Here is a 72,089-nt window from a genome sequence, read left to right on the forward strand (position 1 = left end):
ACTCAGGAGGGAAAGACATAAAGTATAGTAAGGAAATCCTTGAACTCTTAGATACTATGTGGGCCCTAAGAGAATGGAAGTCATGCATTGTTGGGAACATCAAAAGGGGACATCATGGCTGTATGGGGAAACCATAAGACAGACTGAGAGACAAAGCTTGTGGCCTCCAAAGGAACAGTGGGATCAGCAGCTTTAACTGCCACACTGTTCCCTGGTCCACTGGCAGAATGTGACCCTAATTACTTCACCACAGGAGAGTACCTGATTTAATATTGGAAAATGGAAACTACCTCCCAGATGGATAGTGGAAATTTGAAGATGGCCCAGTAGGAATTCCTGAGGCCCTGACTCCAGCTTTTGTCAAGCAGTTCCATCAGGAAATCCACATTGGCTAGACAGCTCTTGAGACTACTTTGAGCTGACATTTCTACAACCCTCGAGTCTCCAGCATAGCCTGAGAAGTATGCAAGAAATGTGAAACATGTGCCCGAATAGCCCACACCAGGGTCCTAAGGCACCTCCTGGGGTGCAGAGTGTCGGGGGAGCCCCATTTGAAAATATGATGGTGGACTTCACTGAGCTTCCCAGGTCCGAGGCTGTACATATCTGTTGGTCTTTGTGTTCATGTTCTTGGACTGGGCAGAAGCCTTCCCTACTCACACAGAAAAGGCTCGTGAAGTGGCTCAGTTTCTTCTAAAAGAAATCATTCCTCGATTTGGGATCCCTATTACTATGGGGTCAGATACCGGACAACCGTTCATGGCTGAGGTGGTGCAGCTGGTGGCAAAGGGGCTAGAGGTCACCTGGAAGTTACACATGACATACCAACCCCAGAGCTCTGGGAAGGTGGAATGAATGAACCGCACCCTGAAGCTGCAGTTAAGTGAACTATGCCAGGAGACCCACCTACACTGGGACCAGGTGTTGCCAGCAGCCTTGTTAAGAATCAGGTGTAGCCCCACAAAGCAGACGGGGTTCTCCCCTTATGAAAACCTTTATAGGTGCCCTCCCCCCTCTATCAAGGGCAGAATGGGGGTTTTAAATGAGATAGGCAATCTAACCCTAAGGCAACAGAGGCAGGCCCTTGGCTTTACCCTAACCACCTTACACCACTGGGTTAGGGAGCGATTACCTGTGGGTCTGACCACAGACGCTCACTCCTTTAAACCAAGAGATGCTATATAGGTAAAAGAATGGAATGTCCGACCCCTAAAGCCCCTGTGGAGGGGCCCGTTCACTATCATTTTGTCCACCCCTACCACAATAGAGGTGCACCAAAGGGGCAAATGTGGTAGAGACCCCACCCTAAGGAATGTGGTGAAAGAAAAAAAAAACCCTCAAGATAAGGGAAGGCAACCAGACTAGATGCATACATGACATTCTACATGACTCTGTCTGTACTATATCTGTACATGACATCCATCGTGACCCTGTAACATGAGACCACCCAATCAGACCGCATATCTATGTGTTACCGTGTAAGGAAGACAAAGAAGTAGAAAATTGATAAAAGACTGCACCTCACTGCACTCAGGGCTCAGTTTTGCAGGTATGAACCCAACTGAGCCCATGCCAGTGGGAATAAAGTTGCTTCCTGGAAAGAAAAGCCTTGGTGTCACGACTTTGTACCAACCTTGGTCCAGTTACAATATCTTATATATATAATAATATATGCCTTCTTAAATTTCCTTCTAATACTAATACATTGTTTTCTTATTTATGTGTGTAGAACTCTGTCTGTTGGTATATAATTTCAGAGGTGTGATGTAGTAAAAGAAAGAAATAATATCCATGAATGTATTCTAGTCAACTTTCTAGGATTATCAATAGTTACGAGGCTCCTAGTAATAATTAGATGATGTATGTAGAACTCAATGAAAAGAGATTTGATCTTAAAAATAATCTGAATAGCCAGAAAATAATAGGAGGTGATTTAAGAATTATTACAGCCATCTCACTGAGGTTAAACATTAAAAACACATACACACAAAAAACAAAACAAAACATAAAGTAGAATCAGGAAGGCAAGGATTGACTAATATATAACAATTGATTATTTGCTCATAGTCAATAAACTAGAAAATAATTAATATTCTACAAAATCAATTTTTGTATGTTTATATGTATTGATTTATGTCCTAGAGTCAACACTCTTTGAAATCTTTTTTGTCTTCTGTGACATTGCACCTTTCAGTTTCTTTCTATTTTTTGAATCTTTTATCGTGTTCTCTTCACTGGCTTATTTTATTTTTCTAATCTTTATCTGGGGGACATTTCCTAGGGCTTGGTCTTTCTATCTTCACTGTAAATTCATTTCACCCACCCAAATTAATTTCTTCTTCCCTTTTCCAAAATAGCATTTTATTGACAGTTATCATTCTTATCTACATTTCTGTAGTCACTGTCTCTTTCAAACCTTATTATTTTATTCCTGAATTGCCAATTCTAGCCTGTACTTTAGGATTTTTTTTCACTATTCTCTAAAGCAGACTAAATACATCACTGGAAAAAATTAACTACCACTGTCAGCTTTGATAAAATTTAACCTAAATTTGAGGAAGTGATCAGAGATGGACGTAATCATTAAATACATTAGCTTGATAAGTGTCAATCAGAAGCAAGTAAACCCTAAGACCTGAGGAAAATAATAGGCTTGCACCAAAAACACACAATAAAAGCAATAAAAAACAACAAAAGCAAAAACAGTATGGGCTATCATACAGAGGACAGAAAAGAAGAACTTGACCAATTTAATGCTACCTGACATCTATCAGAAAGAACAGATTCTCCTCATCTGTACTCTGCAGAATTTGTAACAAAGAAATAAAATAAGATGCTTTTCTCCAGGAATTTTGGCCAGAGAACACGTGTGAATAATTTAAGTACCTTGAAATTCATTTACATTTGCTGTATGGTCAGCATATGGTCGTTTTATTTTGTACAACATCCAGTGTGCTCTTGAAAAGAATGTGCCTTCTGTATTTATGTCAGGTTAAGTCAAAACAAAATTCTAACTACAAAAGAGCAAGAGCTGATCACCTAGTGAGGACTGCAAATGAGCTTTATATCAAGTTTTAATACTTGCAACCTGGATGCAAGAAGATAATGGAAATAATTGAAGTATTGGAAGAAAACAACTCTGATGTAGAATCTTATATACAACTAAAATGCTGTTGAACATTGACAATATTAAAAAAAAATTCCCAGACACCTTCATTCTCAGTTAGTTTGGTATTCAAAGCATGTACTGAAAATATTTTTAAAGAAAGCATTCAAATAAGAAAATCAAGTATAGATGGTATGCCAAGAGATATAAGATGTACAAATCATAATATGTCTTAATAAAATTTGTTACTTCTTAATTTCTTTTTAATAAGTCATTTAATTGATGTTTCACCTACATAGAAAAATAAACACAAACTATAAATTTATATCTTTATTGATACCATATAATAAATATTTCAATGGATATCACAAAATAAAAAGAAAAGTAGACTAGAGTTTTGCAATATTTTTGTTTTGCAACATTTAAGTGGCAACTTAAATGCAACTTAAGTTGCCACTTAAATGCAACTTAAATGCAACTTAAATGCAACTTAAGTTGCATCATAGAGTTTTGCAACATTTCAGTAACAACAACCTAAAACAGGAATTAAACATGACTAGCAATCCAGAATTCCTCTCAACTTCTTCCCAGGATAACTGGCCTCTAAGTTTTCTGGGCAACTAATATTTGAGCTTCAAAAATATCTACATAATGCTTTCTAGGTTTCTATTTTGAGCTATTGTACTCTGTTAATAGATTAAATCCTGGATAATTGGTATTTATGATTTTATTTTTTAGTAGGATATTATTTTTAAATTTTATTTTTGTAAGCTCCTTCTTTTTGATAACTGGAAATGCAATTGATTTTCCATGTTATCTTATAGCTGTCTACCTTGTAAATTTATCCATATATTAAAACTTTATCTGTAATACACTTAAGATTTTCTGTGAAAAATGAGTTCCATTTCTTCCTTTGAAGTATTTACATCTCCTTCTTCTTCTTCTTCTTCTTCTTCTTCTTCTTCTTCTTCTTCTTCTTCTTGCCTTTTTCACAGGCTATATTGTAAAGTATGATTTTGAACAAAATTGATGATAGATGGTATAAGTTTTTGAAAATTGCCAGTATCAGGAGGAAAATGTCCAATAATGTCACCATTACAAAAGATGTTTGCTACAGCCATTTTGGAGATAGCTGAAACGCTTAGTTCCAGCTCAGGTCAGCATCTCACAGCTGGTGAGTTCAAGCCTGGCGTTGGTTGGCCTCTGCACTGACAGTTTTGGGTTTCTTGCTCTCTCTCCCTCTCTCTACCCCTCCCCTGAGCTCCCTGTCTCTCTCACTCCCCCTCTCTCTCAAAATAAATAAATAAACTTTAAAACAACGTATTTTGAAGAATTTCCTATTGAAGCACCTGGACCTAGATTTTTGCATATGTATGACAAAATTAGTTTTTATGCATTAATTATTTTTATTTTATTTTTATATTTTTAAATTTTTTTCCTAATGTTTATTTATTTTTGAGAGAGAGAGAGAAAGAGAGAGAGACAGAGTGTAAGCGGGAGAGGGGCAGAGAGAGAGAGGGGGATACAGCATCCGAAGCAGGTTCCAGGCTCTGAGCTGTCAGCACAGAGCCTGATGCAGGGCTCGAACTCATGAACTGCAAGATCATGACCTGAGCTGAAGTCAGTTGCTCAACTGACTGAACCACCCAGACACACCACATTAATTATTTTTAATACGGATAGGAATACTTTATTTTTCATGTCTTCCCATGTCAGTTTTGGTAAATGGTAATATTCAAGAAATTTTTTTCCATTTAAGTTGTTACGTGTATTGACATGAAGTATCTCATATCCTACGAATTTCTTAATTCTGTAGGATCTATACTTATACTGTGTTTTAAAATTACTGCACATTCACCTGTTCGTAGGTCCCTCCCCATCCCACCCCCAAGTTTTGACAAAGATTAGTAATTTTATTTTTCTTTACAAGGGAACACTGAAAAAAAGATCACTGATTGTGTGATTCCTAATGTACTCATTACTGTTATCTTCATGTTTTTCAAATAGCTTCTATTTTCATTTGATTTGACTTACTATTTGGTTTCTAGCTTCTTTAAGATTTTTGGGCTTATTCTATTTTCAACTATTTTTTTCAATGTTTATTTATTTATTTTGTGAGAGAGAGAGTGAGAGCAGGGGAGGGGCAGAAAGAAAAGGAGAGGGAGAATCCCAAGCAGGCTCCACACTGTCAGCACAGGCACTGTCACTGCCTGTCACAGGGCTCCATCTCAGGAACACTGAGGTCAAGAGTCCTATGCTAGATGTCCCAGCAACTCAACTGTTGATGTAACTATTTAGATTATTGAATTTCTCCTCTTTTTTTTTTCCTTTTTCCCCCCCTTTACTTTAAGAGAGAGAGAGAGAGAGAGAGAGAGAGAGAGAGAGCGCAAGCAGGGCAGAATGTCAGAGGGAGAGAGAGAATCCCAAGCTGAGATGTGAGGCTCAGTCTCACAAACTGTGAGGTCACAACCTGAGCCAAAATAAAGAGTCCAGCGCTTAACCAACTGAGCCACCCAGGCACCCCTTTTCAAAACTATTTTCAAGATTTCGCTGAGGTTTATTTTGGGACTTATGCATCATTTAGAAATAGATTGCCTGACTTTAACACATTGGGGGATTTTTATGTTGTCATTTGTAATTGATTTCTAATTTAATTCAACTAGTGTCAAAAATATATTATTTCACTCCTTTAAAATTTGTCAAGACTTGCTTCATTGGACAGCATATGGTGCATTTGAGTAAATATTAAATGTGCACCTCAAAGATTGCATTTTGTAATGATTGAACACAATGTTCTATATATGTTAATTATGTCAAAATCTTTAAGAGATACTTAAACTGAAATTCTTACTGATATTTGTTGTTTATTTCTTCCAATAGTTAATAAGAGAAGTAGCTAAAAATTTCTAATATGATTTCTCCCACTGTTACATGTGTACACAGTTAAAAGTGCCATATCTTCCTAGTGTACTTCTCCTTTATCATTATGAAAACATTTCTTTATCCTTAGTACCCATTCTTCCCATAAAGTTTGTCTTTATTTCATATTAGTATAGCTACTCTAGATTTTCTTTGGTTATGATAGATAATTCTTATCTTCTTTTTTTCAGACTTTCTGTATCCTCACATTTTTTTGTAAAAAGTATTCAAATATTTTTTAAAATAATTTTAGAAATTTCCCCTAATTGGAGTATTAGAATCATTTATGTTTAGCTAAAGGTATTTAGATTTTAATCTACTGCCTTGCTATTATCTCCATCTGTTATATGTACTTTGTGTTCTCTTTTCTTGCCTTTTGTTTTGTTTGTTTATTTTTTAATGTGAAATTTACTGTCACATTGGTTTCCATACAACACCCAGTGCTCATCCCAACAGGTGCCCTCCTCGATACCCATCACCCACCCTCCCCTCCCTCCCACCCCTCATCAACCCTCAGTTTGTTCTCAGTTTTTAAGAGTCTCTCATGCTTTGGCTCTCTCTTTCTCTAACCTCTTTTGTCTTTTGTTTTTAAAGTTTTATTTATTTAAGCAATCTCCACACCCAGTGTGGGGCTAGAACTCATGACGCCAAGATCAAGGGTTGCCTGTTCTACTGACTGAGCCAGGCAGGTGCCTCTTGCCTTCTTTTTGATTAAACGTTTTTGCTCTTCCACTTGCCTTTTTATTATTCTCTTGGTTCAGTAACTTTTGACTTTGCTCTAGGTATTATTAGATGGCTCCTTCACTTATTAATGTCTAATAGAAAGGAAATTTTTAATCACTTTTCTTAAACTATAAAGATCTAGAATATTTTTGATTTGTGGTATTATGTAATTTTTGTCAAATTTTATTTAAAAATTTACATGATAGAATTTTTTGTTTATATGGTCAGTATTCATTTGGCTTTTTCCAAATACTTTATCTTTCCTTTATGTGGTATTTGTTTCTGAATGTTTATGTGTATACTTAGATTTTTTTTTTTTTTTGCCTGAAGAATACTCCTTTCCTTTTTCCTTTAGTGTAGGGTATATCTGTTATAGATAAACACCTCATTTTTGGCTTTTCCAAAGTGTCATTTTCCCCCTTTTTAAAGGATATTTTCATTGTGTATAGAATTCTGTTGGCAGTTGACTTCCATTCAAGAAGTCATCTCTAGTCATATTGTCACTCCTTTGAAAATAACATCTTTTTCTAACACTTTTTTTTAGAACTACTTTTAAGATAGTCTCTTTGTCATTAGTTTTCCTTAGTTTTACAATAGTAGCTATGTGATTATCCCTGTGTTTCTCCTGCTTCATTGTGGTACTTCTTGAATTTGTGACTTCAATTATTTCATTACTTCAGAGAATTCCAAGTCTTTACCTATTTAAATGCTCATTTAAATGCTCCTTTGCTCATTATATGTCTCGTCTCCGTCTGGAATTCTACTTACTAATTATTTCTGGTTAACTCTAAACATATATTACAGCTTATAAACGCCATGATGCCTTTCTTTTCATTTCTTAATTTTTGATTATTATATTAAGCTTAGAATTTCCACATATTTCTTTAGTGAATCACAAGTACTTAAAGTCTAATTCTAATGATCCCTGTATTTGGATCTGGACTTGTTTCTATTGTCAAATTTTTTTCTTGGTTTTTGGTCAAGCTCATCTTTTATTAATTTATTGCATATGCATATATACATACCCCTACATACAAACATATTTAAATGATGCTCATTGCTTATGAAAAATTTTTTGATAATGTAAAAATTTTGGTTTATTTTTTTTTCCCAGAGAAGACTAATTTTGTTTTTTAGAGATGCCCTAGGGGTTGGTGCAGATCACTTTCAAGCAAGTAGCAATTAAGCTGTCTTGCATTTGGGTGGCAGTTCTTGTGAAGGATAACCTGTTTCATTTCTATACTTGTTCTTGTATTTGGTGTTTCAGATGAAACCCTTACCTGTTTCCAGGGATCTTCTTCCTTGTGAGTCCTGAACCATACTTTTTATCCCTCTCAGCGCTATAAGACTATCAACATTTCTGCTTAGCTTCTCACCCTATCAATAGACATTTACAGATGGGAAAATCCTTCAAGGGGAAAAGGATAATCAACAGTGCTATCTCCTCTCTGAAGTGACTTTTTCTTCAGTATTTTAGCCCTGCAATCTTTAATGGCTTGGTATGTTTTTGACACCTCCATGAATATTTTTAATACAGTTTTTCTCAAGTGGAGAGTTTAATCCAGAGTTAGTGTATGATTGTTTAAAGAAAAAGGTAAAAGAAGAAGAATAAAATAAAAGGATAAAATTTAAAATGAAAACAATTGAAATTATAGGAATGCTAGGATATCCATCTAGTAGATTAGAGCACCTTTCTTGAAAATATTTTATAGAACTAGGAAAGACTAAACTGAAGTTGCATTGAATTACATCACAAAGACTGGTCTGTGTCTTTGAAAAAGTTGGATCAGCCTTCTAACTTTCACCAATTTTCATTTCTTGATTTCTTTATGTTTTTGTTATGTAGAAATGTAAGTTCTGAGTTGCATCCATGACACAAGAGAGTTATTAGTAGTAGTATTGAGAAATACCGACATATAATTTTAGTATGGAATTATAACCAAAATGTTATAACCCAATTGTAATTTTGACTTTTTAGATTGGTAATACAGTTGACCCTTGAACAACTGCTTAGGTCCACCCACATGCATATTGCTTTTGACAAATAGAATATAGTACTGTAAATGTATTTTCTCTTTCCTATGATTTTCTTAATAACATTATCTTTTCTTTAGCTTACTTTAGTATAAGAATACAGTATAGGGGAAGATGGCGGCATAGGAGGACGCTGGGCTCACCGCGCGTCCTGCTGATCACTTAGATTCCACCTACACCTGCCTAAAGAACCCAGAAAACCGCCAGAGGATTAGCAGAACGGAGTCTCCGGAGCCAAGCGCAGACGAGAGGCCCACGGAAGAGGGTAGGAAGGGCGGCGAGGCGGTGCGCGCTCCACGGACTGGCGGGAGGGAGCCAGGGCGGAGGGGCGGCTCGCCGGCCAAGCAGAGCCCCCGAGTCGGGCTGGCAAAAGCGGAGGGGCCGGACGGACTGTGTTCCGACAGCAAGCGCGACTTAGCGTCTGGGAGGTCAGAAGTTAACAGCTCTGCTCAGAAAGCGGGAAGGCTGGAGGACAAAGGGAGGGAGAGCTGCTGAGCCCCAGGACGGCAGAGCTCAGCTTGTCGGGGAACAAAGGCGCTCGCCAGCGCCATCTCCCCCGCCCATCCCCCAGCCAAAATCCCAAAGAGAACCAGTTCCTGCCAGGGAACTTGCTCGCTCCGCGCAAACACCCAACTCTGTGCTTCTGTGGAGCCAAACCTCCGGCAGCGGATCTGACTCCCTCCCGCTGCCACAGGGCCCCTCCTGAAGCGGATCACCTAAGGAGAAGCGAGCTAAGCCGGCCCCTCCCGCCCCCGTGCACCTTGCCTACCCACCCCAGCTAATACGCCAGCTCCCCAGCACCAGAAGCCTGGCAGTGTGCAAGTAGACCAGACGGGCCACACCACCCCACAGTGAATCCCGCCCCTAGGAGAGGGGAAGAGAAGGCACACACCAGTCTGACTGTGGCCCCAGCGGGGGGCTGGGGGCAGACATCAGGTCGGACTGCGGCCCCGTCCACCAACTCCAGTTATACACCACAGCACGGGGGAAGTGCCCTGCGGGTCCTCACCACTCCAGGGACTGTCCAAAATGACCAAACGGAAGAATTCCCCTCAGAAGAATCTCCAGGAAATAACAACAGCTAATGAACTGATCAAAAAGGATTTAAATAATATAACAGAAAGTGAATTTAGAATAATAGTCATAAAATTAATCGCTGGGCTTGAAAACAGTATACAGGACAGCAGAGAATCTCTTGCTACAGAGATCAAGGGACTAAGGAACAGTCACGAGGAGCTGAAAAACGCTTTAAACGAAATGCAAAACAAAATGGAAACCACCACGGCTCGGATTGAAGAGGCAGAGGAGAGAATAGGTGAACTAGAAGATAAAGTTATGGAGAAAGAGGAAGCTGAAAGAAAGAGAGATAAAAAAATCCAGGAGTATGAGGGGAAAATTAGAGAACTAAGTGATACACTAAAAAGAAATAATATACGCATAATTGGTATCCCAGAGGAGGAAGAGAGAGGGAAAGGTGCTGAAGGGGTACTTGAAGAAATTATAGTTGAGAACTTCCCTGAACTGGGGAAGGAAAAAGGCATTGAAATCCAAGAGGCACAGAGAACTCCCTTCAGACGTAACTTGAATCGATCTTCTGCACGACATATCATAGTGAAACTGGCAAAATACAAGGATAAAGAGAAAATTCTGAAAGCAGCAAGGGATAAACGTGCCCTCACATATAAAGGGAGACCTATAAGACTCGTGACTGATCTCTCCTTTGAAACTTGGCAGGCCAGAAAGGCTTGGCACGATATCTTCAGTGTGCTAAACAGAAAAAATATGCAGCCGAGAATCCTTTATCCAGCAAGTCTGTCATTTAGAATAGAAGGAGAGATAAAGGTCTTCCCAAACAAACAAAAACTGAAGGAATTTGTCACCATGAAACCAGCCCTACAAGAGATCCTAAGGGGGATCCTGTGAGACAAAGTACCAGAGACATCACTACAAGCATAAAACATACAGACATCACAATGACTCTAAACCCGTATCTTTCTATAATAACACTGAATGTAAATGGATTAAATGCGCCAACCAAAAGACATAGGGTATCAGAATGGATAAAAAAACAAGACCCATCTATTTGCTGTCTACAAGAGACTCATTTTAGATCTGAGGACACCTTTAGATTGAGAGTGAGGGGATGGAGAACTATTTATCATGCTACTGGAAGCCAAAAGAAAGCTGGAGTAGCCATACTTATATCAGACAAACTAGACTTTAAATTAAAGGCTGTAACAAGAGATGAAGAAGGGCATTATATAATAATTACAGGGTCTATCCATCAGGAAGAGCTAACAATTATAAATGTCTATGCGCCAAATACCGGAGCCCCCAGATATATAAAACAGTTACTCATAAACATAAGCAACCTTATTGATAAGAATGTGGTCATTGCAGGGGACTTTAACACACCACTTACAGAAATGGATAGATCATCTAGACACACAGTCAATAAAGAAACAAGGGCCCTGAATGATACATTGGATCAGATGGACTTGACAGATATATTTAGAACTCTGCATCCCAAAGCAACAGAATATACTTTCTTCTCGAGTGCACATGGAACATTCTCCAAGATAGATCATATACTGGGTCACAAAACAGCCCTTCATAAGTTTACAAGAATTGAAATTATACCATGCATACTTTCAGACCACAATGCTATGAAGCTTGAAATCAACCACAGGAAAAAGTCTGGAAAACCTCCAAAAGCATGGAGGTTAAAGAACACCCTACTAACGAATGAGTGGGTCAACCAGGCAATTAGAGAAGAAATTAAAAAATATATGGAAACAAACGAAAATGAAAATACAACAATCCAAACGCTTTGGGACGCAGCGAAGGCAGTCCTGAGAGGAAAATACATTGCAATCCAGGCCTATCTCAAGAAACAAGAAAAATCCCAAATACAAAATCTAACAGCACACCTAAAGGAAATAGAAGCAGAACAGCAAAGGCAGCCTAAACCCAGCAGAAGAAGAGAAATCATAAAGATCAGAGCAGAAATAAACAATATAGAATCTAAAAAAACTGTAGAGCAGATCAACGAAACCAAGAGTTGGTTTTTTGAAAAAATAAACAAAATTGACAAACCTCTAGCCAGGCTTCTCAAAAAGAAAAGGGAGATGACCCAAATAGATAAAATCATGAATGAAAATGGAATTATTACAACCAATCCCTCAGAGATACAAACAATTATCAGGGAATACTATGAAAAATTATATGCCAACAAATTGGACAACCTGGAAGAAATGGACAAATTCCTAAACACCCACACTCTTCCAAAACTCAATCAGGAGGAAAGAGAAAGCTTGAACAGACCCATAACCAGCGAAGAAATTGAATCGGTTGTCAAAAATCTCCCAACAAATAAGAGTCCAGGACCAGATGGCTTCCCAGGGGAGTTCTACCAGACGTTTAAAGCAGAGATAATACCTATCCTTCTCAAGCTATTCCAAGAAATAGAAAGGGAAGGAAAACTTCCAGACTCATTCTATGAAGCCAGTATTACTTTGATTCCTAAACCAGACAGAGACCCAGTAAAAAAAGAGAACTACAGGCCAATATCCCTGATGAATATGGATGCAAAAATTCTCAATAAGATACTAGCAAATCGAATTCAACAGCATATAAAAAGAATTATTCACCATGATCAAGTGGGATTCATTCCTGGGATGCAGGGCTGGTTCAACATCCGCAAATCGATCAACGTGATACATCACATTAACAAAAAAAAAGAGAAGAACCATATGATCCTGTCAATCGATGCAGAAAAGGCCTTTGACAAAATCCAGCACCCTTTCTTAATAAAAACCCTTGAGAAAGTCGGGATAGAAGGAACATACTTAAAGATCATAAAAGCCATTTATGAAAAGCCCACAGCTAACATCATCCTCAATGGGGAAAAACTGAGAGCTTTTTCCCTGAGATCAGGAACACGACAGGGATGCCCACTCTCACCGCTGCTGTTTAATATAGTGCTGGAAGTTCTAGCATCAGCAATCAGACAACAAAAGGAAATCAAAGGCATCCAAATTGGCAAAGATGAAGTCAAGCTTTCGCTTTTTGCAGATGACATGATATTATACATGGAAAATCCGATAGACTCCACCAAAAGTCTGCTAGAACTGATACATGAATTCAGCAAAGTTGCCGGATACAAAATCAATGTACAGAAATCAGTTGCATTCTTATACACTAACAATGAAGCAACAGAAAGACAAATAAAGAAACTGATCCCATTCACAATTGCACCAAGAAGCATAAAATACCTAGGAATAAATCTAACCAAAGATGTAAAAGATCTGTATGCTGAAAACTATAGAAAGCTTATGCAGGTAATTGAAGAAGATATAAAGAAATGGAAAGACATTCCCTGCTCATGGATTGGAAGAATAAATATTGTCAAAATGTCAATACTACCCAAAGCTATCTACACATTCAATGCAATCCCAATCAAAATTGCACCAGCATTCTTCTCGAAACTAGAACAAGCAATCCTAAAATTCATATGGAACCACAAAAGGCCCCGAATAGCCAAAGTAATTTTGAAGAAGAAGACCAAAGCAGGAGGCATCACAATCCCAGACTTTAGCCTCTACTACAAAGCTGTCATCATCAAGACAGCATGGTATTGGCATAAAAACAGACACATAGACCAATGGAATCGAATAGAAACCCCAGAACTAGACCCACAAACGTATGGCCAACTCATTTTTGACAAAGCAGGAAAGAACATCCAATGGAAAAAAGACAGTCTCTTTAACAAATGGTGCTGGGAGAACTGGACAGCAACATGCAGAAGGTTGAAACTAGACCACTTGCTCACACCATTCACAAAAATAAACTCAAAATGGATAAAGGACCTGAATGTGAGACAGGAAACCATCAAAACCTTAGAGGAGAAAGCAGGAAAAGACCTCTCTGACCTCAGCCGTAGCAATCTCTTACTCGGCACATCCCCAAAGGCAAGGGAATTAAAAGCAAAAGTGAATTACTGGGACCTTATGAAGATAAAAAGCTTCTGCACAGCAAAGGAAACAACCAACAAAACTAAAAGGCAACCAACGGAATGGGAAAAGATATTTGCAAATGACACATCGGACAAAGGGCTAGTATCCAAAATCTATAAAGAGCTCATCAAACTCCACACCCGAAAAACAAATAACCCAGTGAAGAAATGGGCAGAAAACATGAATAGACACTTCTCTAAAGAAGACATCCGGATGGCCAACAGGCACATGAAAAGATGCTCAACGTCGCTCCTCATCAGGGAAATACAAATCAAAACCACACTCAGATACCACCTCACGCCAGTCAGAGTGGCCAAAATGAAGAAATCAGGAGACTATAGATGCTGGAGAGGATGTGGAGAGACGGGAACCCTCTTGCACTGTTGGTGGGAATGCAAATTGGTGCAGCCGCTCTGGAAAGCAGTGTGGAGGTTCCTCAGAAAATTAAAAATAGACCTACCCTATGACCCAGCAATAGCACTGCTAGGAATTTATCCAAGGGATACAGGAGTACTGATGCATAGGGGCACTTGTACCCCAATGTTTATAGCAGCACTCTCAACAATCGCCAAATTATGGAAAGAGCCTAAATGTCCATCAACTGATGAATGGATAAAGAAATTGTGGTTTATATACACAATGGAATACTACGTGGCAATGAGAAAGAATGAAATATGGCCTTTTGTAGCAACGTGGATGGAACTGGAGAGTGTGATGCTAAGTGAAATAAGCCATACAGAGAAAGACAGATACCATATGGTTTCACTCTTATGTGGATCCTGAGAAACGTCACAGAAACCCATGGGGGAGGGGAAGGGAAAAAAAAAAAAAAAGAGGTTAGAGTGGGAGAGAGCCAAAGCATAAGAGACTGTTAAAAACTGAGAACAAACTGAGGGTTGATGGGGGGTGGGAGGGAGGGCAGGGTGGGTGATGGGTATTGAGGAGGGCACCTTTTGGGATGAGCACTGGGTGTTGTAAGGAAACCAATTTGACAGTAAATTTCATATATTAAAAAAATAAATAAATAAATAAATTTAAAAAAAATAAAAAAATAAAAAAAAAATAAAATAAATAAACATTAAAAAAAAAAAAAAAAGAATACAGTATATAATGCATAAAACATTAAATATGCATTAATTGACTGTTCATGTTATTGGCAAGACTTCTGATCTACCACAGGGTATTATTAATTAAATTTTGGAAGAGTCAAAAGTTATCTATAGATTTTTTACTTTCTTTGAGCAAGTTTAGTATTCATTTTTTTTTATTTTTTTTTTATTTTCTGCCACTACTGTGGGTTTCTGTGGTAACTGAGGTCATGCAACAGAGATGTATTATTTATGTATAGAACACAGACCCCTGAGCAATTGCAGTTCACCACTAAAATAACAATAAGGGGAAGTGGTAGTAATAAAATGTTTTTAAAAAACAAAAGAAAACATAATAAACCCAAATGGTAGTACATACATGGATAAAAGTAAAAGAGAGTTATAAACATAACCTGGAATGTTTGTTTACCTGTTGTTATATTTCATCACAAGTAAAGAAATTCCATGTACAGTATTTAATGTATTGGACCATCAGGTTCAAAAAGTTGGAGTTTCTTTTCCTTTCAGTATGTTGGTATTCATGCATATGGATTGAGAGAATCATCAGGACCTTTGCATTCTGTATAAATTCCAAGATGGCTGTCCAGTTGGTTAACAAAGAATGGATAGATTTCAATTCCCTAATTTCTTTCATAAACATTCACTCAGATTCAAAAATAAAAAGACACATTAGAAAAATGCATGCAATAATTTGATTGTTACAACCTTTCTTTTTTTTAAATCTTGCTGTTCAGCTCAGACTGGGCTGTTTCACCTTTCATTACAAGACTCAGTGAATAAAACATATTTGATAGCTTGGCAACAGAAGAAAACTTTGTATTTAAATGAGGACAGAAGACATTGGGCAGAAATTGATATGATTGTGCCACACCTGATGAATCATAACTAATGACACAGTCTAGTGCTCATGAAGCAAATTTGCAGACAGGAGAGTGAGGAGGAGACAGTGAGCCCAGAGGTGGGTGCAAAGAAGACAGGAGCACATCCACACCTGTGGCAGGGGATTCTTTAGCAGAAAGCTTGTTTCTAATGGTGTCTCCATGAAAAACAATTTGTTTCATTTCTCAGTAAAGTTCTTTGGAGTGAAAGATATTATATATCATAAACAAACACACATACACAAATTGATTCTAATAGCGCTTGAAACTATGTTGGTCTTGAGGTGCAGATAAAGATAAATGGATAGCCAACAGACAATTTGGGATATTTACAACTCAGATTTTGTTTTCTGTCCTCATATATAATGGTGAAGTAATTAATAAAAAATTATGCATTTTTCAGAAACACCCACTCCTACCTTTTTCATACATTTTGAATGATTCAACATTAACATTGGGTTGTGACTGTCTTTCTTCTTTCTTATCGAAGTTCTTCTCCTATCTTGTCTAATATTTTTCTATTCTTCTGATAATTTACACATGATTGTCACAAAACACTAGCAGTCCTATATTTTGATCTCCCTATCCTGAGAAACCCTCTAAGGGAATATATTGTTCCTTTTCTATGTTTATATCTGGGATCAAGTAGGATGCCTTGCTTGTTTTGGTTGAAACACGATAAATGTGGAATGCCTGTTTAAAAAAAAAGTATATATGAAAACGGCTTGAACTTGAGAAGAGACTTGGGATATTTATATTATAGACACCTGTTTTGTTTTTTCCTAAAGTAAAACTATTGCTATAAGTTCGATATTGTGTTAACTTAAATTCCTTTACAGAAAACAAACAAACAAACAAAGAACTAGTGGATGAAAAAAAATATCTCTCCTTCTTCATAATTCTTACCCCTGAAAAGATGTTTGGATTACCTGCTATGGGGCTGGTGCAAGGATGATCTGAGCTGAGCAAGGAGATGATCAAGACTCTTGAATCTTGAAATCTTCTCACTGCAGCATTCTTTGAGTCTTGCTGAGTCCTCATAGCTTATTACATCACCTAACGTTGCATCTATAGCCTAGGAAATAAGAAGACAGAGGGGCACAGGACAAACTGTACTGGATAATTTTATTTCCTTTTCAAGAGCTTTCCCAGAAGTATCACCTAATACCTTCCATTTGCTTTTCATCTGTCACAACCACCTTGAGTAGCTTCTCCCAAATGCCTAGGACATTGAGAAGTGTTTGTTTGTTTGTTTGTTTGTTTTTGTTTTGATTTGTTTTGTTTTTGTTTTCGTTTCTGTTTTGAAATTTTCATACCACTGCAAACACAATCAGTCTTCTCTTAATAGATAGAAAAGTAATTGGGGAGGCAACTGATGATGTCTGTTACACCCATTGTTGATTCAAATAGGTTTCTCCACAAATTTCCTTGTTGACAGGGAATCCTTTTTGCATGGATATGGAGAAGAACATTCTTTGATTACCCTGTCAGGGGACATTTGGCAATATCTGGAGAAATGTTCTGTTGTCACAAATGTGCAGTCAGGTGCCATTGGAATCTAGTGGATAGAGACTGGGGATGCTGCTAAACATTGTATCAAATGCAGAGCATCCTCCAAGAACAAGTAATTTTGGGCCTGAAATGTCAGTAGTGCTGAGGTTGAGAAAAACTGGTCAGTACCACCCAGCATTGGCATATGATTTCCAAAAGAAGTCTTAAAAGAAATGCAACATGAGGGGCACCTGGGTGGCTCAGTCGGTTGAGTTCCCAGCTTTGGCTCAGGTCATGATCACATGGTTCACAATTTCAAGCCCCATATCAGGCTCATTGCTGTTAGTGCAGAGCCCACTTCAGATTCTCTGTCCCCCTCTCTTTGCCCCTCCCCCGGTTGCACTCTCCCCAAAAATAAATTGAAATAATAATTTTAAATTTTTTTAGCGTTGATTTATTTTTGAGACAGAGAGAGACAGAGCATGAACAGGGGAGGGGCGGAGAGAGAGGGAGACACAGGATCTGAAACGGGCTCCAGGCTCGGAGCTGTCAGCACAGAGCCCGACGTGGGGCTGGAACTTACAGACGGTGAGATCATGACCTGAGCTAAAGTCGGACGCTTAACCGACTGATCTACCCAGGCACCCCTAACATTTATTTATTTTTGAGACAGAGAGAGACAGAGCATGAATGGGGGAGGGGCAGAGAGAGGGGGAGACACAGAATCAGAAGCAGGCTCCAGGCTCTGAGCCATCAGCCCAGAGCCTGATGCGGGTCTTGAACTCACGGACCGGGAGATGGTGACCTGAGCTGAAGTCGGACGCTTAACCGACTGAGCCACCCAGGCGCCCCGAAATAATAATTTTAAAAATGCAGTGTGAAGAAGCAAGTGCGGTAGCATAACCATAGCTACATAACCAACCTCAGAACTTAATTGTCTCCAAATATCGAATAGATTGCTAGACTTGTTAAAAATAGAAGCAAATTCCTCAGTATTTCTTCAGAAGGCAAACCTGAAAAAATGTGAAAATTTGTAATGATGAATATATTAAAATTATACAATCATTGGAACTGTCCAATGATACAATGTTAGGCACCTTTACAGTATTCAACATAATTGGAGTATATTACTGCATCCATTTGTGAAGAATTCTTTATATTAAGAAATTCTGAACTGTATGAGCATTTGAACCAAATCAACACAAAGATCATTTCTAACTCTTTAATATAAGCACTTTTAGATGAGAAAAACTATCAGGGTGGGTCTATACAGGTCACTAGCCTATGCCCCAGATAATTTATACACCAAGAGAACTGTCACTGAGGAATAGAGTGACTGCCTTCTGCTGGTCTCTCCTGTACACACTGGTGGAAGGGAAAGAGGAGTGGCTGTTCTTAATTCCCTCTGCAGAACTATGCTGGCCTGGTCTCTGAACCACCTGTCCATACTGAGCTCAGTTAGGGCTGTGTTTCAGTTAATGAGAATTATGTATCAGAAACACCGTGGTAAAACTTTGACCCGATAAGAAGCATTCTTGTGCCAGTGAATGATTTAAAAAAAAAATAAATAAAATTTAATGTTTATTTTTCAGAGAGAGAATGAGAGAGAGAGAGAGAGAGAGAGAGAATGAATGGGGGAAGGGCAGAGAGAGAGAGAGGGAGACACAGAATCTGAAGCAGGCTGCAGGCTCCAACATCAGGATCCGTAAGGTCATGACCTGAGCGGAAGTCCGACGCTTAACCACCTGATCCACCCAGGCACCCCTACCAGTGAATGATTTTTCTATCTTTGCCTTTTTTTAAATCCAAGCTAAGACAGGATAACTCAGGCTGCAAGTGTACAGACTTCCATTGTTTTAAGTCAGCAGCAAGAGCAGAATTAAAATTTTAGTGCTAAAATGAGGAATATTTCTACTGCCTTTTCTTTACTGTCTCTCATCCTTGGTCTTTCCCTTTATTTGCTATTTCCCACTCATTTCTGGTGGAATGGGTGATTATAATTTATACAAAATATACTTGAAAATACAAATGCTTAATCCTTCTATATAATTATAATCAGCCAATGCAATTTTTAAATATATTTATGCTGAACATCAGTCTACAACATTTATGATCCATATAGGAATTCATTTATAAGCATATGTTAAAAATGAAATCAATTTGTTTTGTACTTCAGTGAGTCAGCTTAATGAGGGTGATGTAATTCACAAAATAAATATATTTATAAAGTTATTATAATTCAGTTAACTTTTTAAAAACATATTTCCTACAAGGAACAAATAATATCCACTGAATACATAACTATCACTTTTGTAATTTTCACTTTTAGCCAATAATCTTCACATCAGAGTTTATCTTTTGTAGCACATCAGCTTTTTTTTCTGTGTAAACGCAAACTTTAACATTTTTTTAATGAGAACAGAGAAATACCTACTTATTTCCTCTGCATCTCTTTCCATTTGCTGGCTGATAGCACTTATGTTAAGCTGCTTTCTGGTGAAACAGTGGACTAAATTTTGGAAATGTAGTAATACAGTCTCAGTTTGCAAAAAAGATACTTGAATGAACAGAGAACTTTTTATGAAGGTATAAGATGGTCACATTATTTGGTGATCTATGACAACTCACCTCTGAAGTACATCATGTTATAACACAGAGCCATTTGCTCTGGACAAAGTCACTTTCAGGAAGGGTTTTATTACCATGAAAATGAATAGATGTACTGGCTCTAAAGTGCCACCATTGCCCTTTATGAGGATGGTGAACTAGATTAGTTGGCACGCTTCCTTCCCTCACTCGTTATGATCCTTATGTGTTTGGGGATATTTTCAACATTTTTATCTGGATGATGTTATTTTCAGCAAAATCCTATAACAGTATTCACATAGGCAAGGAAAAAGTAAACACTGAACTTGCTTAACAAAAATTCAGTCATGAAAATGCATGTGAATACATTGGTTTAGCAATTCTAACACCGTGATCTTTAGACTTTGCCCACAGAAATCTTTTGAGGTTTCGTGTTATGGTAACTTACAGAATCATGAATGTAGAAAAAAAAAAAAAGAAAAAAGGAAAATAAAGAGATTTAAAATGATAGGGAATATGTTTATTTGGTTCCCTGGTTAAAATTAAGTTTTGCAGTTATGCTGAATATAAATATATTTGAAGAGTCAGATAAAAGCAAGTATAAGACATAAGAGATTGGTATGTCTAAGTTGAGAAAAGACAGTGTGGGTTTTTGTTGTTGTGGTGGTGGTGTTTAGTATTAATACATGTATATTGAATGAGTACCTTATTCTCAAAGCAATTCAACAGTGATATACATATGCCTGGTATTTTATATAATGTGCTAAAGGAAACATTGTTCATGTAAAAAGAGCATTACAGGGAGGAAAGTGGTAAATGAAAACTAATTTTGTCAAATGAATATTTTTAAATATTCTTGTGGAAGTTGATTAGACTGAAGTTTTGAGGAGATTATCTTCCCGTACATCATTTTCACCGCCACTTTTGAAAAAAGCTAACAGTACTACTTAGTTCTATAGCTAAGACTTTTTTTTTAACTCTTCATGTCAAATAGTTCACTGATTCACTGACTGTATGTGCAAAGAGTTCTCTATCCACAAAGTGTCAACATGAAAGTCTTCTTCTTACCGAGGGGTCTCTCTGTTACTGAAGATCAGTTAGTAGAGGTTATGATGTCCCCACTAATAACAGTTTGATCCTTCGCTAGATTTTTATTCGCTCCATTGTTAAGTGAATCTCTGCTGAAAATTAGGTAATCAAAACTACAGTACCTTAATGACAGAGAAGGAATGTCGCGAGGCAGTCCGTCACCATCAAAGCATCAGGGATGTGTCTTTTCAAAGTGAAAAATATAGCTTATCTAGTTAACAAAAAGGTCAGCAAGTTCCTTTATAGGTGTAAAACGGAGTCAGGAAAGCGGTGCTTGTCAGCCAGATGTGAGTTCTGACCTCGACCTCAACATTAGACGATCAAATATGTATCTAGTCTGCATTAAAAAGGCTATTATCACAGTATCCAACATGCAATATCAAAGAGAGGCCAGTCCTCATCACAAGCAGTGGAGTTTTCTTTTTGCATCTCATTCTGTACTTGCAGACTTGAGAAAAATAAGGGGGTGGGAAATGTTCACATTTAGCCTTGAAGATATGAGGACAGTGAGTGAAGTAAATGCCATGACATAAAGGCTTCAGTGGATGGTATTGGGTGTGACTGTTGTGTAAGCGTGGGACATTTCCATACTAGAGATGAGAACAAGTGGACTTTTATATTCTGAACCCTAAATATCCATTCTCTCTCAGGCCCTTTGTTGACATTATTTCACTAAATTGGCCAGCAAAGATCAGAATCGTCAGATCATCTGTCACAGGGAGCTGGAACTTTCATTTAATAATATGCATCCCACAAGTATGCAAAGTCCATCCCTCATTCCATTTTCACACAGTAGCTGGTGTGTGTGATCCACGTGACTCAGATGTGTCAAGGGATATATGCAATCAACTGTGTTACTGAGGGTAAGTTATAAAGCGTTAAAGAAATGATATGAGTCCCTATATCAGTTGCCTAGTAAGCTAGTAGTACAGATCTGTACAACTTAGGTCAAAGCAATGCTAAGATCGAGTTGTAAAGTATGACATTTCTGTATGAAGATGTCACCAGTGGAGCACATATATAATTTGCATTTTGAGTTTAAACTTTAGAGCAATAACTTAATCAAAAAGTCTGTGATGATGGAAATTTCTGTGATATAGAAACAGACTTTTAAATATGGCTAGCATGACTATGGAAAGACATTTTTTATTTTATTTTATTGTTTTTAATCTTAATATAAATGTAAATGGGTATGTCGAATGGCTATCCTACTGAATAGCACATCTTTAAAGCATCAATAAAAACAAAGGTGCAAATCCACAAATAGTTGTAAATATGGCATAGCAAATGTATTGAAACAAATAAGACTTATACTTATTTTGAAATACAATTAAGGTGACATTATATTCACTTAACCATGCCCATATGTAGCAACCTCATCAACAATGTTGCCTGACAAGTATATGGCTAAAGGAGTTCTAAATATGACTAGAAGGAAGGCATACAAATTCATTGAACGCAGTTTTATTAGGAATTCTGAGAATTCATAGATCAGTTGAAGGTAGGCCCTGATTTTAAGAAACAAATTATTTGGTGAAGAGCAAAACACATTAAAAACCAACTTAGGAAAAAAAAGATGAAATAAGATCTCTAACATACATCAAGCATAGTGCTCTGGGAGAACAAGAGTATTTAATTTCATTGTCAGATAAAAGAAACTATTTCCTGGAAAGAGGGGTATTTGGGTGAGCTTTGAAGGATGAGGAGAATAAAAGAAGTACGACATAGTAAAAAGACCAGAGGCGTGAAATAGCATATTATATTCATGGAAGTTTCAGAGGGATTGGAAAGTTGCACTTTAAAGGGATACTAATAGGGGCGCCTGGGTGGCTCAGTCGGTGAAGTGTCTGACTTTGGCTCAGGTCATGAACTCACAGGTCGTGGGCTTGAGCCCTGCGTTGGGCTCTGTGCTGACAGCTCTGAGCCTGGAGCTGCTTCGGTTTCTGTGTCTTCCTCTCTCTCTGCCCTTCCCCTGCTCATGCTCTGTCTCTCACTCTCTCTTTCTCAAAAATAAATTAACATTAAAAAAAATTATTAAAGTGACACTAATAGTCTGGTACTGGGACAAGAGGGGTCCTCAGTTTGTTACGCCTAGAAATTGGAAACTTATACTGTGGAGCCCACAGATATTTTGATAGGTTTAGCGACATGATTTCATCTATGCCTTAGGAAGCAAACACTATGACAATATATGGGGTGACTGCCATAATAAGAAATTAGAAGCAGGAGAATCAGTGAAGAAGCTACTAACTATAATCCAAGCAAGAAGATACTACTAGCCTGGGGACACCTGGATGGCCCAGTTAAACCTCCAACTTTATCTTGGGTTATGAGCTCTAGGTTCCTGAGTTCCAGCCCTGCATCCAGCTCTCTGCACTGAGGGGCCAGCTTCTGATCTTGTCTCCCCCTCTCTGCCCCTCCCTACCCCTTAAAAATAAATAAACATTAAAAAAAAAAGATAATACTAGCCTGAACCAGGCTAGTATTTTAGAAGGAATGTAAACAATATCTTTGTGGACAGTGCAGAGTTTGGAGTTGATTATTTAGGGTAAACATCTTTAGGAGAGGGAGAGGTCAAACGTAGTTCATGCCTTCTCATTTCAAGGCCTGGCATAAAAGGTGATGTCTTTAAGAGAAGGTTTGGCTTTAGTTTGCTTACTTCTTTATTTTGCTTCTTTTAATTTTTTGGTTTCTTTAATTTGTGGGATTGTGCTATTTTTACGAAGTCAGTGAAGAAACTGATCATTAAGGAGAAAGGACATGAGTTAAAGAGACATACAATTCACAAAGTAGAATTCCAATCATAGGTACATTTTTTTAAAGAAAAAATATTATGGAGGTAATGCAAATTCAGTTGCAAAATACAAGCAAACAAAGATGTAAAGCAAAATAAAAAGCAAAATGAACCTCACCTCCACCTTTCTGCCATCCTACCTGTCTGTGAGGATTTCTGCTGTTGATAATTTGCAGTTTTTATTTCCATAACTTTTTCTACATAAATCTAAATATATATATATATATATATATATATATATATATATATATATATATATATATTTTTTTTTTTTTTTAAGTGCTAACAATTTCTCTTCACTGGTGTAATTGTATGCAGAAATATCTAGAACTCATACATAATAGTGTTACTGAATTACATACCTTCTAGAATTGAGTAATGCTATAGCTATGCAGGTATGTGCATTTATTAATACAAGTAGAATGAAATTCAGTCAAAGAAACAATGTATTAATTTATCAGATACACCTTTTGTGTCAACATGTATAGATCTATGTCATTATTTTTAATGGTTTGCAGGGTATTCCAAAGCCTGGATGTATCACTATTTACCTGTTCCCTTTGTAGTCATATTTTGTTTAAAATGTGTTTGTGTTATAAATAATGGAGATAATTTAATACTTTGGTATTAAATTAGGCACGCAAATAAAAATTCTAACATATTTGCAGTTATTTGCAGTTTTTAGAAGCTCTCCTGAAGAAAAAGAGACAATGGTAGAAATTATCAGATATGAAATTTTTAAAAATATTAAAAATTTTTTAATGTTTGTTTATTTTTGAGAGAGAGAGAGAGAGAGAGAGAGCGAGCACCAGCAGGGGTGGGGCGGGGCAGACAGAAAGGGAGACAGAGAATCCAAAGCAGGCTCCAGGCTCTGAGCTATCAGCACAGAGCTAGACATAGGGCTCTAGGGCTTGAACCCATGAACCTGTGAGCTCATGACCTAAGCTGAAGTCAGATGCTTCACCGACTGGGCCACCCAGGCACCCCTAAAAGTATTTAAAAATTGACTTTGTATTGTTCCCCACTGAAGACACAGTCTCATCTTTAATTATTCAAAAATTATTCAAAAATCATATTATATATGCATGTGTTTTAAAGTTTTGTATCTAGCCATTCACATAGCTTCCAGGCTACACTGACACACACCACATACACATGTTCACACAAACTTCAGGTCCTTCTACAATGTATCATTTAAAAGTGATATGTTTTGTTTGAGGTTCAGTCTATGAACTCCCGCCCCATTGCAGTTCCAAGAATTTCCATTTGAATAGAGGTGAACACAATTTTCACCTTGTGAATATTCAGAAATTGAATCTCAGGAAGAAATTTACTCCCAGTAAACATTGTTTTTATATGGGAAATGAGGACCTAGGAAGTGGCTATTTTCAGAATGATGCAAATCTACAAACACAACTAGAAATGCATTACAGCTTAGCGGGAATTGCAAAGAACTTTCTACTTGTGCAAATGTAATTCTTCCCTGGCAGGGAATTTGACACTGCAGTTTCTCTTTAACTTCACTCAGCTTAATTCAAATCTGCAATTACCACTTCCCATAAAAAAATAATCTGTTCTTCTGAAGGTAGAAAGATAAAACTACACTTAACTAATTATCAATTTTGGAAGCCATATCTATAAGTTGTAGAAATCCAAATCATTCTTTGCCAATCCTATGATCCTCTATGTCTAAAATCACAGAAGACAGAGACTTAATGCAACTGTTTGTTCATATTTGAGATCCCTAAATGTTGGAGCCAGAAAGAAGGAAATTATAATTTTTTCATACAGGAACTAAAACTTAACAAAACAAACCAGACCACCTACCTCATGGGGCCTTCATTTGCCTTAATATAGGAGGCTGCACAGGTGACTTCCTGTATGACTCTACAAGCATATCCACCTGACACATGGTTTTAAAATGCCTTACTATGCCAAAGACAGAAGTGTAATTTGGTCAGCCATAGGGGATTCCAAACGTCAAGTTTTTGTTTTTCTTTACTACCAATCCCCTCCAGGAAGATTCTAATCAGTCTCCCAATGCAACTTCTGTTTTGCTATACTGGATTTGAAAGTTTTAAGCATACAATAACTTCAAAAATCCTTCACTTTTGGAATTGGATTCAACAGAGTGAAAATCCAGAAATGCCCTGATAGTTCTAGAATCTCTACAGCTTTAAGCTTGTGGACACAGCTGGAAAAAACGCAATTTTCTTACACAATTCCAATTAGAATACAAAAGCTTTCTGTTAGTTATAAGACTCAATACAGGGGTACCTGGGTAGCTCAGTCGGTTAGGCATCCTACTTCAGCTCAGGTCATGTTCTCATGTTCGTGGTTCGAGCCTCACGTCGGGCTCTGTGCTGACAGCTCAGAGCCTGGAACCTGCTTCTGATTCTGTGTCTCCCTCTCTCTGGCCCTCCCCCGCTCACGCTCTGTCTCACTCTCTCTCTCAAAAATAAATAAACATTAAAAAAAAAGACTCAATATATTTTACATAGGTTTAACCGAAATTATATGACCATAAATGTCTGTCAATACAGAACTAGCTAAATAAATGCTGGCATATTGTGGAATGAAATATTAGGCAATTTGAAGAAGAAGTGGGGGCAGAGGACAAGAAAAAAATTCTATATGTGCCTTTGGGAATGAGCCCCCAAACATGGAGAAATACAGGGAAAAAAAGAGAAAGGTATATGTGCATGCTCACATGCAAATACACACACACACACACACACACACACACACGCACACACACACACACACCATTTTCAAAAGAAGATAATGACCACATTCAGATGTGTGTGTACATGCACACAAAAATGTGAGAAGTTAAAAAAGCAACAGCGTTTTCCAATCAAAATTAGGATTTATAATAAAATTAGGATTTTTAATAAAAACAACACACCTCTACAACTCTGGAAATTAATTGCTTCATTTGTTTTATACATTAAAGCGAATAAAATAGGGGTGCCTGGATGGCTCAGTAAGTTAGGCACCTGACTTCAGCTCAGGTCATGATCTCATGGTCTGTGAATTCGAGCCCCCACCTCATGGCACAGAACCTCTGTGCCAGCTGAGAGCCTGGAGCCTGCTTCAGATTCTGTATCTCCCTCTCTCTCTGCCCTTCCTCCACTCGTGCTCTGTCTCTCTTGCTCTCAAAAATAAATAAAACAAAAAAAATTAAAAAAAATAAAGTGAATAAAATACTATGCATACAATACTTCATGTTTCAATTTTGAGAAGTAACAAATTAAAAAAAACATGCTATAAACCTGTAATTATCATTATAATAGATAGATTTATTCACTTCACTTCTAAAAATAATCTTTCTTAGTGATTTGATTTATATTTGTAATCTACAATAAAATAGAATTAGTCATTGAGTAATAATTTATATTCTCCTTCTCTCTGTGCCCAAACATAGACATACACGCATACTCACCAAGACTTCCATAATCCTGTGAAAGAAATAATATTATCCCCAGTTTATGGATGAATAAAATGAAGCTCACTCAGAGGAAAGTCTGATATCACAAAGTACATGCTGAGACCAAACACAAACACAATTCAGTCTGATTTCAGAGACTATGTTCTCTCATAATACCACCCTGCATCTTCCTCTCATGATGGCTTTTCTCAACATTCTTACTGTCATTATTTATAATTACCCCTTTAGAAATCTCATCCACTCTTAAGATTTGAATGTCCACTTTTCTATGAATAACACTTAAAGCCATATCTTCAGTCCTGGCATTTCCCATATAGTGCAGCCTCACATTGACAAGTGCGCTCTCAATAGTCACATAAATGGCCGCCCATTAAGTTCAAAATAATTTTCTCTTAACTGGAAATCATTTCTCCCATCCCAAATCATTTCCCGCCCAACAGTCCTGCAGCACTCAGGCTAAATATTTTGAAAGCTTTTTATCCCATCTTCATTCTTCACTGTAAAATTTAATCTATTATTGAATTCTTTTTAAATTAGTAAAAATTTTTAAATTAACATTCAGTGTTATATTAGTTTCAGGTGTGCAATAGAGTGATTCAACAATTCTATACATTACTCAGTTCGCATCAAGATACCTGTCCTCTTTATCTCCTTTATCTGTTTCATTGCCCCCCACCTCCCAGCCTACCCTACTAGGGCAACAATCAGCTTGTTCTGTGTATCTACGAGTCTGGGTTTTAGTTTGTTTCCTTTTCTCCCCTTTGTTTATTCTAGTGTTTTGCTTCTTAAATTTCACATATAAGTGAAATCATATGATATTTGTCTTTCTCTGTTTGACTTATTATGCTTATCATTATACCTCTAGGTCCATCCATGTTGTTGCAAATGGCAATATCTCATTTCTTTTTTTGTGGCTGAGTAATATTCCATTATATATATTATATATTATATATATTCCATTATATATATTATATATTCCATATATAATATATATTATATATTCCATTATATATAGTATATATTACATATATAATATATATTATATATTACATATATATTATTCATTCATTCATGAATTATTCATTCATCTGTGTACGGACACTTGGGTTGTTTCCATATCTTGGCTATTGTAAATATGCTGCAATAAACATAGGGGTGAATGTATCTTTTCAAATTAGTGTTTTTGTATTCTCTGGGTAAACACCCATTAGTGAAATTACTAGATCATATGGTAATTCTCTTTTTAATTTTTTGAGCAATCTTCATACTGTTTCCACCGGGGCTGTACCAATTTGCTTTCCAATCAACAATCCACAGTGTTCTTTTTTTCCACATCCTCATCAACACTTGTTATTTCTTATGTTTTTGATTTTAGCCATCTGACAGGTGTGAGGTGATATGGCACTGTCCCTGATGATTATAGGTATTAAGAATCTTTCATGTGTCTGTTGGCCATTTGTATGTCTTCTTCAGAAAAATGTCTATTCAGGACCTCTGCCCATTTTAATTAAGGCTTTTTGTTTTTTGGGTTTTTTTTGGGGGGGCTGCATGAGTTAATTAAATATTTTATTTTATTTTTTAAGTTTATTTATTTATTGGGGAGGTGGGGAGAGGAGCAGAGAGACAGGGAGAGAAAGAAAACTCCAAGCAGGCTCTGCACTGTCAGCACAGAGCCCAATGTGGGGCTAGAACTCAAGAACTGTGAGATCATGACCCGAGGTGAAATCAAGAGTCAGACGCTTAACTGAGCCACCCAGGTGCCCCTATTATTTATATATTAAAAAAATTTTTTAACGTGTATTTCTTCTTAGAGGGGCAGAGCACAAGAAGCGGAGGGGCAGAGAGAGAGAGGGAGACAAAGAATCCGAAGCAGGCTCCAGGCTCTGAGCTGTCAGCACAGAGCCCGATGCAGGGCTTGAACCCACAAACCACAAGATCATGGCCTGAGCTGAAGTCCAGTGCTTAACCGACTGAGCCACCCAGGTGCCCAAATCCACTGTATATTTTAGATTTATTGGATATATCATTTGCAATTATCTTCTGTGCAATTATCATTGCAAATATCTTCTGTGCAAATGCTTTTAATTCTAGTGTAGTCTCAATAGTTTAGTTTTGCTTTTGTTTCTCTGGCCTGAGCAGACATATCTAGAAAGATGTTTCAACTGCCAATGTCAAAAAAATTATTACCTATTTTCTTCTAGAAGCTTTATGGTTTCAGATCTCACATGTAGGTCTTTAGTCCATTTTGAGTTTATTTTTGTGTATGGTATAAGAAAGTGGTCCAGTTTTATTCTTTTGCTTATGACTGTTCAGGTTTCCCAGCACCTTTTGCTGAAGAGACTGTCCTTTCCTATTGCGTATTCTTGCCTCCTTGGTCTTGGATCAGTTGACCGTATAATTGTGGGCTTATTTCTGGGCTCTCTGTTGTGTTCCATGGATTTGGGTGTCTTTTTGTGCCAGTACCAAACTATTTTGATTACTAGGACTTTGCAGTGTATCTTGAAATCTTGGATTTCATTGTCTTCATCCTGTATTCTTCAAAATTTAACTCTAAAATTAAATTAAATTCTAAAATTTAATCTATTACTTACTGACTTTTTCCACTTATCACTTTAACCTCTTTCACATTTGTCTCTTTTTATTCACTTTTACCTGCAATATTTTTATCCAACGCCTTTATTCCGAACATTTTATTAATAAAATGATCTTCCAATTATTCTCCTTAGATCTAAATTCTGCCTTCAAATCCACGTCTCATAAAATTGTCAACATTTCTGTCAGTTACGTTTTTGGTTGCATTCAGATTTTTATGTTTTGGACAAAAAACTTACAACGATGATTTTAAATAATAAAATCTGGTATATTCTACACATACTTTTTAAAGACAGTTTATTAAATTTGGGCTCCTACAGTTCTAGTTTAATGGTTTCTTCAACATTTATATTATTCTGTACCCTTTCTCATCAGTCCAAACTTGCTAAACAAAGAATTGCTCTGGCTGCTTAAGGAAGCTCCCACTTTAAGGAAATAACCCCACTACCACATCAAACACATACACAGACAGTCATTTTTTAAATATTGACAAAACTTAAGAAATCTGCCTAGCCATATTTCTTTTGTTTTTACATTGCTCATACTCAGATCGGCAAGAAGCTGAGTGATAAGATTTCACTTCAGCAGTGCAAAGGATAGAAATCAAAGGCTTTTGAAGAAAAACATGGTGATCCGTTTTGACGGGGCTCTGTATGAAAAGTTAATATAAAAAGTGAACATAGTTATCAAGACTTGAGATGAAGGAGATAGATATTGGTGTTCTTTAAGGGAATAGTTTCAGGGAAGCATCAAGGTAGAAACTAGTTGGAGTGCAAGAGTGGGGGAATCAGCAACTGCCATCTGAGTTAGTAGAAGAGTGGTTTTCAAACCTGGCTATGTATTAGAATCACATGTGGAGTTTGAAAATAAGATACTGGGGGGGGGCCTGGGTGGCTCAGTTGGTTAAGCATCTGACTTCGGCTCAGGTCATGATCTCAAGGTTCATGAGTGAGCTCAGGACTCTCATTGGGCTCTTTGCTGACAGCTTGGAGCCTGGAGCCTGGTTCAGATTCTGTCTCCTTCTCTTTCTGCCCCTTCCCCACTTGTGCTCTCTCTCTCTCAAAAAAAAAATAATAAACTTAAAAAAAAGAGTCTGTTTAGAAATAAGATACTAATGCCTGTGCTCTACTCTAGAACAGTTGAATCAGAATTACTGAGATATGGGATTGGACATCAGTATAGCCCCAAAGCTCTCCATGTGATTCTAATATATAGTCAGGTCTGAAAACCATTTGCATAGAGTATTCTTTTCAGGAGCGTGCCTGTAGATGGAAGGAGAGGAAACAGAGAGGAGAGTAAGAGACGTGACAAGACGAAAAATGAGAGAGCTGACTGTGTCTGAACAGAAGCTGAAAATACATGAGATTAGGATCAGGTTAGGGAATAACTGGAAGTACAGAGATCAAGGTCACTGGTGGAGAAATCATCCCTAAAAAGAAAATGATGAACAGCTCCTCCTTTGTGACTGCTGAAAAAGATATGAAAGTGAGTATCATTATAATTCTGTTGTTTTTCTTTGTGTGTTATATAAGGAAGTCAAGATAAGAAATTGAGGGAATTTGACTCATAGCCACAATTTTCCCTAAGATGATATTCAGCTTCTGCAGTAATGGCAGTAAGGTAAGGGCTTGAACAGATTGGTAAAAATTTCAAATGACTTACATGGGGAAAGGTAACTGATCAAGATAATTATTAAGTAGTTCATACTTACCAGGTGAGATTTAAAGCATCATAATCTACATAGATAGGTGATTTTCTCCAATGTCACTCTGATATCAGGATATAAGAGGAGAAACAGAGATTGGTTAGAGAGAATCGGAAATATGACACAAGGACTGGAGATCTATACATTGAGAATGCTGGGAGAAGTTGATTCAAATAGACTATCATTTCAGTAGATGAAGCGCTAAAGTTTCAAGTTCAAAATAGTTTCGTATGAAGTAATATCCAAGAATGGTCCTGAACACTATCAACCAAGAGCTTGGTTCTATGATGTGAAATATGGGAAAAATATAAGCCAACGTATTTGAAATCATATTATTTGTGTTATTATCCATGATAAAAGCAATATTTAGATTGGAAGAAGCTAGTAAATATCCAATGAGAGAGACAGGGAGAGGAAGTGGGTGAGAGAGAGGGGGAAGAAATGAAGAAGAAAACGGGGGGGGGAGGAAAAAGGCAGAGGGAAGAAAGGAGATGAGAGAATATGAATAACCTGAGTTCATGATGTCTTAGCTTTCCAAATCCCTTCCTTTGTTTTCCTCAGTTTTTAGTTCTAATTCTTTTCTCTCTCCCCTCTTCTCAAATGCCAGTGTTTCCCAAGCTTTTGCTCTTGGCCCTTTTCTTCTTTCCTTAGAAGGGCCCTAATGATTATCTTCTCTCCCCCATGTTCCATTTTTATAAATATGTTTCTAATCTACATTTCATATCTAGACTTGTGCTCTTTAGCCTCAGATTTATAGTCAAGTGTCTACAACGTACTTCCAGCTGGGCATCCCAGAGCCAATTCAAATCTAATGCTTCTAACACCAGGTCCTTCACCTAAATTACTCTTCCTTCTTCTAGTGTCAAGATGCTCAACCCTGAGTCCCATGGGGATCACCTGGGGAAATTTCACATTCTGGGACTGCTCTCACAGACGTTGATTTAATTAATCTGGGGTGCTACCTGTGTTTTGGGATTAAAAAAATGTTGTTTCAGGTGCCTCTAATATTCAGTGTAGGTTAAGAAGCACTGTGTATGATTCTAATATCAATGTTCTAAAGTCTGGCTTCACATCAGAATTGCCAGGGGAGCAATTTTTAAATACCGTCCCAGGCCCAACCCCTAAGCAACTGAATAAAAATCTCTGATGTTGTATCTCAGGCAGTAGTATTTTTTTTTAATGAGGTATAGTTGACACACATTATTATATTAGTTTCAAGGTGGTAGTATTTTTAAAAGCTTCCCAGAGGAGGTTCATGGGTAGCCAAGAATGAGAACCGTAGCTGGCGTAGTTCTAATGTCAACGAGTGACTATATATACAATCACTTTCAGGCCTGAGAGTCTTGATAAACCCTGAATTTACCCCCACCTTCCTCTCATTCTACTCTCAATTAAAAACCAAGTCTTCTGTATTCTACCTTTGTAGAAGATTCTTAGTAACATCTTCTCTTGGCGGGGTGGTGCCTGGGTTGCTCAGTTGGTTGAGTGTCCAACTCTTGTTTCAGTGTGGGATCAAGCCCTGCCTCAGGCTCTGGGCTGAGCCCGGAGCCTGCTTGGGATTCTCTCTCCCCCCTTTTCTCTACACACCCCCCACATCACATTCTCCCTCTCTTAATAAAAATAAATAAATGAATAACATCTCCTCTTGAATGTCTAATAGCCCTTTTATGTTTAAGATGTATAAAACCAAATTTTTGATAATTGTCAGTCAAAACTAAGCTTGCAAAGTTCAGAAGAATCATTGTGATATTATTCTTTCTGAAATGGTACTACAGGGGGAAAAATCAATATTGCCAATGTGATTAAAGCTAACTTATTTGAAAGATAGGGATTTAAAAAATCTGATGGGGTAAAATGTTTCTCTGGATTTTGTGTATCTTTTCCCCCCCTCAGGATACATTGTTAGATAAAAATATTTAAGATTCTAGTATTATGAGTATCCTTATGTAGAATGACAGAATAAGAAATTTATAGGTCTTGTTTTTGAAAGAAAAGAGTCTATAAATCTGCTCTTCATCTCTTTTTCATGAGTCGGGAATAGAAATTTTAAATGCCAATGAATTGCCAACGGAAATTTGACTCATCATAAAAAGCAGGAGGAAAGAGTATTACATTGTGAATTTGAACTTCCTTGAGCTTGAGATGTTTCTTTGTCCACTTGCCATCCGTTTTAAAAATATTTTAAGTTGAAAGCAATTATAAAAGTTATACTGTCCTCTTTGCTGTTAATATTGGCCCATATAATTTCTGAGTATGGCATTGCTTTGTTTTTGTTTTTGTTTTTTTAAAGAAAAATGAAAACTACCCCAACGTGGGTTTCTAACACAGCTTTTCAATACCTTTTATGCCCGAGTCAATGAATTCATTCTGCCCTGATAAAATTGTAGCCGTGACATAGACCAGTCACTGCAAGGAAAAAAATCAATTGTTCCTAAGAGAAATATGTACATATTTGTGCAACTAACAGGAGCTATCACATCCAATGTTTATTTGACAGTTGTTAATATATAATATTCCATTTGCTTACTCTTCCATAAATTTGTAAATAGGCAAAGGGAAAGAAAAAAAGTAAAAATATTCTTCCAGTCACACAAGTGGCTGAAAAGGCCTAATAATATTACCTTTACAGTTTCCCCATAATTCTATATGTTTAGCTTTTAGAAATCTGTCTTTCAAGTATAGTATTTTTCTTAATTTGGAGTTAATCAGCTAAAATAGGTTCATCCCTTTCATTTCATCAGTACCACAAAGTGACTGTCTGGGAGCCTGAGTTCTAATGAGGCAGCCATTCCAAACACGTACAGACAAAGCCGTGGTTTCCCTGGCAACGAGCACCATGAAAAAGCTCTTAGCATAGTTATTCCCACCCTTACACATGAGTCCTTTTCATTTCAGTAAAGCTTCCTGTCAGAATGCATTCATCAATGTAATTTACCAACGAAGTTTGAGAGATTAAATCCCTCTCCCCCCAAGAATTAAAAAATAAGAACTACAACTAAAGAGCAGCAGCGATCCTGGACTTGTACAGGTGCTGCCAGAGGATGCTTCAAAGGAAGTGAAGGACATCATAAGATCCCTGAATTCAGTTAACATCACTTTGAACGTGAGATTAATTTTTAGTTGATTTTTATCTGAGGACATAGAAGGTAGATGTATCAGGAGGAGGGGTAAATGCATTTAATCACTACCTCTAAAAGTATGATGATCCCAAAGCAATTTTCATTAAATAGTAAAAGTTCATAAAAAACTTAAAACTGCTCCATGTATCAAATTAAGATTTATGGTATTCTTCATAAGGATGAAACCTTTTTTAGTGATGTTTACCAAGAAAGGCAAATTCTGAAAGCACGATGTTATCTTTTCCACTGATGGAATTAAGCAAAAGATGTTTGAATGAGGTACTTAAACCTACTTCCCATCTTTGTATACAGTATAACAAGGCACACAAAACAGGCAGCATCTTATGTTATGTGGCATTTCAAACAAGGAAGGAAAAAAAAATTGGGAAGTAAAAGGAGTTGAGTTGAAAGAAATGCCCACAAATAAAACAATTGCAGCACTTTATTTGGCTTTCTTACTAGAAGTCAAACCCCTTCAGTTTAAAATACACCCACTATAGGTAATACCAAATGAGAATAGCACACTTTCATCATTTCGAAGAATGCAGCTAGCACCCTACAGAGACAGACAGAGTTTACATGCTAGTGATTTAGTCTGGCCTCTTCATGGAGCATGTACGTATGCCTGTTTTTCAGCCAGCATGCTACAGCAAAGGAACATTCGTGTTGCCCGGGGGCTATTTCTTTATGCAGTATCAAAATTACTTTTACCATAGATTAGGTTGTGTTTTGGTGCTGAGAAAAGTCTATCTTCTCTTCATTTCTGACCCATGACATACTTAGCCTTATAAGAGCGTTATGCGATCAAGGCTACCACTGCAAAATAAAACAAACACACACTGTTTTTTTTTAAGAGGCAAGAAGAGAAATTTACATCACTAGAGAAAGCAGGGCATTCTCACTGTTTTTTTCACCTGAAGATTGAAAAGGAAATTCATTTCAGTTTGTAACATTGCACGGATTGCTCTAGACACACGGTGAATCAGGTCTCCTGTTGGATTATGTGGGTGGTTTTTCTTCTCTTCCCTAGTGAAATAATTCTTTACTCATAGCTGTGGCACGCAAACTCAAATATTGTCTTTCTCAGAATGTTTTTGAAAAGTGGGTCCCCATTTTAGTGTTGTTTGCAGATAATAAAACCACAAATTTCATTAAGTATCAAGAAGAGTATGGAATAAAATAACAGTGCATCAGAAGTGACAATTTAGGATACAATAGATGGGAATTTTATTCAATGAATATTCATCAATTACTTAGAATTTGCATAGTATGTACAGGCTGCAGGGAAAAAATGTAGTCTGTGTGTTTAAACCTCAAACTATACTTCCTGCTGCTTTATCTTTTCAGCATAGAAAACATCCACATTATAAAATATAGGGCACATATTTTTAAATATTCAAATCTGTATTCTACTCTAACCAATCTGTATCTGTAATTGATACTAGTTATCAGACCTTTTAAAAAAGATAAAGCGCAAGGATTTTGTTTATTGCGATTATTTTCTTTAAAACGGACATTCGCGATTTTGTGCCTACCAGACAATCCGTAATTCACGTACTTCCGTGAAAGAAAGTACCATAATACACAGTTCTCTATAATTGAAGCTACAGTGCAAAACCTCCACTGAAAATTACTTATAAACCTTCCAATTACAGTTTTACTAGTTTGGGTGTTTTCTCCACAGTTGAGAAATATAATGCAAAGGAAAGTTGAGTGTGCCTCTCTACCTCCGACTGCAACATAAAGTTGATCTTCCATGTCATGTTTTTTAAGAGCAACTCTAAAATAAGTCTCCTCCAGATCCTCTAAATTATTCCCTTTCCCTAATGGCTTGTTGTATTGTTCCCCAGCAGAATGACTGGAAAAGCCCTATTGGACTTAATCTAATTAGGGATTTTCAGAGAAGCAGAGGTTACAGTGTTCTCATTAACTGACTGGAAAACTACCATCTCCAGAGGTATTAAAAAAAAAAAAAGAAAGAAAGAAAGAAAAAGAGAGAGAGAGAGAAAGAGAGAGAGAAGAAAAGAAAAAAACAGGATGATTCCTTTTAAAGTTCCAGAAATGAGTGTAAGTGTTCATATTCTGGTACATTAACAGTTTGTTCCAGTACATTGATATTTTATGTGGAAGCCCTACTCTGCAATTAATATGCCTGATGCAAATTGAAAAACCCATAATCCATCCTTCTCTGTTGGAATGTAAGAGTATATTATTATTGAGAAGCTACAGGATACCAGAACCATTTTTTAAACTTGAGTGCTCATTACCTTAAATCTGCATATAAAACAGTTTTGCATTCAGACGAGGTAATACATAATGGGATATATTGTGGTGCATATAAAAAAAGTGCTCCAAATAAAAACGACCTGTGGGCTTCCTTTGTAGAAGAAATTTATGCCGTTCCAGGCATTAGGGATTAATGATAGCTAACAGCGAAAGAGGAGGAATGCACATTAAAATACTGTGCCTAACTTTCCTGACTACCCCAAGGCTACAGGGCAAACTGAATTGTCTAAATTTTCTTAAAGGTAAGGACGAGGTATTTATCATTAAGCAAATATGGTATTTGGGGATTGCGTCTGATTTTGTCACATTGGCATGCAGAATATTTCTTATAGCTTTAAAGGAGAAAAGACAACCTTAATGGAAGTAAAGAGAGGAAAGAAAAAGATGTCCTTTGTTTCTTTCGGCTCAGAAAATCTCTTTCCTTGTTTCTTGTTTCCAGAATTACACATACAGTTATTTACAGGACATATAATTCAGCTGTTGTCTTCTACGATTAACCAAATCCAAGATTTTAATGAACGTTTTATTGTAATTATTTTAAAGAGAAGATTAATTATACAACACTAAGGAAAGAGATTAAAATATAATATGTGCTCAAAAATGGAAAGATCCCATGAATACAGGTTTATTTCATGGATCTTCCCTAAATTTGTGCAATTCACTTGATTCCTATTCATTTTAATTCATTTGAAACTTGTTCAATTCATTTACTTCCATCACCACCACCTGAGATCTGAGCCTCGTTAGTGTTTTCACATTTGCGTGGATCCTTCTTAGTTGTCTTTCTATCCATTGTTTAGGACATGTGATGCTTCCCACTGGCAGTTACCTGTATATCTGTTTTATTTCACTTACCAAGTGAAAAGACGCTTAAAGCAAGAAACTGTGTGATATGTCCCGCATCTTCCAAAACAAGTATAGGGGCAGAAAAATGTTCCCTTCTTCCCTTCTAGGTTATTTGGCTGATCTCATAATTAAATGGATATAAGATTAATAGGAAAGAAACCCACATATTGTATGTATATGAGCCCTATAAAAATATGAGACCCAATAGGTAGCCAAGTAATTGAGACTTACATGACATCCTGAGTTTAGGACAGAGGTAGGGATCTAGGGTTAGAGAGGGGAGGAAGACCATTCAGAGGAAGGCAAGAGGAGATGTTTGGAAAACATCTTATGTCCTTAGATAAGTTTTTTTTTAGGTAAAAAAATAATCTCTGGCAACATCTCTCTTCCTGGTACAGGGGAACTTTTCCAGTGTAAATTTAGGCATTTGAGGGGGGAAGTAAAGAGCTTTTCCTGAATCTGCTGGATTTTGATTGCCTTGAGCTCAACATAATGCTCATGGCAAAGAGACCGGTTATGAGGTGACACATTCTGCTCCTCTCCAGTCCTGTCTTTGAAACTTCCAATAAGTTTTATAGTACAGAAGTTAAATTGAGAGACTGCTCCATGTCTCATTAGACCAGTCTGTCTTGAGAACAGGTCAGTTCACTTAAACAGTTGTGTTTCATTTCAGACGGAAGTGATGCCACTGGGCTCCCAAAGTTAGGCCTGTATTGTGCAAGGGATCAGGTAGTTAATAAGTGGCATTTCTCCGGGAATAAAAGGCACACAAAGTGTAATGGTTGGGGCAAATTTAAACCCAGTGATTGAATCCTGAGAGCTGCTAGTCAAGATTTCTAGATGTCAGGCTCAAAGCATCTTCAAATAGAGTGAGGACAGGCAGTGACAATCTGACAGATTTTTTTAGTTTGCAGTTTGAATGTCTCTGATGATGTCATGGGGCATACCGGTAAACTTTCTGAGTGGCACAAAGAAGATTGTGTAAACGTAAGTTATTATGGCATTTCTCTAAAGTCTATAATCAAGTTTTTAGCTTCAGTTTGCGGTGTTTCAGGAAAAAAAAAATGGCAGTTTTAGTTCTCAGCAATTCTAAGTCAAAAGGTTGGGGGGAAACGGGGACATGAGTTTGAAGTATCATAGCCAGATATTGAAGGAAAGTGGAAGACTTCAGGATCCAGTCAGTGTACAGGTAAATAGCAAAACATCAAAGACAACAAGCAGCACTAGCATCTAATATCTACAACAGGGGCTACTGATCATTTTTCTCACTAAATCACCTTCATTTTGACCAAAAGTAGCCACACTAAGACTAGTTTGTTTGCAGAATAGGCCTGATTAGTCTGGGTGGCTCAGTCGGTTAAGCGTCCGACTTCGGCTCAGGTCACCATCTCGCGGTCCGTGGGTTCAAGCCCCGCGTCGGCTCTGGGCTGACGGCTCAGAGCCTGGAGCCTGCTTCTGATTCTGTGTCTCCCTGTCTCTCTGCCCCTCCCCCATTCATGCTCTGTCTCTCTCTGTCTCAAAAATAAATAAACGTTATAAAAAAAAATTAAAAAAAAAAAAAGAATAGGCCTGATTATTTACACACATGTAGCAATAGTGATTGGCCACATAGACTCAAAGTTTCCTTTGCTAGAACTTTTTCATAAGGAATCTCAGATCCAACTTTTAAAGTTCTCTGGAGGTTAGGAAGGCAAGCCAAGGACTTGCTACCAGACTTCACCTACGATACCTATCGATTTGCGTGAATTCTTCTCTTCAAGGTCCCAAGTAGATGCCAAGGTTCCTGAACCTACCAGAAAGTGACCTTTCTTCCTCACCTGGTTGGGTTGTCAGAAATTCTGTAATAAGGTATCAGGCTGTTTCTCCAAGGGACTTTGTTGGCTTCATAAAGGCAACCTTAATTACCTGAAGCTGTCTGGCATGTCTGATTCTATGTCCGTCTCTCTCAATTACATTCCAGTCAAAGCTTTGGTAATATAACCATTGTTTCCAGTTTTGTCCAGTTATGAGAAGAACATATTATCAAACTTCTGCAAATAAATATTACCATGAAATAAGAATATTCACTAAGATTTTCCAAACTGTGGAGGGATCAGGTAGGGAGAAAAAGGGATTGTTTCAGCTTCGTTTACAGAGGTACAGTTAACCAAGTTGCTGTAAAATAGGTAGCTTAAGAGAAAGTTTTCTTAAAACTGAAAAGGCAGAACATGAAAGAACCAGCAGCATTTCAAACAAAAAAAGTCATTAAAATTATAATCGTCTCATCAGTTCATTCAGTCCCATTTAATTCATGATTCTTGAATCCAGTTTTTCCATTAGTTCTGAAAAATTCTTACCCAGTTTAATTTTGATCTTAAAGTTACCTGACATCCGTGCTTGCCAGAGTCCTTTCCATGAATCCCCTTGAATGAAGCACTTTTGCAAGAATGCTTTTGCACAGGCATCAGAGTAAATCAAGAACAGTAAACATTGACAGAAGACTTTAAAATGTCAGTTGTTAAAGACCAGGTGATGCATTTGACATGACAAAGCAATTGACAGAAAAATTTGGTTATTTCTGTGACATACCATATTTCAAGAAAACTAGAAATACAAATTTTTTAAAAGTTTATTTATGTTGAGACAGATAGAGATAGCACGGGTGGGGAGGGGCAGACAGAGAGGGAGACAAGAATTTGAAGCAGGCTCTGCCCTGTCAGCACAGAGCCCAATGGAGGGGGTGGGGCTCAAACCCACAAAATCATGAGATCATGACCTGAGCTGAAACCAAGAGTCGGACGCTTACCCAACTGAGCCACCCAGATGCCCCTAGAAATACAAGTTTTAACTTTATACCAAAACATATCAGAATGTTAGCAATTTTATATGGTTTCTATATACCTGTAAAATACAACATAAGAAAAAGCTTAGCATTACTTCTTATTTGATGCTTCCCATGTAATTTAACATATTAAATATGTTTGGCATAACATCTTCTTATAAAGAGAGAGCACAAATCTTTTGCTATCTCCTATGGACTCTCTGGAAAATTACAAAGTTGTTTGAAAGTAAAAGAGACTTCGTTTAGACATTTAGAATTTGATTTGGGGAAGGTTATAAAAAATATTGAAAGGTTTGTACACTTGAGGCCATTCACAATAAGGAGAGAGGAGATGTTTAGAAAACAAAGGTTGCTCTGTTATACAAATAACTTTCTTAGGTAAAAAAGGAGTATCTGGCAATAGCTGTCTTCTTGGTATAGGTCTCTTTTCCACTGTAAATTTAAGCAGTTGAAAGTGTGACAAAGCAGTTTTCCTGAATCTGCTGGGTTTGATAGTCTTTAACTAAAAAATAATGCTCATGCCAAAGTGACATATTTGGGGGTAACTAATTCCCCTTTACAAGCAATAACGTTGATCTGCATGTTTCACACAATAAATTTTTGTTGAAAAAATAGTTGATTTTTATCCATTTGGGAGCATAAATTTTATATCCGGAACAAAATAGGAATTTTAAGTGTCTCCATATTTAAAAACATAGGGAATATGATGTTGTTGGGGAGAAAGAATCCCTGTCCCTTCAAAGGTCCTTCAATTCATCAGACAGATTAATAGGAAGAAAGAAAATTTAATAGTGTACATATGGGGAATCCACACAGACATGGAAATTCCAAAGACACGCAGGCGATATGAGGTAGATATGTCATCCTGAACTAAAGAGAAGAGGGGAGGGGGCGGGACTTCAGAGGAAAGAGATGCACTTCACAGGGCAATAAGAAGAGTAGATGTTTGGTGATTAGATGTCTGCCTGGCCATACAGATGGATCACTAAGGTAAAATTTATCTTATCTGGGATAAGAATAATAATATTACTGGGGCGCCTGGGTGGCGCAGTCGGTTAAGCGTCCGACTTCAGCCAGGTCACGATCTCGCGGTCCGTGAGTTCGAGCCCCGCGTCAGGCTCTGGGCTGATGGCTCAGAGCCTGGAGCCTGTTTCCGATTCTGTGTCTCCCTCTTTCTCTGCCCCTCCCCCGTTCATGCTCTGTCTCTCTCTTTCCCAAAAATAAATAAAAAACATTAAAAAAAATTTAAAAAAAAGAATAATAATAATCCTTATTCTGTGAAATAGAAAAGGGATCTGTGAAAGACCCCTCCCCCCACCTCCCGCCATAAATTGTTCTATGTAGTTAAGGGAAGGGCAAAACTTTCCCTTGAGCCCATAGGGTCTCAGTTGTCTTTACCTCAGAATAATCTTCATGGCAAAGTGGCTTATCTTGGGGCAGCTTGCCCTTGGCTCCTACAATATGGTCATCTTTATGGCCAAACGTTAAATTTTTCACCTGCTGCTTTTCTCATGTAGTAGACTAGGACAGAGAATCAGCTAGAGCTTTATCATTGTGGTCAAGTTCACATGCTAAGTTAGTTGCAGATTCCAATTTCTTCATCTCATTGCAATGTATTTTTTTGTTTACTTTACAATGATGCCACTATCTGGAAAAAAATTAAAAAGTATACTAGATTTTTATGAGAATAATATGTCATTTTATATTTCAGATCAGCTTATGATTTCACACTCACTTGGAAAGATAGTTTACATCACATGAATACACACAGCCAACTTTGGCTCTCAATAGGATAGGACTGGGTGGTTCACATACTTTCTCTCCCTAGTGCAAATGTTGAGAGAGGGCTAAAGAGATCTTTTATGAGAAATTTCTTTTGATAGAATGAAGTTCATGTTCTTCAAACTGACTAACATAATTATTACTCAAAAAATTCTTTAGGAAGACTATGAAAATAAGAATGTAAAAATTGACAGAAAAAAGAATAAAGCATGGGAGGAAGAGAGGTTCTCTCACAGATCAGGTTCATTGCATATGTATGTGTAATCAGAGAATAAACTTGACTGCCATGCAATTTGATTCATGCTAAAATGACTCTCACAATGAAAAATATCTCTTTTAATAGCCTTGCACAGTGTTTGACATTTTCACCATTAAAACAAAGGCTTTGGCTAAGATATTGCGTCTTATGACATCTTTGTTACAAAAGAAGCAAAATTAAAGGAGGAAGTTAGGAAATACACAGACTCTGCAGGGTACTGCAGAGGATTGAGGGAGGGAGGGAAAAGGGAGCTAGAAAAACCTGTCCTGAATTACAGCTGAAGGTTTTAGTTTAGACATAAAGAGAGTATTCTGAATGTAAATAACATTACATCTAGTGCCAAGGGAAGTTGTGGAATTGCCTTCCCATGACAATTTTTAAGAATAGTACAGCTTCACAGCTGGCTAAGGTGGTAAGGATAGAGATGTAGGCAAGATAAAAGTCCTCAATGACAAATCCAAACACTATATAGTTCTTTCCAACTGGTATGGTTCTTTTTTTCACACAGATAATCACTTTGTATATTTCATTAAGCTGTTTTCAAAATCTCTGAGTGTGCCATGAGGATAGTTTTAAATGCTTTCTATAACATCATAAAAATAGTTTACAACAGCCAAGGTGAACTGGTGCCATTACGGAATAACTTTTACTCTGTTATTATTAGAAGTGTATATGTATATATAATTTGCTGGCATAGGATGCAAATAAATAAGTTAGGGAGGGGGTTTGAAATAGTAAGCAGCTGTTCTTTTTGTCCACTGAGGACAGGAGAGTAGAAATGCTTTTCATTTACAACAGGAACAGTTTACATTGAGACATTAAGTATATTATTTTGTCGGTTAAGGTTGTTAGACCTTTTGATATGTGACTGTGAGATGTTTGGAAGCTTCCTTTGAATATGTTCTATGCTTAAGCAATTATTTTTCTTTTTGATGTGTATAATCAGAAGCTCTTAAAATAGAAGGCTGTTTAAATATGATCTCTCAGGCTCACCTCCAACACAATTATTACTTGATAAATGAAATTGAAAATATTTTTTTTAAGTTTATTCATTTTTGAGAGAGAGAGAACATGCATGCATGTGGGGGAGGGGAAGAGAGAAAGAGGGAGAGAGGGAATCTCAAGGAGCATGAAGCCCAATGTGGGGCTTGATCCCATGAACCATGAGATCATAATCTTAGCTGAAATTAAGAGTCCAACACTTAACCAACTGAGCCACCTAGGTGCCCCCAAAATAGTTTTTTTTTTAATTTTTAACTTATTTATTTATTTATTTATTTATTTATTTATTTCATTTTATTTTTTGAGAGACAGAGAGTCAGTGGGGAGGGGCAGAGAGAGAGGGATCCAAAGCAGGCTCCAGGCTCTGAGCTGTTAGCCCAGAGCCCCATGTGGGGCTTGAACCCATGAGCTGTGAGATCATGACCTGAGCTGAAGTCAGAGGCTTAGCGTACTGAGTCACCCAGGTGCCCCCAAATAGTTAAAAAGAATAAAATTGAACGCAGTTTATATCTTTCCTTGGTAGATTATACCATAAAATCCAAGTATTTCTACTTCAGTGGATATTCCTACTAGTTAAACTGGTGTGTATGGTTGAAGAATGGTCATTTTGTCTAATTCCCACAGGTATGTAAACACGTTTAGTGCATTGGCTATATAGAAAAGTCATTGCTCTGTGTTTCATCATCACCTCGTTGTGGCATATAATCTTCTCTAAATAAACTTAACATAGAAAAACTCCATCCCACTCACCTAGGAAACCATATATTCCACGTGAAATAACTCCTAAATTTGATCAGTGAGACAATTCAAAGAATCAGAGTGTCAAATCAGACTCCTATGAGCCAGGGATTTACTAGTCATTCTGATGACAAAAGAGACAAGGATCTAGATGCCCAGGGAGAAGCAGAGAGAGAGATCTTGACTCCCTGGGTCTTCTCTTACTGCATCAAATAGACTCTGGTACATGACACAAAAAATAAATAGTATCCGTTATGAAACATTTCCCTTTTATATTCTTATAGGCACATAACATATTTTCCAGGTGTCTATGCCATGTATATACATATATGTAGATTTGTATATGTATATACACACACTGTAGATTTGTTCAATGTAAGGAACGCTAGGCTAGGCAATCAGGTACATCCTGTTAAAATCAGCCCATAGATAAGAACTCTTCCCCTAGCTAATACTGTTAGCTTGGTTGCCAAGAAGTCTGTTACTAATCTATTTACAAGTGTATTAGTCTGCTAGTATCACAGACTGGGTGGCTTAAAAAAGAAAACTTATTTTGTCACAGTTTTGGAGAGGGAAGTCCAAGATCAAAGTGTCAGTAGATTTGGTTTCTCCTTGGCTTGCAGGTAAGTACCTCTTCACTGTTGTCACCTGGCCCTTTTCTCTGTGCATGCCCACCCCAGTCCTCTCTTCCTCTTTTTATAAGGAAGAGAGTCCTGTTGGAAAAGGGCCCTATTCTCATGACTTCATTTAATCTTAATTATCTCTTTAAAGACCTTATCTTCAAATATAGTCATATAGTCACACGGGAATTAAAGCTTCAACGTATGAATTTGGAGGGGGAAACATTATTCAGTCCGTAGCAACAAAGATACAACTTTTTTTTTTTTGGATACAACTTTTTTATTTTGTAGGTGTCCCCCAGATAAAGGGAGAATGTGAATAGCAGACGTGCTTCTTATCTCTCATTCCTAAATGCTTCAAAATCCTGTAGAATAGAGGAACTTCAAAAGGACGACTAGGAAGAGATGAACATACAGATAAGCTAAATCTTCTCGAAGGCTATATAAAAACAACAAAGAACGTTTACCACCAAAGAATTCTGAGGTGATATAAAATACTGCATTTATAATACAAACCTGAATTTACATAGAGTGAAAATATAGAATTAGGTTTTTGAGAGCTACCAAAATATCTCTTCCTCTAAAAACACATATATTCCTAACAGTAATTCCTCTGTAGTAAAGTGTTCACCATTTTAATGGTAGCTTTGAATTAAGCAAATCTTAAGAAACGTGTCATAATATAGACCATAACACAAAATGTGAATTCACACAGTAACCCATTTCACTTTTACACCACGTTAAAGTCATTAGTTTCCCAAGTCTTTTCCACAATTACGACAGATATGTTTAATCAGGTGTTCAAAATCTTAGGTTATCAATTAGTTAGCTGCCATTTTAGAAACACAGAAATTACAGCTACAAAACCAATTCTCACACAGATCAATTTTACTAGGTATAGTCAAGTAGATCAGCCACAAATATAGAGTGGAGCATACAGTGAATGCCCCTGACAGAATTCTTAAGAAAACAAAGTTGCCTAACCCACATACAGATTTCTTTGTTAACAGGACTCTAACTTCATTCAGATGTTCACATAGTCCCTGTGACTTGGGAAAGGCTGACCTTATTTCCTAGATTCAGAATTGAACCATGATTATTCTAAGACAATCCTAGAAATTCTTTTCCACTGCTCATGATTTTTTCAAAAATCAGACTTAAGGCAATCTGAACATGAATTTGTCCAATTGTTGTTCAGGGATAAGTAGATAGCTTAATTTATCTCAATTATATTGAAGCAAAAGACTTATACATAAAAGGGTAATGCCCCTTTCCTTTTATTCACTGGATTTACATGTGAAACCCTTCAGTACTCCTAACTTACTCCTGGCAACCATTACCAGGGGAATCAGGTGCAGAATGAAGCTGATTGGTGCATTGCAGAGTAGAGAACAGAAAGAATGTGGTTTCTTGCTAGTATATGGGAACCATGAATTGAGCAGAGCTGAAAACTTTTTTGTTTTTACCTATTTACTTTTTAATATGTAATCTCTTCATTACTGAGGTAGGCTTTCTTTTACTTTCAGCTAAAAGCAAGATATATAAGGCATAATAAAGGAAGAACCCAAGGATGTAGATACATGTGCCCAATAGAGAAGAGAGATACAAATTTTTGTAAGACCATGGGGGAATTTATTAAACCCCTTAATTCTTGAGAAAATCTGGACTTATTTTACTTTTTTTCAACAAAATCCCACAAATGTGTGCATTTTCCCATTTGTACACTTATTTTAATCTCCAAGGTTTGAAACTTCACTGTCTGCTTGCACTCTTCCTGACCCTTCTTCGATACACAACCAACCATTGGCAAGAGGTGTGCATTTTCTTACCATAATATCTTTCCCAAATACATCCTGTCTAATCGGTGCCATCATCATGTTTCAGATATTTAGTGTTCCCTGTCTCTTTTCATCCTAATTAATCCTTTAAAACATCGTAGTTTATTTGATAATAATGCTCCAGAAGTGAAATATAAAATATTGTACATGAACAGAGATGATAAATGGAAAATAATAGAAAATCCAGAAACAGATCAATACTAAATCTCAAATCATTGAAGGAAAATGTTGCCATTTTGCAGGAAAACAATATGAGTGATTGCATACTTTTTACTACTTATAATAAGATTATTTTACAACAGATTAAAACATTGACTTTAGAAAAATTAAACCATAGAGGCTCTAGAAGAAAATATGTGAAATTTCCTTTATGACTTTGAAGTAGTAGTTAAGGTCTCTCTAATTATGACTAGAAGTCCAGAAGCCATATGATTAAAGATGGATACATGTGAATATATTAAAAATAAACTTATTTATAAAAACAGTACTGAAAAAAATGAAACCATAAGCAATCAATTGTGAAACAATATTTACTCCTTATAGTATATAATTTCTCTAATATATGAAGGATTTCTAGAACCTTGAGCAAAAGATTCCCAGCCCAAGAGACAAATAGGCAAGCACATAAGCAATTTATTGATAAGTAAATTCTTTTTTTTAATTTAAAACCATTTTTTATTGTTTGTTTATTTTGAGAGAGAGAAAGAGAATCAATGTGTGAGTGGGGAGAGGCAAAGAGAGAGGGAGAGAGAGAATTCCCAAGCTCACAGCATGACCCTGACACCAGGCTCCATCTCACAAATTGAGAGATCATAACCTGTGCCTAATTCAAGAGTCAGACACTTAACTGACTGAGCCATCCAGGCACTCCATAAGTAAATTCTTTTAAACATTTGAAAGAATATTCAAGTTCACTCAAAATAAGAAAACTGTCATTAAAACTGTAATTTAATTTGGTGGGGCACATGGGTGGCTCACTCAGTCAAGTGTCAGACTTTGGCTCAGGTCATGATCTCAGGGTTTGTGGGTTCGAGCCGGCATTAGACTCTGTGCTGAGGGTGCGGAGCCTGCTTAGGATTCTCTCTCTCTTTCCCTCTCTCTCTGGCCCTCCCCCACTTGGATACTCTCTCTCTCTCTCTCAAAATAAATAAATAGACTTAAAAAAAAAAAACTCTGTAGTTTGGTAATATGCTCTTACCTATCAGAATGATACATCATTTGATAACCCAAGCTTCTGCAAACATATAGAGAAACAGGTGTTCCTATTCATGTGAACTCAGGGTTGGAGTATAAGTTGGTATGTGTCTATCTATGGCAACTTGATGATACCTACCAAAATAAAAAATTCATATATAGAGTTCCAATTAATTAGACTTAGGTAAGTTACTCTAAATAGGTACTTACATGTGAAAAGACTTATATATAAATATATTCATGGCAGAAAAATACATATTAGCAAAATTCTGGAAATAAGATCATCGATAGAATGTTACTAAACTTATGATATGTCCCTTTGATGAAATTTTCTGTAACTGTACAAAGTAATGATAATGTCTACATGTATTTGTATGAAAAACTCCTCAGGAAATATTGTTAATGAAAAAGACAAGGTGCTGGGGCGCCTGGGTGGCGCAGTCGGTTAAGCGTCCGACTTCAGCCAGGTCACGATCTCGCGGTCCGTGAGTTCGAGCCCCGCGTCAGGCTCTGGGCTGATGGCTCGGAGCCTGGAGCCTGTTTCCGATTCTGTGTCTCCCTCTCTCTCTGCCCCTCCCCTGTTCATGCTCTGTCTCTCTCTGTCCCAGAAATAAAAAAAAAAAAAAAAAAAAAAAAAAGACAAGGTGCAGTAAGGACACATAATATGCCAAAATAAGGAGAATTAATAGTTTATATGTGCATAGAACTCTTAAGACACCGAGAACAATATTCACTTATGGTAAGAGGTGACAACTTAGCAGATGAGAGACTAGGATAGAATGGAGAATTTTTTCTTATTTTGAGTCATGTAAATATATCAACTATTTAAAATATAAAATAATGTTCAAGGGATGCCTGGTTGGCTCAGTTCTTTATTCTTCAGCCAGTTATTTATAGCCCTTCACAATTGTTCTAGTAGTATTTCTTCTTTCTTGCCTATGCTAACCCACCTACTCATCAGACTCTTCAATTCCTTAAATTTACCTAGCATTTTTCTACCTATTTAACATTATGCAAATAGCCCTTTCAATGTTCTGGCCATCTATCTATTATCACCTATAGAAACCCTACATGTCTTTTGTGGCGTATCTTAAAAGACAGCTCTTTCAAAAACCCTTCTCTGATCACCCAAGTAGAAATGATTTTTCCCTCTTCAAACTCCCTAGTGTACTTATACTCTTTTCCACACATAAGATATATTCTTATACAAGAGGTCTGTCTTCTTATTAGTTTTGAAGGTTCTTAAAGGCGAGGGCGCTTTTTTATCTATCTTTATTTTTCAAAGTATTATGTGAAAGGTACTGTGCTAGACATCACATTTTCTCAAAAATTTTAGCTTAATGAATAATAGATAATTCAAAATGGAATAAAAGGTTGTTCTGTCTTTATACATTAAGGAATAGGATCAACAGTATCTACACCAACAAACTAATTAATAGTTGAAATAGATGATGAAAGTAAATGACTTTCAATGGAAATGTTAATGGCTCTGGAGTCAAGTCTATTAAAAAAAAAAGAAAAATGGGAAGAATTAAGGACTAGGTTTGTCATCAGTCTTTTTTTTAAATTTTTTTTTAACATTTATTTATTTTTGAGACAGAGAGAGACAGACCATGAATGGGGGAGGGGCAGAGAGAGAGGGAGACACAGAATCGGAAGCAGGCTCCAGGCTCTGAGCCATCAGCCCAGAGCCCGACGCGGGGCTCGAACTCACGGACCCGTGAGATCGTGACCTGAGCTGAAGTCGGACGCTTAACCGACTGAGCCAACCAGGCACCCCCCTCATCAGTCTTAAAATTGTCGAAATCCAGGACTTCACTAAAGACCCACGCAACCCCTTGCTTTTCTGTGAGCTAGAGCTCATGTTAAATGATGGCTTTGCAAGACATGCCTCCTAGAATTTGATATTTTCTCCTTGAGAATATGCCAATAATTTCCACAAAGAGTGGTCCTAATTATGGTCATTTAGTTGCAAATCTATGTTTAATCCATTGACAAATAATTGATACCTAGTGTACTTTAAAATAAAACAGGGGCGCCTGGGTGGCGCAGTCGGTTAGGTGTCCGACTTCAGCCAGGTCACGATCTCGCGGTCCGTGAGTTCGAGCCCCGCGTCAGGCTCTGGGCTGATGGCTCGGAGCCTGGAGCCTGTTTCTGATTCTGTGTCTCCCTCTCTCTCTGCCCCTCCCCCGTTCATGCTCTGTCTCTCTCTGTCCCAAAAATAAATTAAAAATGTTGAAAAAAAAATTTAAAAAAAAATAAAAAAATAAAAAAAATAAAATAAAACAAACTCTACAATATATTCTAGAATTTCTTGATTCTGATAACGGTATTGTAATGATACAAGAAAATGTAATTCCTTAAGGGAATATCCTGGCTTCATTGTGTAAACACAATGAAGTGTTTACAGGTGGAGGGGCATGACATAACAGGACATAACAAATGGTTCAGACAGGAAAGCATGAGAGAAAGCTGACAATATATCGAAATATAATTAAAAGTGAAGGTACAGGAGTTCTTTCTACTTTTCTTACAAGTTTTTGTAAGTTTAAAATTATATCAAAGTCAGAATTACACAAAAATATGTACATGTACATGTATAACATGGCAAATTGAATCTACAATTCAATGTTAAAACTTGAATGTTAAAATTCAGAGTGATTGCTGTCTTTGATGGCAAAGGTGCAGTTGCAAGTAAATAGTGACAAGAAGGGAGAATGATGGGAGTCTTCATGGGAAATCTCAATGTTCTGTTTCTTAATCAGCATGCTGATTACCAAAAAGTACTGTTCACTTGATGAAACTTCATCAAATTGTGCATTTATGATCAGTGTGTTTGTATTGTCATGTTTTCTGTATGTATGTTATCCTTTAATAAAGTTCAAGGAAAATACTATGAAAAGAGGGGGAAAAAGACTTCTACTTGATTTTTTAAAAATGTTTTTTAACGTTTATTTTTGAGAGAGTCAGAGACAGAGACAGAGAGAGAGTGTGAGCTGGGGAGGAGCAGAGAGAGGGAGACACAGAATCCAAAGCAGGCTGCAGGCTCTGAGCTGTCAACACAGAGACTGACACAGGGCTGGAACTCATGAAGTGCGAGATCATGACCTGAGCCGAAGTCAGATGCTTAACCGACTGAGCCGCCCAGGTACCCCTCTATCCAATTAAATTAACTATCATAGAAGTTTTTAAATATCTTCTTACAGTAATAAGAGAAAGGAAAGAGAAAATCTCAAATAAGATATAAAGAAGAATAACTAGATATAAATGCCACTTTTTCTTAAGAGGTTTTAGTCAATACCAGAATTGGCGGCCTCCTACCTAATTAAAATTCACAATAAATCATCCATATATTTATTATACTGATTCTAAAAAGTTCCAAGTAATCAAAGTGTATATGAAAGTTATAGTCTCGGGACATGATATTCTTTAGTCATTCCTACTACTTTAATTAGGGCCTTATCTATATTTATAAAGTGAAAGTTTCCACAAATAAAGTGGGCTTAATAACATTTGAATTATTTCATGTGTAACTACATGCCTTTACTGGACATTATTTTGTTTTCTTTTGTTTTAACGCAACTTTAAAATTTTGACTTTTGGTCCAAACTATAACAAAAGGTTTGACTTTCCTTTGTTCTTTTGTTTTTCTGTTCTTTGGTCCTCTCATTTACCCCATATATACTTAAATATCTTAAGAAGTTTTAATGTAACTTTTACATGACAGTATATTTTCATGTATAAACCTTTAGTAAATAGAAAATACTAAAACAAAACAAAACAAAACACACATCTGTTACTCTGGACTCAAACTCTAAGGTCTAGAGGAAGCATTTAGAGGTTGTGGTATACATGCGTTTATTTTGCTGAAGAACCCAGACCAAATGATTAACTTTCTTTGGAATTGGTACGAAACATAAGGTATCTTTTCACTCAGAAAAGAAGTCAGAATGTGCCACAATGAATTCATTTTAGACATTTGCTGGCAGCTGGATCTTTTCACCTTCTAAGGCCTTGTATTCTTTTTCCTAAAGAGGGACCCCACATGTTATAAGCTTCAGTTCCTACGAAGCTTGGATGTCTCCTTTTAAAAATGATCTAGATAAATTGTAATTGGGAAACCAGACGTCGGGCAGCCTAAAATGAAATGAATTTATGGAAAAGGTTACCCAGAGCCTCACATTAAACTTCCTCTGGTAGAAATGAAGATTGAAACCCAAAAAATGTTTTGTAACCTAAAACAGTAAATGTGCTGTTTTATAAATATGTCTGAACCTGCTTAAGAGAACGAGGATGAGCTCAAGAGGGCAAGAACCATGCTGGTTATGATTCTACTGTGTACCTGGTGCTTAGCACAGACCTGCCACATAGGAGCTGCACAATAAATATGCATGAAACTGATGAATCAGCATTTCTTTGCCCTGCCATTACTCTGTTTATGGAAAATCTATAAAATGCCTCTGACTCTAGGAAATCCTCATATCTTCCTAGGACCTCAGTGGCGGGAGGCCCTGTGATTCTCCGTAAGTGATAATCAACCCAAGGGGACAGAGGAGCAAAGCTGGAGGACTCTCTAATACTCTTCTCAGATGATTTTTTATTCATAGTCAGTTGATCATTAAAGCACCGCAGGGCTTGATTTCTTCTGAGGCTTTTTAATTTTTTTCTACAACAAATGAGGAATTACTCACTATCGATCGGGCACATGTCAAAAAGCAAACAGGAAACTAAATGAACAGTTGCATTTCAATTGTGGCCACTATATAACTGAGAGTTTATTGTAATTCTCAAAGGTTTGGTCCCAAATGCTCATACAGGCTCACCCTTTGCTGACCTCTTACCATCCTTCTGTCAGCATTTTGGATGTTACTGATTCTGTGAGTAATATCTACCATGAAGGTCAGGCAGGTCAGTAAGTTCACTGCGCCCTCTCACTCACGAATTCCCCTTCTTTTGTGGCTTTTCACCATGAGTTCACATGTCACGGCTTCTACATCCCAAACTGCAGTAAGCAAATTCCAATCCCAAGAAAAACAGAAAAAAGCAAACCCTCCTGGACTCTGCTAGCTTGTTTACACTCGATGTCTAGAGCAAGCCTAAGATCGACAGGGTATCAGTAAAAGCAAGTCCCCTCGCAGTGACATAGACACTGTTTCAGATTCTTAGTTAAAATGCAATCTTTCCTTTGTCGCTAGTACTGCATTGTTATCAGAGGATTGATATGCTTGTAGCTGTCAGATGCGTCACCAGCTCGAGCAATGCCCATCGTGGGCTTTCTCCTATTGCTCATTCCATGTATGGCTTTGATGACTTTTGGGTGCACAGAAAGCTGATAAGAACTCAGGCCCGCAGGATTTGTCCCACTCATGATCCAAGTGAATGCTTCAGACCCGTGCTGCTAATACAAACAGAATGCAGTGCCAACAGAGACCTGTACCGTGTTCTCTGCAGATGCACAGCAGTTTACTTCCGATGATGAAGCAAATGAAAATCCTCTTGATGCGGGTCTTCCAGAATGAGATGACCTGAAAATCAATTCCAGAATAGGTTTTACTTCTTTCTCTATGCTTTAATCTAGGGATGATGACAGAGATAATGGTAGGTATTTCATTACACAGTTAAAGAAATGACCAACAAACCAAGATATACAGGATGAATGAATAAGGTTTTTGTGGTAGCCTTGCTGTTTGCTTTAGCTTTTAAAATGTTTTGCTGTATTTTTTCTTAGGCAGCTGCAGTTACTACAGCTGTGGTCTGCACAAAGTAAAACCTTAATCACATAGGCACACTGAAATATTCACAAAGGTAAAACTGATAGACGTCTTAAGATGTATTTCTCTGGTATCATTAATATGATTCAGAATTTTTAAGTGAATGTGGTTTTATTCTTTCAACACATTGGTTTGGAGTCATGTCAAGATGTTCCCACTGTCAAAGACACGAGGAGGTTAAAATGGCTCTGTATAGGCCAGTAACCTCAGGAGAAAAAGAAGTATTAGAAAATAAGTGGCAAATATTTTTTTTGCCATATTTTGTATGATAAGCTTAAAATGTACTGGTTTCAATGCAGAAAGCACAGAGAAAAAAATAAATATGTGCTCACCACATTGTAGACAAAGCACTAAGCACGTATGTTGTCAGAAATTCAATATCCCTTTCTCTCCTGTATATCCTCTACCAAACAGAAGATTTCACATAAATCAGAGACTTTAGATGTCTATGTGACTTGAGTACAATTTTATTTTTTCTTTGTTTTTCCTTGCTTATTCTTTTCCTTTTATTCTTGGCTGAGATTTAGAGAATGCAAGATAAAACTGGAAAATCAGCCCATTTTTCTAGGTAATTTAGAATAAATTATCCAAAACATAAAGAAGATAATGATAGCATTGCATGAATTTGAAAACCAAAGTTTTCTAGACCAGATCTTTTATTTTACCTGGATAATGGTTATGTCTGCTTGAGAACAATTAATAACTTTGAATAAATGAAAAGTACTTTTAGTAGTACAACAACAAATAGCCTTCATGAATTATCTTATTTAATCCAAATATATAATTGTTATAATTTGCACCAAATCTCAGTTAGAATGTAATTATTTTCTCTACAAAGAAATCAGAAGAGAATTTTGTTCAATTAAGAAACTGAACACATAAACAATTATTCTAAGGCCATACAACATTTTTTTTTGCAGAAGACATTTATATATAAGAATATCAGTGGCCAAACACTGTGTAGCAGAAAAACAATATTAAAATTTAAAAACAGAACAAACATGCTAGAAAAGTGGATACAAAAAGAAGCAAGCACTCCTCTTGTGTTTATAATTATGGTGCTTTACAATATTTATAAAATACTTTCATAAACATTCTTTGCTTTTTATTCTCACAGAAATTCTGTAAGCCATTTCTGTCCCCATTTTACCTCTGTGAAGCTGAGACTCAGAAGAAATGCTCCCCCCCACTGCTGCCCAGAATTATGTCATAATTATGAGCCAGAAACAGTGTCTGCATATTTTCATATCCCATTTTGTTTGGTTCAAGTGTTTTCTTGCTTGTGGGGCTACTTATTTCATTTCACTGTTCATACCTTTTATATTTGTATTATTAGAGCTAAGTAATTTACAAACTCCATTTTGAGGGATCAGAAATCATGATGTGGAAACTACAAATTGCTGATGCTTTATCACTGGCTGTATGATATTTCAGGAAAAGGCGCTAAGGAGGATATTTATCATAGATTCATCCTACAGGAGACAAATGTAAATCTTGGATTAATCAATAATTGATTAGAATCTTGAAAGTTTAAAATTACTTATAGAAATTAGCATAAGTGGGAGTAACTTGAAAAGAAAATAGACATGAGAGATTTGGATACTGCGAAAATTTTAAAGAAGACTGAGCTAAGCTTTCTCTGATAAGGTGGAGAGTGTATCATGAAATGTGCTCCCTTGCATGAATACAACCCCGAGAATGTAATAGAAATAAGAGAAAGGCTGATGAACCTAATAACACTGAAGATGTGAGAAGCCCTCAGAGTTAGGAACTGGTTGTGAGTAGAGAAAGAAAGCAGTGAGCAGAAGAGTAAGCTCTAATGATACCAACAAAGGTTGAGACAAAGGTTTTTAGTGGTACCAATTCCTTTTCCTTGCCTTATTTTTGTTTTTTCTTTTTTTTTTTTTTTTTTAAATTTTTTTTTTCAACATTTTTTATTTATTTTTGGGACAGAGAGAGACAGAGCATGAACGGGGGAGGGGCAGAGAGAGAGGGAGACACAGAATCGGAAACAGGCTCCAGGCTCTGAGCCATCAGCCCAGAGCCTGACGCGGGGCTCGAACTCACGGACCGCGAGATCGTGACCTGGCTGAAGTCGGACGCTTAACCGACTGCGCCACCCAGGCGCCCCTGTTTTTTCTTTAGAGTACCCATAAGTACAGTCTTCTTCTAAGTGGTGAGAATACAGTAGAGAACAAACAAAAGCAAACTCCTGCACAAATGAGCTTCCATTCAAAGGAATGGAGTCAAGTTCAAAGAGACCATTGCCAACTCTTTCAAAGCCACTTTGGAGACTGCCAGGCAGGGTGTTACAAATAGGTGAAACTCAACCCAGTTTGAAAATGAGGGAATAATGACAGGTGAAGATAAACTGTCTGAACCCTGAACATTCTTTTCTAAGCCTTCAACCACACACTCTGAGAGTGAGGCTGGTGATTACAACAGAGGGAGACAACTCTGGGAAAAAAAGCAGTGCCTAGGATGCAAACAAATATCAAATTTCAGAATGTAATTGTTATGGGGAAACAAAGCAAAGTAGAATCCAGCTAGTTTCCTAAAGTGTCTCTCATTCTAAACTCACTATGAAGGAGCCAAGCTTGGTCCTGCTTTGGTTCCCTCTGCCATGTTGCCGTTGCTATCTCAGCCTAATAAAGCTCACAAAAAAGAGAGACCTCATAAGATTTCAAAGACATTAAAAGAAAGTATATAACAAAGACAGCCAGATAAATGTAGCCAAGATGACAGCAAATGAAATATGTATATCAAATATTCTCAAAGACATAAAGGAGGATACAGGCATACCTTGGACATATTGTGGGTTCAGTTCCAGACCACTGCGGTAAAGTGAATATTGCAATAGAAGAAGTCAAATGAGTTTTTTTTTTTTGATTCCCAGTGCATATAAAACTTATGTTTACATTGTACTTGAGTCTATTAAGTGTGCAACAGCATTGTGTCTAAAAAAACAATGTACATGCCTTAAACAGTACTTTAGTGTGGATGGCTCAGTCAGTTAAGCATCTGACTCTTGATTTCGACAAATCCAATAATAATAAAGTTTGATATAGTGCAAGAGTTATCAAAATGTGATGCAAAGACACTTAGTGAGCAAATGCTGTTAGAAAAATGGTGCCAATAGACTTGAGCACCGCAGGGTTGCCACAAACCTTCAATTTGTATGTAGTCCTCACAAAGTACAGTAAAGTGAAGTGCAATAATACGAGGTATGCCTGTATTTGAAATCTGAAAAAGAAATAAACAGTCATAAGATGCATATCAAATATGTAAACCCTATCTGTTACAATGAAGGATGAAATGTATGGTGGAAATAGCAGAAGAGATCAATTTGAGGGGCACATTATAAGACAAAAGGTGAAATTCAGATAGTAGCTAATATGAAAGAAAATGTCAAGAAACTGGAATGCGTGTATACTGCTGAGGGGAGCAGACTGGCACAGCTATCCTGGAAAGCAATCTGGAAGTACTTAGTGAAATAAAACCTACAACTATGAAATAGCAATCCTACTGATCTACATGCCAACGAAACTCCCACCTAAATCTTTAAAATGACATGGTCGTGTGCATTAAAGATTTATGTGTTGTGAAGGGTGCAAGGGACCAGAGAATTCAACACTATGAGAACTTTATATATATGGAATACTGTGTAGCCTAAAAAACTGATGGAGATTTACACAAAAACAAGGATAGATCTCAATAATATAGCATTGAATGAAAAAAAGTAAAAAAAATCCTCCAAACTTTGCAAAATACGTACATACATCTTGAAGGGCCTGAGTGTAACTGGAGAGGGAGGGAGAGGTGGAGGGAGACCAGAATAGAGATGAGATATTAGGGCAAGAAGACCAATGAGAAGAAACGAATACAGAAATATACATGTTACACACCAGAATAAGACTGTACTTTAAGAAATGTATGACTAAGTCAACTCTTGAATGAATAATTGAATGAATGAATTAATGAAGATCAATAAAACTTCATTTGTTACTTCCATGATATATTTCAGGCTTTGCCCAACCACCTTAATCTCCCAATTAATCCATTTCTTTTATACTTCCTTTACGGCACATGGACTCATTTCTGTTTCAAGTCCATTATAACCATTGGTGGAGAGTTCCCTCATATACCCATAGTTCTCCCCATTTCACATTTTCCAATATTTGGTTCTCATCCATCATTGAATTTTCAAAAGCCCCATTATCTAAACTAAACTTTCTACCAGAACTTTATTTTTTTAATTTTTTTTTAACGTTTATTTTTTTTGAGACAGAGAGAGACAGAGCATGAACGGGGGAGGGTCAGAGAGAGGGAGACACAGAATCTGAAACAGGCTCCAGTCTCTGAGCCGTCAGCACAGAGCCCAACGCGGGGCTCGAACTCACGGACCGCGAGATCGTGACCTGAGCCGAAGTCGGCTGCTTAACCGACTGAGCCACCCAGGCGCCCCTCTACCAGAACTTTAAATCCAATCTCCTTCTTTCATATCTAGAATCACATCTTTGTTTAGAAACTTTAAACTGTTAAAAATCATTGCAGAAGGTAGGAAAAAGTGAGTGAAGTGTTATTTTCTGGCCCTAAGTAGTGTGGCTTATTTTAAAGTAGCACACAGAGTGTTATACAAGTAAACCTTGCCACCAAGTAAAAATTATATACAGGAAAATCCTCATATTGAAGTTGGAGAATTTTCCAATTCCTTACTGGCATGTGCATAAAGCAATTCTGTTCACTGATGTGTTTCAGTAACTAGCCTGTTATTTTCATTAACATGTATGTTTATTACAATGCAAACTTTTCATTTTCTACTTTTTTTAAGTTTGTCTTTTTATCTTATGTTAGTTTAATTTTGATATTTTACTCAACTAATACTCCTGTCATTCATCATATTTATTCTCCCACCCTTGCACTTGACTATAGTACCCTCAAAAAGAGTGAGTTATCAGAAAAGCAAGAGGTAAAGTTTATTCTAAGAAAGTACATATATACTATATATTATATATAAGAAGTTGTATGTAATAAATTATATATATTAAATTGTGTGTGTGTGTGTGTGTGTATCTAGAGAGAGAGAGAGAGAGAGAGACAGAGAGAGAAAGGGAGAGAGAGAGAAACCATGAACAATGAACTTAGGGGAAATTATAACTATATTTAGTATACAAGGTAAATACATATGTTAATACTTTAAATATTTCTATAATAGTACTTCTGTGTGTGTATATATATACCCACATATGTATATATATACATATACATACATATACATATATATATGTAAAATTTATAAATTCAAATTGCAAAGTCACAGTAAAGTTGAACACATAGTCATTTATAAAATTGTACAGGATATTGTTAAAAATAGGCCATTTAGAGTAGCTTATTTTAATCCCCCCAAAATCAAGGAAACAAAATATATAAAGTACCAGCCTTACAGGCTATCTTCTTTAACGTTTTTTAAAAAATAATATGTGTAACTTAACATCGTTGGGTAATGAAGCCCATGGTAGAGAATATTTAAGACTCAGTAATAACCTTGGGGCACCTGGGTGGCTCAATTGGTTAAGCATCCCACTTTGGCTCAGGTCATGGTCTCATAGTTTGTGGGTCAAGCCCTGCGATGGGCCCTGTGCTGACAGCTCAGACCCTGGAGCCTGCTTCAGATTCTGTTTCTCCCTCTCTCTCTCTCCGCCCCTCCTCCACTTGTGCTCTCTCTCTCTCTCTCTCTCTCTCTCTCAAAAATAAACATTCAATGAATGAATGAATAAATAAATAAATAAATAAATAAAAATTCTAAAAGGCATTCAATGAATGTGTTTGTTTGCTTTAAAAAAAAATCTGTAATAACCTGCAGTGACATTATGATTATTGTTATTTTTATTTCAGCATACCCATTGTATGCTGAAATAAAAATAACAATAATCATTAGCAATTATTTAAATAGTTAAATATAGTGTATTCAATAGACACTCAATAGCTGTGAAGGTGTAAAGCACCTTTTTAAAGTGCTTTAGGAAAAGCAGTCAAAAATCACTATAAGATCAGTAAGAGAATTCTTTTTTTTTTCTCTTTTTTAATATATGAAATTTATTGTCAAATTGGTTTCCATACAACACCCAGTGCTCATCCCAAAAGGTGCCCTCCTCAATACCCATCACGTACCCTCCCCTCCCTCCCACCCCCCATCAACCCTCAGTTTGTTCTCAGTTTTTAACAGTCTCTTATGCTTTGGTTCTCTCCCACTCTAACCTCTTTTTTTTTTTCTTCCCCTCCCCCATGGGTTTCTGTTAAGTTTCTCAGGATCCACATAAGAGTGAAACCATATGGTATCTGTCTTTCTCTGTATGGCTTATTCCACTTAGCATCACACTCTCCAGTTCCATCCACGTTGCTACAAAAGGCCATATTTCATTCTTTCTCATTGCCACGTAGTATTCCATTGTGTATATAAACCACAATTTCGTTATCCATTCATCAGTTTATGGAAGAGAATTCTTATACCTCCATTGAAGAATTGGCATCATCAATATCAGAAATACATGTTTTAGCCTATATTATTTGGACAAGAAAAGTTTTACTTGCAGACTTCTGATCATTGTGGTATTGCTACCCCAGTAACATATTTAGAATCCTTTCACATGAGAGGGACCTGGGTGGCTAAGTCATTTAAGCATCTGACTCTTGATTTTTGGCTCAGGTCATGATCTGACAGTTTGTGAGTTCAACACCCGTGTAGGGCTATGCACTGGCAGCATAGGGAGACATACAGTGATGTACTTTTTGTGTATGAACATGACCAAACACTGCAAATTAGTTAACAATTTGTTTTCTATAGTGAGGGGCCAACACCACAAGATTTATGTTAGCCTCTATATCTTTGAACTGTAAATTTGAGTGATTTTCTAGGAACATTTCAAAGTCTGACCATTTTGGAATTTAGTTGGGAATAAAACATTGCAAACAGGGCACAAGGTCTCTTTTTTTTAATTTTTTAATTTTATTTATTTATTTATTTATTTATTTATTTATTTATTTTGATTTTTTTTTAATATGAAATTTATTGTCAAGTTGGTTTCCATACAATACCCAGTGCTCATCCCAAAAGGTGCCCTCCTCAATACCCATCACCCACCCTCCCCTCCCTCCCACCCCCCATCAACCCTCAGTTTGTTCTCAGTTTTTAAGAGTCTCTTATGCTTTGGATAAAGAAATTGTGGTTTATATACACAATGGAATACTATGTGGCAATGAGAAAGAATGAAATATGGCCCTTTGTAGCAATGTGGATGGAACTGGAGAGTGTTATGTTAAGTGAAATAAGTCATACAGAGAAAGACAGATACCATATGTTTCCATTCTTATGTGGATCCTGAGAAACTTAACAGAAGTCTATGGAGGAGGGGAAGAAAAAACAGAGGTTAGAGAGACAAAGCACAAAGTCTCTTTAGAAGGGACATACAAATCATGAAAATATTTTATTAAAAAGAAGGATTCCATTGGAACTGAAATATAGATGAAAAGATTCAAAGCAAATTCTGCAGCTGTACTGAACAATTCTACAGATATAATAAAAGCAATTTTCTAAATTTTTCCACATTCTTGGAGTAGCAGATAGTGTGGTAACATTATCTAATAAGTGTTAGCTAATGAGCAGTAGCTAAAATAAATATTCTTTATTACAAGTGAATACATGTCTTACCTTTCCATTAAAGAGAATAACCATCTCCTTGTGAGAAGAACGGCAGAAATGGATCCATTTTTACTTGAAACTTTTATGTAAATAAAGATTCTAAAAAATAATTTTGTACCTATAATGGGTCTAGTATTTTTACTTAGGTTCATAAAGACATTTACTGAGAAGAAAGAACAATCAGTATTAGAGAGGAGTAAGAAATTCATGGCAGAGTTGCAGTTAAAGTGTATCTAGCTAAAACTCACTCTGTGAGAGCTTTAAAAGTTTGATATTACTCTTTCTACTTTTCCCACATTTTGTTTCTTTTCATCTCTACTTTCTTCCTGTAGCTGATGATAATCAATGATAGTCTTAATGTTTGAATGGGTTAGGATGAAAGAACATTCATTTATATTCCAGAAATAGAGTAATTTCCTAGATTGAGAACTCTCGGGTTACTTGGAGTCATGAATGTAAAACTTTTCAGAGATGACTGTCTTTCTAAAATATCTAACATAAACTATATTACTTCCCATGATCTTTCAGCATTGTACTTATTCAGTTACAAACCTGAATTCTTTCATGGATACCTCACTTATTTTATAAGCACAATATCTTATTTTTTGTATCATTCTATCTTCCATATGTAACTATTTGTTTACTGATCATATTTCTATTAAACTTTTTGTTAACTGTCAATACTGAAATATAGATTTACAGAAAGTTGCACTATTGTACAGAGGCCCCTCATACCCTTCATCCAGTTTCCCCAATAGTTACAGTTTTAGTAATTATAGTATAAGGTAAAAAACAGAAAATCGACATTAATAAAATGTGCATATAGCTCTATGTCATTTTGTCACATGTGTAGATTCCTATAGCAACTGCTGCTATCAAAATACTGAATACTAGTGAAGTATTTCAAAGTCTCTTTACGCACCCCTGTTTATAATTTTTAAAAATATTTCCTTTAGATAGAGAACCACATCAGACAATATTACTTTTTTTTTTGCTTCAAGTCAAACAAAAAACTTAGAAAATGTATAAAAAGAGGAAAAATCTATTGTATTTACTCATATTTTTGCTCTTCTGGTGCATTCTTCCTGAGGATTTAAGATACCTTCTTTTATCATTGTACTTCTGTTTCAAGAACTTCCTTTAGCCATTCTTTTGGTGACAGGCCAGATGATGACAAATTCTGTTTTCCCTCTTCTGAGAATGTCTTTCCTTTTCCTTATTCCCAAAGGACAGTTTTGCTCAATATAGAATTTGGGGTTGACTGTTTCTGCCTTTCAACACTTGAAAAATTGGTCACTTACTTCTGGCCTTCATGGTTTCTGATGAGAAATCCAGTCATTCAAATAGATTTTCCCCTATAGAGGAAGTGTTTTACTTTCACTGCTTTCAAGAATTTTTTTTCTGCTATATTTTCTACAGTCGTATGTTTGTATTCTATTTTGGTGTGGATGTCTTTTGTTGTGTCCTTTTGGAGTTTGCTCAGTTCTTGAATCTATAGGCTGATGTCTTTAGCCAAACTTGAAAATTTTCCAGTTATTTGTTTAAATACGTTTCCAGTCTCAACCTCTTTCTCCTTTCTTTCTCAGACTCTGAGGACACAAATAATAGACTTTTTTGTTATAGTCCCACAGGTCCTTGGAGTTCTGTTTTTGTTATTGCTTCTTGGTAGTCTGTCTCTCTTCTGTTCTTCAGATTAGGTAATGTATCTTGTTCCATTTTCAAGTTCACTTATTCTTTTCTCTTCTATCTTCATTCTGTTGTTGAGTCTACCAAGATTTTTAAAATTTTAGTTATTGTCATTTTCAATTCCAACATTTCTTTTTCCTTTGTATCTTCTGTAACTTTGTAAAGCTTTCCATTTGTTCAAGCATGTTCATAATTGCTCATTAAAACATTTTATGCTGGTGGCTTTATGTGTCACCTGCATGCTCCATGTTGCCATTTGTTATCTTCTCATTGAAGATGTGAATTTTCTACTTCGAGATATGCCACATAATTTTCAACGTAGCCAGGACGTTTTGAATATTATGAGACTGTGTCTTATTTAAAATTTAGTTAGTAAATCTCTTCTGACATGATACAGGGTGAAAGTGGGGGCTGCCTTGCTGTTGCCAGATAGTGTTGAAATTCCTGGGTCCCCTCCTTTGGAGAGTGGGCTTCTGAATTTTGCTCCTATATGGCTTTCACTGAAGGGAGGGCAAGTATCAGGAAGCTTTGGACCTTGTTCCCACTGGATGGTGGTGAAAGTTCAGTTTCTCACTTGGTCTCCTATGGCATTACCCTGGTGAGAAAGGAGAGGGCATGTCATTACCATTCAGTGGGAAGGAAAGTCCTGTATTCCCACTAGGCCTTCTCTGATACCACCAAGGCAGAGGTATACTAGTTGTGTGTATGTGTGTGTTGGGGGAGGGGGAGTTTGTTTTTTAAGTGTGCATTACCAGATAGAATAGCATTGCATAATTATATGCTAAACTAAAAAGACCCCACTGAAGTTATGTAATTAACGTTATGGTGGATATTTATATGTCATTTTTACAGATGCATTGTGTGTGGTTAAAAAAAGAAAGTAAAAGTTTAGTTTTAGCCATCATTCTAGAAGAATTTAAAATGCATAAAATGGTATCATCAAAAACTAGAAAGTTCTGTTTAAGATCTCAAGTATTTTTCATTGTATAACATGAATTTTAGTCATCTGTTGCTTTTCAGTAAATAGTCTTTTTCCAAGTGTGAATATATATTGCAGTTACCATTTTCATTAATTCCAGTAGCATTGGTACTTTTGATACTGCATTTACATTATGAGAACATAAATGTCAAACAATCATTTATTTTTCATTTCTTCAAAATCTGTCAAAACAGTGTATTGTGTAAAGGAAAGTTATTCTACTGTGTTAAAGCAGCATATAAAATGCAATGTCCAAATTGGACAAAATACATACAAAAACAGGAGAAAATCTTTCTCGGCAAGTCTACTGATAAAGAGGAGATACAATCTCTCCTCTTGATTGAGTGGATTCACTAAGGGTCAGTGCATGTACTGGTCAATGGAATAAAAACCAATAAAAATACGATAAATGAATAGAATGAAAAGTATCCAAGGGTCAAGTGGCAGATCTTTTCTTCTTATTCTGGTGGGTATGTATTTTTTAACACATAGGAAGACATTCTGCTAAAGACTCACACATATATCAGACATGATAGCTTTCATTTGAAATTTTCATTTTATTTGTACTTTTAGTTTCTCCATTCCTGTCCAGCTTTTTTCTTGTTGGTCGCCTAACCATTTTTTGCTATGTGCTGAATTCTGCCTTCACCAGTGTTTAACATATATACATATATACACTTAAAAATATATTAATGTGATTACTTGTCCTCCTTGAAAACCATATAACATATAAAAGGTAAATTAAGTATTTTGTGTCACGTTTATTCGTAGCTTTGTCCACAGCTTATTTTAACCTTTAAGTTTATTACAGAAAACTAGTAACAAATAGTGCCATGCATTTACCTGTTTATTGTGGCATGAGCACAAGAGAGCCAGTGAAACTTTGTGAAGCCTATACTCCATCCCTCTAAGGTATCTATGCGGATCATTACATATTCCTCACAAGAGGCCAGTTGCTTAGTGACCAGAGAAGCAGAGAACTACTAATTGAAAGTATTCAGTATTGCTGGCAATGCTTGATGCAGGACATTGAACTTAGAAATAGCAGAGACTTTGTTAGATAAAAATGTAGCAGGGGATGAAAGAAGACCAGTTGCAATATTTATTCTCTGTTTAGAAGTAGATCATTTGCTTATATATATAATTAATTTTGTCTGAAAAATGTTTTTCTCTGTTTCCTGCTCATGAAAAGTATCATTAAAATAGATTTTTATCCTTGTGTCATCTACACAATAAGAGTAAAAATCAGAGTTGTAGCATTTACTAAAAAAAACCAAAAACCAGAAGACAAAAGAGAAATAGAAAAAGAAGAAAAAGGAGAAGAAGCAGCAATAGCACTGAGTTAGACTCAGCTTCCTTGAGATAAGTAACAATATCTGTATGGACTTTTCTGTTTGTATATCGTATTTTATAATGGAAACAGAGGAGTAAGAAAAGGAAGAAGAACAATGAACAAAGAAGAAGAAAAGAAATAATGCCAAATATGTAGGGGAAAGAAATTTGGAAAGGAAAAAAATGAATGCAAAAGTAACAACACTATATATGCATTTTTTCAAACATTACATAATCACAGAAAATAGATGAGTGTCCACTTTCATTTAATAGAAAAGATTAGGACAGAGGACCAAGACTAAGTGACCAAGTTAGCTCAGTTCTCTTGTTAGCTTATTTGCTACAAGATTTCTTATGTAATTCTGTATTTATGGGCTCTATCTCAGTGTGCACAGTCATACATGGATAAGCGTGTGTGTGTGTGTGTGTGTGTGATTTGAATAATTGTTTTTCACAAGAATTCGCTTGTTGCAATAGTCAGTTGTCAACTGCATCTTTAAACGGATTATATCTAATATGGCTAAAAACAGGACACATGAATTCTATATCTGATCACCTGCTGGTTAACTATACATCACACGTGGCTTGCAAATATTAAAAAAGAAAAAAACAAACCCAGCACGTAGCTAAATGTTTAAAACCACAACTGATCAGAATGTAATTTTTAATATCCAGATGCCATTTCAACTTCTGCAGGGTTATTATGAATAGAAGTTGTCTCCAGTGATTGAAGATAAAGGTGGTAACATAAAAGATGGTCTTAGTCCAGGCTGTACCTATGATACAAACTTTTAAAATAAATCCTGGAGATTAGTCATTTGTTCATTTCACATAAAAGGTGAGTATAGAACATACTAAAAATCCAGTTCAGCTTTTTGTATTCTGACTATGCTTATGCATAATTTATTTTTTTTTAATGTTTTTTTAACATTTATTTATTTTTGAGACAGAGAGAGACAGAGCATGAACGGGGGAGGGTCAGAGAGAGAGGGAGACACAGAATCTGAAACAGGCTCCAGGCTCTGAGCGGTCAGCACAGAGCCCGACGCGGGGCTCGAACTCACATACCGCGAGATCGTGACCTGAGCCAAAGTCGGTCGCTTAACCGACTGAGCCACCCAGGCGCCCCCATAATTTAAATATAACTCATGATTTGGGTGTTCATGAACAGTAGTTTCTTTTTACATACAGATGGCTTGAAGTTTTTTCTCAAAATTTCAAAGTTAATGAAAGACAGGAAAGTTGATCGAAATCCTGAATAGTTGAACAGAAGTTCAATATACCTTTGCTATAGCAGAACAAATGACATTTTATTCATAATCTGTTTTGTTTACCCTTTTTTCAAAAAAATAAATACTAAAAAATAGTACCAGATGATTACAGTTTTCTATTGCTACATAACCAACCACTCCAAAACAAAAAAGCTGAAAACAACTAAGCCACAAGCATTTAGCTGCTCACAGTTCTACAATCTGAGCTGGACTCATCTGTATGGCTTGCTTTTCCTCCAGATGGTATGAGTGAGGTTCTCCCACGTGTGTGTATTTAGCAAGCACCTTCACTGGAACTGTGGATCCAAGATGGCCCCATTCATATGCTGGGATGGAATGACTGGGTGCGGATCAGGCTTTCCTCTCTGCCATCTTGGTCTTTAATTCTCCTGGGCCTTTTCCAGCTTGGGGCCTCTCATTCTCAAGGAAGCTAACCTGGATATCTTTGTACAGTGGCTCAGGGCTAAGAGGGAATACATGGAAGCTACAGAGCCTTCTTTAGACCTAGGACAGGAACTTGTACGGTGTCACTTCTGTTGCTTTCTCTTGGATCAAGTAACTCATTAGGCTAACCTATGTTTGGATTGGGATGTCACTGCAAGGATGTGAATTCAAGAGACATCATGATCCAATGGGTACAATGTGGTAATCTGTGTTCAGGTAGAAGTTTGTTGAACTGTAACCTGCATATAAAACCAGTATAGCCTCATATTTGGTTCCTACTGTTGTCATAACAACACAAACTCAGTGGCTTGAAATAATAGAAATTCATTCTCTTGAAGTTCTAGGAAGCAGAGATCTGAAGTCTACGTGTTTGTGATATTAATTCTTTACAGGAGGCTCTGAGAGAGAACCCATTCCATGCTGTCAGCAATTCTTGGTGGTGTTTGGTTTATAGACATAGCATTTCAGTCCTTGCCTCTGTTGTCACCTGACCTTCTCCTTCTGTCTCTGTCTTTCTATGTCTTATAAGAACATTCATTATTGGATTTAGGTCTCATTGTAATTCAGATTAACTTAGATCCTTACCTCAGTAGGAGGTAAGATCAAGATCCTTATTCCAAATAAGGTCACATTGTGAAGTTCCAGTTGGGCATACCTTTTGGGAGAATACCATTCAACCTACTACAATTCTCTGTCAGACTTTATAATGCCCACCCTCACACTTTTTTTGGAAATTTCTACAAAGAACTTGAATTGGGAAAATCTCATACCCATACATATTTAGAGCAGCATTTCTCAAAACAAATTCCTCAGGAAGCTACTGCCGAAAGTTGTATGAGTAAAGGGTTTCATGGTCATAGATTTTAGAAAGCACTGCTGGCTATTAACACTTCCTAGAGATTCATATTGTACCTTAATTGATTAAAGAGAAACCATGCAGGAAAAAATTAAAATTTTTATGAAGCATATGTTTTTTGTAAACACATACAGACCTTGAACACCTCCATTTCTGTTCAAGTAATGCCTATAAACCTCATACAACCCGGGTTATATGTGTCAAAGATTCTGATATGAACTGTGGTGTACACTACATGATATTAGCTTCAAAATGTAAAACAAAATCAACCTGTACGTTATTGAACATTTTAATAATCTGCTTCCTGGCCCCTCAACAACATCTTGTGATTGCTAGAATATTTTCTCCTTTTTCTGGTTAACGCCTACTTGTCCTTTAGAACTCTGATTAGAGTTTATTTTTGAAAGACAACTTTTTTTTCTTTAATTTTTTTAATATATGAAATTTATTGTCAAATTGGTTTCCATACAACACCCAGTGCTCATCCCAAAAGATGCCCTCTTCAATACCCATCACCTACCCTCCCGTCCCTCCCACCCCCCATCAACCCTCAGTTTGTTCTCAGTTTTTAAGAGTCTCTTATGCTTTGGCTGTCTCCCACTCTAACCCCCTTTTTTTTCCTTCCCCTCCCCCATGGGTTTCTGTTAAGTTTCTCAGGATCCACATAAGAGTGAACACATATGGTATCTGTCTTTCTCTGTATGGCTTATTTCACTTAGCATCACACTCTCCAGTTCCATCCATGTTGCTACACAGGGCCATATTTCACTCTTTCTCATTGCCACATAGTACTCCATTGTGTATATAAACCACAATTTCTTTATCCATTCGTCAGTTGATGGACATTTAGGCTCTTTCCATAATTTGGCTATTGTTGAGAGTGTTGCTATAAACATTGGGGTACAAGTGCCCCTATGCATCAGTACTCCTGTATCCCTTGGATAAATTCCTAGCAGTGCTACTGCTGGGTCATAGGGTAGGTCTATTTTTAATTTTTTGAGGAACCTCCACACTGTTTTCCAGAGTGGCTGCACCAGTTCGCGTTCCCACCAACAGTGCAAGAGGGTTCCCGTTTCTCCACATCCTCACCAGCATCTAAGGTCTCCTGATTTGTTCATTTTGGCCACTCTGACTGGTGTGAGGTGATATCTGAGTGTGGTTTTGATTTGTATTTCCCTGATGAGGAGCGATGTTGAGCATCTTTTCATGTGCCTGTTGGCCATCTGGATGTCTTCTTTAGAGAAGTGTCTATTCATGTTTTCTGCCCATTTCTTCACTGGATTATTTGTTTTTTGGGTGTGGGGTTTGGTGAGCTCTTTATAGATTTTGCATACTAGCTGTTTGTTGAAGGACAACTTTTATTAACTCCCCAAAGATTTAGTTAGAGGTTCTTCCAGTGTTGTTGTTTTTTTTTTCCCCTCCCTGTTCCTAACACTAACATATCACTGAAACATTTTACTGTATTTGCCTTGGTTTGTGTTCTTTATTTAGACTCCAGCAATATGCCTGTTGAGGGTAAGAATCTTATCTGTCATTGATTCCTCAGACAAAACATGTATTCAGTGTTAGTTGGATGGACAAGAAAATTTGACATTGGGTAGAAATAGATCAGCATAGCTCAGTGGTATACATAATCCTAAAAAAGCATTCGGTTATAGAATATTTTGTATGGATTATCACTTTATGCTTTCAAAATAATGTCATCTAAAGTCTTTTATTTCCCATAGTTTGCAACAGTTATCCTCAGAACTTAATTCTTTGTGTTGTGAATGCCCCACAGTAAACAGTGGGCCAGTGGAGTTGTTATAAAAAGACATCAAGTAGATCACATAAGCTACTGGGTAGAATAATTAAAAAAAAAATTAAATTCCTTTCATTGAATTAATCAAGACTAAATCTATTAATGTTACAAGATATTTAGGGTTCTCCATGAAATAGTGCTAAATTTGAATGGTCAAGCTATGCATTAAAATTAAACAAATATTTCTCTTTTGGGGCACCTGGGTGACCTACTTGGTTAATTGTCTGACTCTTGATCTTGGCTCAGGTCATGATCTCACAGTTGTGAGTTTGAGCCCTGCATCAGGCTGTGCACTGATAGCATGCAGCCTGCTTGGGATGCTATCTCTCCTTCTCTCTGTGCCTTCCCCACTTGTGGTCTCTCTCTCTCTCTCTCTCTCAAAATAAATAAATAAACTTTAAAAAAAAACAAAAAAAACAAGTGTTTCTCTTTTAAAAAAGCCTCTTTACAAATAAGTTTATACCCTTTATATAGACTTCTTTAGAAACAAAACTGCTGTTTTCTATACTCATTCAGAATTACCCAAACATGTAAACCATTAAGCAACAAAGTTATGGCAGCCCAATTTATTGAATCAACAAGAGAAGTAAATTTTACACGGTGAGTATATCATCCTACTAGTGAGATATTTGCTTCCAGCCTTTCTGTCCCTACATATCATTAGAGAAAACTTATTTAATTATGTATAACTAATTGAGAACTTTATGTTCAAAGGTTTCCAGAATTTAATATCTAAATACTTCTGTCAATATAAGATTTCACAGCATGAGGACAAGTTGGCACAGGGCTCATTCTCTTTTACATGGCTTGAAAATAAGTCTTAATGACAGTAATTTCTAGTAAATAATACTGAACCATAGAATAAAAATCATTTTTTATATCATCTTCTTGATGTAAATATTTCATCCAAATGAGTATATTACCCCTGAAATCTACGTTTCAATTACAGATTTATCAGTTCACTGAATATTACTTCACGAAAAAAGAGAATTATTTATATTTCAAAAAAGTAATCGATTTACCTGGTTTATCCCAAGATTTATACTACCAATTTTCTTTTTTAAAAAAAGTTTATGTATTTATTTTGAGAGAGAGAGAGAGAGAGAGAGAGAGAGGAGGGAGAATCCCAAGCAGGCTCTGTGTTGAGCCCTACACTTTCAATTTTCTTGATTATAAGTTAAGGACTGGAATATATAGTAAGTTCCTAAAATTGTGCCAAATGTTATTTGTACTGAGTAGAATTAAAGTAAATCATTGTGTTAACTTTTTAAATTCCTATTTAAAGTCTTTTTTTCCATTTATTCTTCTCCTAGTTTGGATATAATAGCAAAACTAAATGTATATCCCTAGTTGCCCTCTTGTCAATTACAGTTAGGTTGCGCTTTCCTAAATAGTATTTTATAATAAATGCAAGGTAAGAAAATTAGTGTTTAACTCTCGGGCCTACACAGAATAGAATTTTGGAGAACTTATCCCTCAGAAGGAAAATATTTTTAGCATTTTGTTTATGCTATTGTTCTTCAGACGTACAACTGTGAAAGCCTACCTAAATGGAATCACAGGCCATATTTCAGTATAGATTTCTTCAGTTCATGGGAACATTTTCTTTTTTTAATTTGCCAGAAGAGACCTGACCTCTGAAACACCAGGTACTGTTTTATGAGGTGAGGAAACATGTTCATGAGACTCTTCATATCTCCTTGTCATAATTACATGCCATCCCAATAGAATGCTATAAAATCAATCATATGAAAAATAAATGGTTAACATCATACCCATAATGGAAAACCTCACAACTTATAGCTGTATTGTGGCCCTGGAGCTCATCACTTGGTAGCTTGTACAACCTAAAATAATCTATTGCATCTAGCAAATTTGCAATTTTTAGAATATACTTAATTTGCTTAAGCCTCTTCTGATAATGTTCATATCTACCCTACACTGTAAAACAGTTAGTAGACCCAGCAGGAAGGACTTCAAAATATTTTTGTTTCCTGTGGAAGTTTGGAAATCTATTGACTCCCTAGATGTTCTGTTTGTAAGTCTTTCATGCATTGTTTTCCCCTACTTATTCCTCCTTATATGCATGCAAGCTATTTGCTTGCCTATTGTATATACTTGGCAGATTTTCTGGGCACAGTGCCCAGTTGGTTTAATGTGTGCTTATTATTATCTATAGCGTCCTTGATTTTGTTTTGGAGATGGGCATTCTATAAATTATTAATGATTATTATTGTACTTTAGATTTCACTT

Source organism: Neofelis nebulosa, chromosome 7 (assembly GCF_028018385.1).
Source record: "Neofelis nebulosa isolate mNeoNeb1 chromosome 7, mNeoNeb1.pri, whole genome shotgun sequence".
Classification (NCBI taxonomy): Eukaryota; Metazoa; Chordata; class Mammalia; order Carnivora; family Felidae; genus Neofelis; species Neofelis nebulosa.